Below are 72,089 nucleotides of genomic sequence, written 5' to 3'. Positions count from 1 at the left end.
CAGTGGTATATTAAATTTTTAAGTCACTGTGACTTTCGGGTTTATAGAAAATATTATTGATCAATGTATATACCTTAAGGAAATTGAGAGTAAGTTCATTATATTGATGTTGTATGTGGATGACATTTTGCTAGCAACCAACGATATAAAGTTACTTACAGAGACAAAATAGTTTCTTGCATCACATTTTGATATGAAAGATATGGGTGAGACTGCTTATATACTTGGCATAGAGATCCGCCGAAACAGAGCAAAAGGCTTTTTAGGCCTCTCCTAAAGATCCTACATAAATAAAGTATTAAAGTAATATGGGATGAATAATTATTCTCCTGGTACAACACCCATATCAAAAGGTGATAAATTGAGCCTAAAAGATTGTCCACAGAACGAAATTGACAAAGCACAGATGAGTGCTTATCCATATGCATCAATTGTTGGCAGCTTGTAATACGCGCAGACTTATTCATGTCCATATATTTTCTTTGCAGTAGGGATGCTTGGTAGATTCCAGTCTAACCCAAGCATATCACATTGGAAGGCTGCTAAGAAAGTCTTGCGGTATTTGCAAGGGACAAAAGATTATATATTGATGTATCATAAAGTTGATCACCTTGAGGCCATTGGCTACTCAGATACAGACTTAGGAGGATGCCTTGATAGTAGAAAGTCTACTACTGGGTATGTCTTCTTACTTGCTGGGGGAACGATCTCTTGGAGGAGTGGGAAGCAAACAACCACTGTTGCTCACACTATAGAGGCAGAGTTTATAGCATTGTACGAGACTACTTCGCAGGCCATATAATTGAAAAACTTCATATCACAGTTAAAGGTGGTTGATTCCATTGAGAAGTCACTGAAGGTCTACTGTGATAATGAAGTTGTGGTGTCCTTTTCGAATAACAATAAAAGTACTATGTCATGTAAGCATATGAAATTAAAGTACTTTGTTGTTAAAGAAAGAACAGAGAATCATCTAGTATATATTGTTAATATTGGTGCCAAAGAGATGATTGGTGATCCTCTTACTAAAGGGCTAGCACCGGGATTGTATTCCAAACATGTATTGAGGATGAGATTGTTAAACTCTTTATTTTGACATATGCATATGAATAAAGTGATCACATACAGTTTATTGATTCTCATTATAGTTGTTGTTAACCTCGAGGGTTTATCGTTGGGACAAGTGGGAGAATGTTGGAGTCACCCATGTAATATGGGCGTTACCCAAATTAAAGGACTCCCATGAAGGTGTCCCTATTAGATAAACTTCACGATTTTGGAAGGGAACAATTATAGTAATTGTTCTCTAATAAAGATTTACACTATATAAATGGGTGTCAATGAAAAAATTGTATCAAGAGAAAAACACAAAAAAGGGTTAAGGAAAAAATTACCTATTTTTGAGTTTTTTGACTGAAGAGGGGAAGAGGGATCCTGCTCACCAACTGCTAAAGTAGCCTACGCATCTTGGATCCCAACAACTTTTGCTTGCTTAGGTAGTTGGACTTCAAACCTCAAAATAAGTATGGAATAATGTTGGTGAAGATTTTATTCAACATCCAGAGTCTATAGAATAGGGTTACCAAAAACTTAGACAATTTTAAATGCATAACTTAATAAGATTATAGGGTTAGACAAGTATTAAAGATATGCTTTTTTGGGTTATTGAGGTTCTTGTTGGTTGTCTTTTCTGAGGGAGTCGGAGTATATTTCTCAAGAAACCTTACAAAGCAATGCAGAAATTTGAGTTTCAGGCGAAGGTCTCTAGGCTTATGGACATAATCATCAACTCCCTCTATGATAACAAGGACATTTTCGAGGGAGTCATCTTCAATGCTTTTGATGTGTGTCAACTATCTTGCTGCTTTGGTTCTGTGCTTTAGATTGTTTTTCGGGGCATAGGTTTTCTGGCTTTTATGAGTGACGTATTTTTGGATTAGGCACTAGATAAGATCAGGTTCCTTTCCATTGCACAGACAAAGAGATTTTGGGTGAAGGTGATGATACAAAACTCGAGATTCATGTTAACTTTGCACTTGTTTTATGACGAGGATAGAATATTATGATGGTGAAGTTTCATATATTAATTTGAATCAAAATTATGTTATGGAGATGTGAAAAGATGAAGCAATAGTTCAAAAAAAAAAGGAAATGACAATTTTTTTTACTTGCATCTTTTAAATTTGGGAGAAAATTACCAATTTCTTTAATTGCATATTTAAAATATGAGCAAATACTAATAGTTTGGGTACACTTGCAACTTAGCTTTCTCAATATCTTGAATAACAATCAAGCCCATTCACTAATAAGATTGATTAAGTAATTGGTTGCCTTATGATGTTTAATTGTTATATTTTCTTGATTATGTGTAGATTAAGTTAGACAAAGAGAAAAAGTGTTGTCTATTCATGTTCGAGGCATTGAAATGTCAAAAGATCTCATCAAGAACTTGGGTACGATAGCTATGTGAAGGACTTCAGATGCTTCATAAACAAAATTAGAATCTTTAGTTATTACAACTTACCTAAAGAACATGTGAAGAACTTGATTGATTGTTGCCCACCATCCTCATCAATTGATGTACTATTGCTTCTAGCTCTTTCACCTTCCTTCATTTTTAAGACATTTGAAAATCTCATCAAGAACTTGGGTACCATAGCTATGTTAAGGACTTCAGAAACTTCATAAACAAAATTAGAATTTTTAGTTGTCACAACTTACCTAAAGAACATGTGAAGAACCTGATTGATTGTTGCCCACCATCCTTATCAATTGATGCACCATTGTTTATAGCTCTTTCACCTTCCTTACTTCATTTTAAGACATTTGACTCACTCTTGTAGTGCATTTATATTTTCGCAATACGTAGTATTTGGATTCAAGAGTTATGTTCATTTTGGATCTAGACCGAATACTTTTTTGCTGGATACCCCCATGTTAAATGTCCTCACACATCTATATTTGTTTGGTCCCATAATCTGAGAGAACATCCCCTCGTGATGGGCTGTCCACAGATCTCTTCGATGATGTGTAATTCTTTTATTTATTTTATTCGCAAGCCTCGTATACAAGCGTGGTGCACCTTCGGTTCTAAGATTTCATCATTTGAGTAATTCGTGAACTTTAAAACTATATTGCCTTCATGGGTGTTTGTATATATTTGAAACAATTTTTTTTTTTAACTTGCATTGTTTATATGCATGGATTTTCCTTAATCTTATAAGCTTTTAAGTTCAAATCTCTACTCCTATATAAATCTATATGAATGTTGTGCTTATGCAAAAGAATGTGATTGTATTTGAATTTTTTGCTTATTTAGGGTTAAATGTATGGAAATGTATGTGAATGTTTTTTTTTTTTTTAGGGTTGAATGTATGTGAATCTTATGCTTATGTAGGGTTGGTGTTATGGAGGATTAGAGTTAAGTTGAATACATGTAAATGTTTATTTTTTGCATGGTTGAATATGTGAATGTTTGAGTTATGAAGGATTGAATGTATGTGAATGTCATGTTTATGTATATAAATATTGTTGTGTTTTTTATAGGGTTGAATATGTGAATGTTGGAGTTATACGAGGTTGGAGTTATGGAAGATTGGAGTTGTGCAAAGTTGGAGTTATGGAGATTCATAAATATGCTAAATGTATGTGAATGTTGTTTTTTTTGTTGGGTTGAATTTATGTGAATCTTGTGCTTATGCATGATTGGAGTTATGGAGGGTTGGACTTAGTTTGAATTCTTGCAAATGTTGTGTTTTTTGCAGGGTTGAATATGTAAATGTTGGAGTTATAGAGGGTTGGACTTAATTTGAATGCATACAATTGTTGTATTTTTTGCAGAGTTGAATATATAAATGTTGGAGTTATGGAGGGTTGAATGTATGTGAATGTTGTATTTTTTAGTAATGGTTGGATGTACACAAATGTTGTGCTTATATAGGGTTTAATAAGTGTGTCCCTTATGCAAGATTGTCAGATTTTATAAAATAAAAATATATTAATAAAATATAATAAATGCTAAAAATATAATGACATTGCACTCAAGCAATGCACCAGTAATTAAATTTTTACTGGTCCTTGGTGCTATTTTTGCACCAGTGAATGTTTTTAACTAGTGCTAGTTTAGTGCCACTGGTGCTAAAATAGCGCTAGTAAATGTTTTTTTTTTTTTTTGCATTGAAGGTATGCCAGTGAATATTTTTTTATTGGCGTTGTAAGTGCGCTAGTAAAAACTGCATTTACTGGGGCACTACATCTGAGCCAGTAAAATTTTTAATAACGCAACTATTAGTAGCGAAACTACTGGCGCACTGGGGACTTTTACTGGGGCTAAAAGTGCACCAGGACAAGTCAGATATCTTGTAGTGGTCGGATAGTTCATTTTTTATTTTTTGGTTTTTATACGTTTTTTATTCCATTTTGGGCTTTCTGTCACTTTTCCCTGTATGTGTGGGAATTAAAAGTTGATGGATCATTTGCAGTCTCGAAATAGCTAGCGCTTGCGCTTTATTATCCTGCTTCAGAACACAGTAAATTTTGTACATTATATAAAATAATGTCATGATGCCTATGTGTTTTACAGTAACCTAAATGCTTAGGTGCTCATATTACTGTCATTGGGTTTCTTTGTTGTAAATAATTTCAGTTATCATGCTTGCATAGTCAAGCATGAAAGTGTTGAATGTTCAAACAAAATTTGCTGCCGATGCACCATTCCAAGCAAGTCCAAGCTTTCAAATTACAAGCTCAGAGTATGTCAAGTGAGATCCTCTAGACTCCATGGCTTAATGAGTTTATTGCTTTTTATATAAACTTGAGGAAGATGAATTCCAATGTAAGAACCATTCTTGGGTTGCTGGATTAGTGCTCAGTCAGGTTTGATCAAGAAAAACTATCCCTTTCACGTGTATTATTTGTTTATGTTCAACTTTGACATCAACTTCACATGCTCAATATGCTTGGTAAGTTGATGAAATTTGATTGTTTAGGTTTCCTTGACATGTCTATTTTTATGATTTATACCATTATCATAACCAGATCATATCATGGACACAAGCAGGTTGTAAAACAACGGATCTTAGTTGAGACTCAGGTGCAACCAAGCTTGTGCATGGTCAGCTAATAAGGGCAGACGGGGGTCATTGAAAGTGTCACAGAGTCCATCAACAAGACCTCTGCAAAGAGTGATGGATCCAAGCACTTGATATTGTTAATCTGGTGGGTTTTTATCGTGTTCTAAATTTAAGAAAAAGCAACCTGATAGGTTATACAGGCTTATTCTGGGCCATGGTATTAGCTAAAATATATACATAAATTGTTGTTGCCATTGTTAGGTTTATTCTTTTTTTTTTGCAGTTTATTTAAGCAAAATTGTTGCTAATCTGTTTTCCCTCAAAGGAATCTTAATCAGCATTCATCGAGTCTCCTGCATCTGCTCCTCAAGAAGTGACAATGGACATAGTGAAACAACAGAAGCATGAAGACAAGTTACTGATAGCAGATGCACAACCTCTTCCTAATGACGATGCTGCTGCATTCGACTGATGACCTGTCTCTAGTCTTTGATGATCTAAAGCTTCTTCTTTGCTCGTGGTTTTTCTTGTTGTCTGTCCTTGGTCTGCAACACATGAAGTTTACTACAGAAACAATATTAAATTTGAGGTTGAGTTTTATGAGATGTAATGCTTTGATTAAAAAAAATCGAGACTTGCACTAGTGGTTAGCTTTGTATAAGCAAAACTCACCGCATTGTTCACAGCAAGTGCCGAGCTTTGTCTGTGTATTGTTTATAAATTTTCATTAAAAAAGAAAACTTGTGAAACATGTATTTTCACATACAATAATAAAATTCATTACTTTTTGTTATGCTTTGGCTTGTTCTAACTATGGATTTATTTTCTTAGTACAAAAGTTTGTGACCCATCTTTAGGACGGGTACATGTATGTATATATATATATAGATAGATAGATAGATAGAGAGAGAGAGTAACTAGAATATGAGAACTAGAAATGTGGGTATTTCCAACACTTTTTTTGCAAATCCAACCATGTGGACATGCTTGGCATGGTGAATTTGCTAGGAATCAACCATTGGATCATATATTTTTTATCAAAAAATCTGATTCTTTAATACAACAACAACAACAACAACAACTACGCCTTCATCCCAAAACAATTGGGGTCAACGATATGAACCAAAAAAGAAATTCATTTTGGGTCTTCCACATGAATCCTTTTCCTCCAATCATTTCTATCCAATGTCATGTCCTCGGTGAGGTTCAAAGCATTCATATCCTTTCCTATCATCTTCATCCAAGTCTTCCTAGGCCTACCCCGACCTCTTTTAACTAATATATTTTCCCATTTCTCCAACCTTCTAACTGGAGCATTATTAGGCCTTCGCCGAATATGTCCAAACCACCGTAAATGATTCTCTCGCATCTTATTTTCAATGGGTGCAACACCTACTTTCTTACGTATCTCCTCGTTCTGAATCTTATCTTTTATTGTATTTCCACACATCCATCTAAGCATCCGCATCTCAGCTACACTCATTTTTTGAATATGATGTCTCTTGGCAGCCCAACATTCCGTACCATATAGTAAAGCGGGTCTAATAGTCATCCTATAAAACTTTCCCTTCAACCGCAATGGCATTCTACGATCGCACAACACTCCAGTTGCACTTTTCCATTTCATCCACCCAACCTTTATCTTATGATTTACATCTCCATCAATTTCTCCATACTTTTGAATGATGGATCCCAAATATTTGAAATAATCATTCACCGGTATTTCTTGCTCATCAAGCTTCACTACACTCCCATCACTACTTTGTTGCTTACTAAACTGACATTCCATGTATTCAGTCTTACTCTTACTCAACTTAAAACCTCTAGCTTCCAATGTCTGTCTCCATAATTCTAACTTAGCATTAACCCCAGCTCTAGACTCATCAATCAAAACAATATCATCAGCAAACAACATACACCACGGTACATTTTCTTGAATTGATCTCGTAAGCTCATCCATCACTATCGCAAATAGGAAAGGGCTTAAAGCAGATCCTTGATGTAACCCAACCGTTATAAAAAAATTGGTTGTCACCCCTCCACAAGTGCGGACATTGGTTACTACTCCTTCATACATATCTTTAATTATACTAATGTACTTGAGAGAAACACCTTTCTTCATCATTGTCCACCAGAGAACGTCCCTAGGTACTTTATCGTATGCCTTCTCTAAATCAATAAAAACCATATGCAAATCTTTGTTCCTCTCTCTATATCTTTCAATAAGTTGTCTAAGAAGATGTATAGCTTCCATAGTTGATCTTCTAGGCATAAAACCAAATTGATTCTCCGATATCATGACAACCTTCCTCAACCTAGACTCAATCACTCTCTCCCAAAGTTTCATAGTATGACTCATGAGTTTTATACCACGATAGTTTGTGCAATCTTGTATATCACCCTTATTCTTATATAAAGGCACCAAAGTACTCTTCCTCCACTCATTAGGCATCTTATTTGTTCGCCAAATCAAGTTAAAAAGATTTGTCAACCATTCTAAACCTTTCTCTCCCAAGCATTTCCAAGCCTCGATAGGTATACCATCTGGGCCAATCTGATTCTTTAATGTTTGAATATTTATGAAGATTGTGAGCTATTGATTTTAAAACCTTTAAAAAATCATGTTTATGCATCAAAATTGGATGATTCAAGAGTTAGTTCTTATAAATCCAAGCTTGTAGATCACATCCGTAAGGTTAGATTCAAGAGAAAAGAACAAAAAATCCATGAAAATAGTGGTTCACACATTAATTCTCATATTTTCAATTTTTATATTATAGTGATTATATATTGATGATGATTATTTTTTAGGTTCGAAAAGATAGGACTTACCTCGATTATGCAGAATTCGCTTTTAAAATCCTAGGGAACGTTGTTAGAAGCTCTAATTGTTCTTTGTCTGATGAAAAAGTAAAGACAGGGCAAGTTTTCTCAATCTCCGTAGCTTGAATCACACCACCACATATTCCAATAAGCAAATAAAAAATAAAACGTGTATATAAACACCTAATCCAAAGAATATATGAAATAGAAAAATATATTTTTCAGACTCGAGGGTTTGCCTTATCGTTTAAGCTCGTTCTTCTGTCCATTAGCATATAGATGTGGGTGTTCTTCAATGGCATTTGGACAATGTGTCGGCAAAGTTTAGGTAGTATTGATCTTTAGAGCCAGCATGTAGGTATGAGATTTCCAGATGATCTGAGGTATAGGGGTGAGCCCCTATTATATAGTTCAATACACTCATCCAGGAGAGTTTAATCTCATACGAAAACTCATCCCAAGAAGAGTCCTTTTGTCCTGTAAGATGTGTAGGACAATTGGAATCAGATAGGGATAAGCCTCAAAGCTTATCCATGCATTTGGTACAATGAATGTCATTCTGATTGTCTCATCCCCTAGCAGACGACATTATTGTTTTGTCATCCAGTAATAGAGGGTGGTCCATTCTACCATCCATGAAGGACGTCCAATTTGGTACCTGCAAACACTTATCTTCAAAAGATGTTAGCATTTAGACATTTTAAAAATTTTGATGTCTACAAATTCCCCTCTTTGTCATTAATCAATATGATTCGGTTTATGACAAAGAAGTAGACAGTCAAGGTTTGAAACACTAAGTCGTCGGGACTGAATTCAGTTTTTCGAAACGAGGTTGGGCTAGTATTCGAAGGAAAATTGGATTGTCAAGACTGTGATTGTTCTTATCGAACAAGGTCGGTGTCAACATTCAAAAGAAGAAGTTGAAATGTTGAAACTGTTATGGGTCTCACCGAGCGAGGTCGGATTAGTCCAAAGACAATTTGATTGCCAAAATTATTTTGGTGGTCTTGTCGAGCGAGGTCGGTGCTAGTTTCTGGAAGTGAACCAATTTTTTTAGACCATCTGTGGTCTCGTCAAGTGAGGTTGGGCTGATTTGATAAACACTTTATTAGAGAAAAAAAATGTTGGGCGTCAGGCAGGGATAGTATGAGAGAAATGTTGCTCCCTTTCATGCCTTTTGATTGATTTTTCTTTTGAGAATTTGTAGGGGCAAATCCCAGGAATTCTATACCACTTGTGGGTTCATGGATAGGGTAGAGTTGCCCCAATAAGATATTAGGGTGAAGATATTTTTCCTAAGATAATCAATTTACATGTAAAACTTCTTGTCCCAGTGAGGGGAGTCAAGCATATTCTGGTCAGGTAGTACGAAATAGAGGGCAAATCTTTCTTGTATTTCTTAGACTCATGATTTATATAGCTAGACTCTTTCATGCATGCAATGATATTTTATGATATGCAGTGAGACTTATGCATTTGTAATAGAGTGAGTAGCTTAAAGCAGTCATGAATGATTTATCATATAAGGTCACAGATTTTTGCTATTTCTTCAAAAATTAGAATCTTCTTAATAAGTTGATTCCTGCACTTGAGATTCCTACACTTTAGACTTTTCTCTCATCAAGTTGGTCTAAGATAGCGACATTCAGCTTAATTAGAAAAATTTTCATCTAATTTTGCCTTGTTTTTTTTTAAAGTGACTATTTAGAGGGACTTGAGATTAAGTCTCTTGGAATTTTTGTTAGGTCTGATCGTCTCCACCAAGGCTTGAACTCTAAAGGACTAGGGATTTATGAAAATGCATTCAAGTACATATATTGCCCCTAAGTAAGTTTTTTAGAGTGTTTATTTTAGCTCAAAGGGTTTTATTCCTCACTTTTGTCATCCTTTCACCTGAGGTCTGGCAACCATTTGTCTCATGGCTTTTCAGTTCATGAGGGATGCCCCTAGCTATCCAACTTCAGCCTCTAAAGGCTATATGACTGGAGTCTACTACATTTCCATAGGCCTATAGGTAAGTATTGGCTTTCTTCTAGCTCTTGTTTTTTTCAATTCAACCTCTGCCTCTGAGTCAATCGTATGACTGAAGCCTGCCACCACGCCATAGATCCAGAGGTGAGTATTGGTTTCTTTTTTCTTTTTTTTCCTTTTTTTTTATTTTTTTTTATGTTTTCCGTTGAGATAAAAAAAAAGGCTTTTCAGGAGACTAGCCTATGAAGTTGATTAGCATTGAAAGCATTCAACACCCAATCCATTTTCTTTAAGAGTTTGTTACCAAGGTGGGTTTTCATCAGATCTACATTTGTGCATTGATAATAATCTCGTGCCCCTATAATTCATCTTTATATGCTCATGGGTTGTAGTGATTGGATTAAAATTCTTTAACCTCCTTGGGTCACTTCCTTATCTTTATCTTAAGAATTAGATCATCATGAAGAGAGCTGGACCTATTTTGAGAGACAAACTTTGACCTTTAATGATCTTTCAATGATATGTCTAGTATCATGATGAAGCTCTATCATCTTCTTATGATTATGGGAGTTAAGGTGAACTGGACTGCTAAGACTATTATGGATCGTGTCAAACAAGGTTGGATCAGTTCAAGGACAAGCAGATTGCCAAGACAGTTTGTGGTCTCGTCGAACAAGGTCAGGCCAGTGTCTGAAGGTAAACCAGACTTTCAAGAACATCTTGATCTTGACGAATAAGGTCGAGTTGGTTTGGTATGTGTATGCTTGGCTGATAAGGGTTCATTCTTGTCTAAAAAATTTGGACTTTAGATAGCTTTACAGTACCCTACCTCTGGGTTCTCGATAGGTTCAAACTCCTTGGACAAGCCCCCACATGATTTCGACCTAAAGGCATAATTGAGAATAGTCTGAAAATAAAGAACTTGATAAAAAAATTCTTAGTCTTGTCAACATGAATAATATACTCTTGTAATGAAATGCATAGCTTAGACCATAAAAAAGTCTTTTTGAATTTTTTTTATTTTTTAGAATATTTTAATATTTTTGGATTTCAAGAAAATTTTTTTATTTTTTTGAGATTTTTATTTTTTTTAAACTGTTTATAAGGTCCAAGTCTTGGAGGCTCACCTAGAGCCATTGGATGGTGACTCATGCTGAAGATCTTTCTTTTTTCATACCATGATGGTTCTGCCCTGTCGTGTCGAAACCTTGTTGTGTCTTCCTTTTATTGAAGAAAAGATAAAGGAGTGCGAGTTACCTTATAGTTTTTTATCCGAAGATGAGTCTTTGTAGAGAGTTAATCATGTGTCATCTCCCATGCCTAGTTCTTTTATTGATCTTATGATGATTAACCCCTTTCTAAAATGCCCCTTTGAGACTCACATGAGCTTTTCTTTTTTGACCCTTTATATCCAAGACCTTGAGTTCTCCTTCTTAGTCCAGCTAAAAGGGGTTTTCTTATGACCTTGGGCTTTTTTGGCACGTTTTTGACTGACACTTGGCCTGAATTGGGTAATGCCACACTTACAACTAAGCTGGCTGACAGGGTCATTTCTTATTTTAACCAAATGGTTGTCATGTCAGTTTGACCCTCGGGTTTAGACAATAAAGACTATACAGGGAGGTTGTCCTTTTCTGTGATTGACTTTCGATACTGGGACATTGGGGGAGGAACCTTAGTATGATTATTACCTGGTGGGTTAGATCAATCACGTTTACCTGACTAGCTTTCTGGTTTTCTCATAGAATTCCTCTTTCGTGTACCCTTATGCCTCCTTTGTAATAGATCTAAGATACAAGACGCGTTGGGCATGAATAGTTACTATAGATGAGGATTCGTGGAATGTAGAGTATTGTGTCAATAGAAGACCCTTATTCCATATTGTTCCCTACGAACCAGTTTTCGCTCTTGTTTCACAAGCCCGAATCGCTTTTTCTATAGCGTGATCATTGTTGCTCGGTTCTAGCTATTCTTCATTCAGAAGCAGTTTTCCACTATCTATGTGGTCTTGGATAATATACCTCAGGATAAAACATTTATCGATGTCGTGTCCCATAGCTCTATGGTATCAGCAGTACTTAGCTGTGTCAGTTCCTTTCATTTGTGACAGGTTAGACACTTCAGATAGCCTGAGTAGGTCATCCTATAATAGCAAATCCATGACTTGTGACATTGACTGCTCAAACTTGGTGAACATTTGATCTCTAGTCCATTTAGGGTTGCTCATTTTTCTTATTTGGCGAGTCATTTTGATTGTCTACCTTTTGTTCCTTATCATTGTTTTTTATGAAGTTCTGTCATAAGGTTCTTACGGTGTTGACCTAACCCTTAGATGCTTCTGACTTCCTATAGATGTTGTATTTTTTGTTATTCTTCAAGAACCCATCATATACTCCTCTCTTGTTGCCTACCTCAAAGGTTGTAGCCTTCTTGATTTGTTCGCCATACGTTTCAACATGAGTCATGCTGATCAAACTCCATAGAGGTTGAGAAAAGTGTCCATCAGGATGACCAGTGCATGGGAGTCTGAGATTGGCTCCTTCGTCCTACTATCGATAGACCACCACTGGTTGATGAATTTATGGACACCTTATTCTTTCTTCGGTTTCAAATCATATAACTGGCTTATGGTAGGAAGGGCCTCAATATTAAATCTGAACCTCTTCATGAACAAGTTGATAACCTACTTAAATTCTCTAATGTTTTGGAGGTTCAGGGTGACAAACCATTTCAGTGCTTCTCCTTTCAGACTTCTGGGGAACCAATTGATCAACCTCCTATCGTTATTTTGATATTTGACAATGTTTCCTATGAATAGGGACAAGTGAGTCCTTGGGTCGCTTTTTCCATTGAACTTGAAAAACTTGGGAGGCATATCATCATCATCATTATATTCTTCGAGCAAAAAGTTGTTCATGGAGTATTCTCTCTGGTCCATGTCCATATATCTCATTCTTGAAGTTAAGCTCTGGACCATGTCTTCTAAGGATTTGATTTTTCTGTCTACTTTTAATGATATGGTCTGGACTGATTGGGTCAGTCAAGATCTATGGACTCTCCTCTCCAGATCAGACACTTGAGACTCTCCCCACTAACTATACTCCATGTCTTCATGTGGCTTTGGAGTCTGTCTGATTCTTCTTTTTGTGCTTTTTCATGTTCTGACTCCTCGGCTCTTCGGGTTCTCCTTTTAGCTTATGCATGTACCCATTTTAACTGTTCTTGGATCTCTCTCATTTTATCCTCCATCCTTTTCATGTTCTTTCTAGCCTGTGCTAGCATATCTTCTTTCTTGTACCGAGCTTTGAAATGTGAGGTCCTATGGGTTCATCTTCTAGTGGACTCATCTGTGCTAGAATTATCTGTCTCATAACTTGTGGGAGGGTCTTTACGAGACTGATGGGGGTATCATTCTTTAGATCAAGCTTTAAAATACGAAGCCTTAGAGACTCGTCTTTTGGTGGACTCTTTTATGCTAGAATTTTCCATCGCATAACATACATAGGAGACTTTACGAGACTGATGAGGGTACTGACGTGAGCTATACTCAAGGAACGTCAGGGCCTTTTCCCTTTTTCGGTCGTCCATAGACTCATCAGGGATGGACGTGTGGGTCCTTTCTTTATAATCCTCATCGAATATAATGTTTTGCATCATATGGGGTGACATCCCGTACGTGGGATTCTCCAGAGGTGTTTTCTTTGTGATGGATTGAATTTTGGATTTACGAACTTTACATCGAGTATACAGTAAACCCCAAGCAATTGATTCAAACAGGCTCAAACAATTAATCTAGAGATTTTTAAAATAATTGGATACCCTAGAAAGGTTTATCCACTAATCAATGAGGTCTCTCTGGATTCGAAGTTCTAAGGCTCCCTTCTTGGTTCACACAGATATACCCCAGCTAACAACTGAAGGGTACTAGTTTGAAGAATCTGACTTCAATGGTACTGCCACCGAGATACCCCAACTAACAACTGAAAGATACTAGTTGGGGGATCCAAAAATTCAAATGATAGTACAAGAGAATTTGAAAAAAAATACACAATAAAAGAGAAGGGCTCTTTCCTAAGAGAGAGGAAGATAAAAAAATAAGAGCACATAATAAGATCACATAGTGTTTAAAACAAAACCCTAATTTACTAGAGGTTATGTTTTTCCTAATTTCTAAGTTAGCATGAATTTTCTCCAGCAAGTGTTTCTAAAATGTGAAAAAAAGTAAACTTAATATTTAATGCATAAATCTATAGGATAAACAAATTAAACAAAAAATCAGCCAAAAAGAAGCAAAATAATGCAAACGGTGCTACATATCAGTAGATGGCCAAACATATAAACGTTGGGGTCTGCATAATGAGCAAACGTAACCAGACAACGTTGACAGTAGATGGTGTTGTCTGGCAGAACTTTTTGACATATGTTGTCGAACAACAAAATTTGGGCAGCTAAAGGCCAACAGAGGGCCAAACATGACAGATGGCATTCAGTGGATGGCAAAATCAGGATTGCCGTCCAGCAGAGACAAAAAACTCTAAAAAACAAAGTTTTTCAAAAAAAAAAAAATTGTAATGTAATTCTAGCTACGAAAGATTAAGAAAAAGTATGATGTCCCATCACGATCAGCAAAAAATTGTTGATGATTATTTCTATGGTTCGAAAAGATGGGACTTACCTGGATTATGCAAAATCAACTTTTAAAATCATAAGGAATGTTGTTATAAGATTTGACCGTCTTTCGCTTGATGGGAAGGTAAAGATGAGGCAAGTTTTCTTAATCTTCGTAGCTCGAATCTCATCATCATGGATTCTAATACGCAAATAAAAAATAAAATGTGTATAAGCACCTAATCCAAAGAATATATGAAATAGATAAGTAGATTAAGGATTTGGGAAAATACCTTTTTCAGACTCAAGGGTCTATTTTATTGTTCAAGCTCGTTCTTATGTCCATTAGCATGTAGATGTGGGTTTCTTCAATGGCATTTGGACATCGCGTCAACAAGGTTTAGGAAGGCTTGATCTTTAGAGTCCACACATAGGTATGAGATTTTCAGATGATCGAAGGTATAGGGGTGAACCCTTATTTATAGAGTTCAACACACTCATCTAAGTGAGTTTTCTCGTACAAAAACTCATCCTAAGAAGAGTCCTCCTGTCCTGGAAGACATAAAGGACGATTGAAATTAGATAGGGATAAGCCTCGAAGCTTATCCATATGTTCGGTACAACAGACGACATCCTGATCATGTCTTCCCCTAATAGACGACACTGCATGTTCTGGCATTTAGCAATGGATGGTGTTCCTTGTTCTGCCATCCAGTAATGGACGACGGTCCATTCTGCCATTTATGGTGGGGTCCAACTTGGTACCTGCAAACACTTATCTTCAAAAGATGTCAGTGTTTAGGCATCTTGAAATTTTTGGTATATATATATATATATATATCGCATGAACTTTAAAAAGTCTCCTTTCCCATTTCCCAACACGTTTCTTGATTTCATTACCCTTTTTAGCAATGCCATAGAATTAATAAGAAAGTTGTGATCTATTTATCAAGGTTTAATCAATGATGTCAGTATTGTTGCGAATCAGCTGATTCATATCATATCAGCCCAAAATCGATAAGGTTGATTTAGATTTTTTTTTTAAATGCTTAAAATTGTTAAAATAATTTTTATATTTATTTAATATTATTTTAATATTTTACTGACACTTGTCATCCCCTAGTTGAAAACTGGTTGATTCAATCAGAATCGAAAGCGGGTGATTCCCTTAATTGTATTGAAAATTGATTCATGGCCGATACCGATACTTACAACATTGGGTCTAATGTCAAATTCTGTTTCTTTTTCACACATTTGTAGTTATTGCATATCAACTTTCTATTATACAACAACATATGTTGAATAAAGCTCCAATTGTGTATGTGTTAAAATGATTGAATACTGAATATGACATGCTTTTGTCTTTGATTTTCATTCTTTTTTTATGAAGGGTCGTTTTATTCAAGTGTTTTATTTACATCCAAAGGCCAAGGTCTCCAATCTGATTATAAATCTTCAAGTGGGCGATCTGACTCATATAGTAGTGAAATTTCCAATCAATGGAGTCATGCATCCCAATGTGGTTTGTGATCATTACAAACTAATTCAAATTTTGAGCAACAACCATGTTTTCAACCAAAGTTTAGCATGCTTCTTTTGGAATTTAGATAGAAATAGAAGCAAATAAAATAGAAATTTGTGACAATTCAATTATATTAATTACCTGGTTTGTCAAGTACGTGATTAACACAACCATTACATCTAAAATGTGCATGAATATCAACATCTATTTTTATATGAGTGGCCACCACATTCATTTGGTACTCTCACACTGGATTCAAAAGAAATTGAATATAATCTCAATATAGGTGCTACAAATCACGACTCATGACCCCTAAAATATGGAGTTTTCTTCTTATGAAGGTTGTTATTCTATTGTTGTAGATTAATTTTATTTTAGCCTCTCATTGAAAATGAAAGAGTGTGTTGTACTAATGATCAATTCTCACTCAACATTGCATTGGTTGTGCATAAAAGAAAATTTTTATATTGGTTGTTGTTATGTAATACATGTATAAAATGCAACAAACCACATGATAAAGAAAAAGAAAGATAAAATAAAAAGACTTGAGATTTACGTGATTTGGAACTCAGACCTATGTCTACAGGTGAATGATGAACAAAAAATCCACTAACAAAATGTGAAAAAATATAATGGCAAGATATATATAAAGTTGTTGATGAATATTTTGAGGTTCAAAAATATGAGACTTGGATTCATTGAAATCATCTTTTAAGATCACAGGGACATCATTGCAAGCTCTGATCGGCCTTTGCCCAACGAAAAAGTAAAGATAGGACAGATTTTCTCAATCTCTGTAGCTCGAATTGTGGCACTATGGATTCTAATGTGCAAATCAAAAGATAAAACTGTGTATAAGTACCTAATTCAAAGATTAAATAAGATTGAAATGAATAGATTAGGAATCTAGGAAAAATACTTTTTTCAAATTAAGGAAGTTTGTTCTATCGTTCAAGCTCGTTCTTCTATTCGTTAGCATATTCATGTAGATAGGAGCACTCGTCAATGGGGTTTGGACAACGTGTTGGTAGGGTTTGGACAGCGTGTTCGCTGGGTCAGCATGTAGGTATGAGATTTCCAGATGATCTTAGGTATATGGGTGAGTCCCTATTTATAGAGTTCAACACACTCATACATAAGAGTTTCTCTTACAAAAACTCATTCCAAGAAGAGTCCTTCTGTCCTGGAAGACGTGCAGGATAGTCAAAATCGGATAAGGATAAGCTCAGGCTTATCCATGCATGTTTGGTACAGTGCACGATGGACTGACTGTGTCATCCCCTAGTGGACGACACTCCTTGTTATGCCATCCAACAACGGACGACATTCAATTTTGCTATCCCATGTGAGGGTGTCCAATTCTTGTACCTGCAAACACTTATCTTGAGAAAGATATTAGCAATTTAGGCATCATGCAATTTTTGGTGTCTATAGATGCCCCTCTTTGTCATTAATTGATGTGATTCGGTTTATGACAAAGAAGTAGATTTTTTTTTTCTGGTTACATCTTAAATTGTAAATAGGATGTACATGTTCTTTTTAATAGGAACCAGATTTTGAATCACCAAAATTTGACTTGTATATAAGCTTTTCGTTGATGCAAAGATCAGTAATTGTAAATGTATTGACTCTATTAAAAAAATACATGTTTTTTTGTCAAAAAAACATAATCCAAGGGCCGATTCCCACTAAATGAACCATGATGAATAGATCTATGAGGTTAGATTGAGTCAAAACTACTTGCATCTTGAATTTCCAACTAAATTATGGGTACAGTCAATTGTAACAAATATACACCTGTTTATACTTATAATCTTATAATCTAAACTAAATTATTCCACTCTCGGGCTATGTTCCATCATGAAAGGATCCTTCAAAACAAACTCCTTTTTTATTGTTTTGAAACCCAACACCTTGGTCACATTGGGGGGTTATTTCATTAACAAACCAATATTTTTGAATCATATTGTCAAATTTGTAAAAGTAGGCGCTTGCCTTTTGAGACATTGAATAATATTTTTGCTATGCCATTTATACTAGTTCATTCTAACTTGTGGAGCTCATTTCTAATTATTTGCCTTAGTCGATTTGGTTACTATGTTATTTGTATCTTTAAAACTACCTGCTTCCAAAAGCGGAAACTATTGCATTGATGAAATAAATCAAAGGATGTATATTTACTACTGTTGAACAAGGTTTGTATGTTTTTCATGATTTGATAAATTTAACCATATACTTGTGATTTAATGGGATTGGTGCACTACAAGGATGAAGGTCAATAGCGACTACTCTATAACTCTTTAACGACGAGAAGAAAACTCGCTGCTATTGTTCAAGCAATAAAGATTAGGGTTTTGTCTCTGCTAATTGATAGGTAATAACGACAACATAAATATTGTGTCATTATTACTCTACTACAGCCATGAATCTCTCCCTTATTGATGAAGTGTGCGTTGTTCCAATTTAAATAGGCTCTTTGGGGATTTTCCTTGACTATCAATGTGGTATGCTTATTGAGTTCATAATTAGAGTATGTGACTGTTGTGATGTTTATTTCATGTGAGGTGAATGATTTTTTGGCTTTCATTTGTATTCTAGTTTTTTCATTGCTTTACAATGGGGGAGGGGGCGCATGAGAGTACTTGACTTTGGTGAGGAAGCTAAAAGTCAAAATTTCAGAGAAGGTCCTCAAGCATGGTCTACCCTTCTTGAACGACCCTAAGAGTATCAAAACTCGACGCAAATGGTTGTTCGATTTTCCTCTCTCCTAATCTTCTGCGTTTGATGGGCTTTCCCATAGTTTTGTTTGATGGGTGGGGGTTCCAAATTTTGGGTTCTGGGAGATGAATTTGTGTATCCCTTTAGAAAATTCTTGATCTTGTAGAGGTTTGATGAGATTCTCATGTGTTATTTGAATTGGGTGATCATGATTTTTGTTTTTTGCATTTAAAAAATAAATTTTTTATGGATCCTTTGAATTGGGGTGTTGGGTTTTCCTTTTGAGTCGAGGCGATCTTATAATCTGAGTGGTTAAACTCAGATTTTGGTGTGATTCTTTCCTGTGTGTTGCCTGGTTTTTTCAAATCTCTTATTGGGTTCAAGAAGAATTGCCAAAAGAACAAAAAATTAATTTTCTTTGTGGCGACTAAAGTAGAAGCCTTCTTAGTAGATAGGTTGCTCTTTCATTTGTTGATTTATGGGATGAGAAAACAATCTTTAGTGACTATCTATTAGTTTTAGTCATTCATTCTCAATAAAGCGCTTTGAATCACAGTTCTTGATTCAAGTCCTTGAGCAAGGCAAGCCTTTCAAAGTTCTTGCCCTCAACTTCCTTGTTCGCCTTTGCAATGGAAAACCTTGTTGTCAGAATGATACCATGATTGCCATCTTTCTACTTATGTCAAAATCTTAATAAGGAATAAGTAAACTGTCCTTTTTAACATATTTCTTTATTGTTTCGATTAGACATGAGGAGGCTTAGTTGGACAATTGCCTTCTACAAAGAGATATTTAAAAATATCATTTTTGTCCACTTCCCATAAGTGTACCAATATTACAAGTGAATATTGCAGGATGTTGTATGACAATTGAAGTCTCACTCATGCACACCTGAAGCTACAATATGACATCACCAAGAGTTCGCAAGTTGGTTTCTACAGAACCATGAGGATGTTTCTCCAAAATTACAAAGTCTCGTAAGAGGAATTGAGCGCAAATCACAGTCCTATCAAACTTGTGATGTGAATGGAATAATGTTTCATACACAGTCTCGAGATCAAGATCGTAGTTCTCAGAACAATGAGATAATGGTTGTGTGAAGGCGATGTAGGTGAGCCTGATGTAGACTATTACAGTGTTCTAAAAGATATCGAATTTAAATATATAGGACAAAATTTGGTGCATACATTTAGATATGATTAGTTTCATAATAAACACATACATAAAGACAATTACTTTATATGTGTCAACATGTCTCACCCTGTATATCAGGAGGATCTTGTAATACTCGTAATTTTTTGAAAATTATTGAAATAAATAAAGATGAATTTTTGCTCAATTTTAGAAATTTAGTTTTGATTAACGGTTAAAGTGAATTAACTGGGATTGATTTAGCTTGAATTTCATACGTATTTGAATGTCGTACTAATAAAAATAGATTTTGGACCCAAATAAATGAATTTGGATATAGTATTTGGATTTGGATATCAAAGAGATCCAAAATCTAATTGGCTATTGGATCTGGGCTATCCAAAATCCATTCGAGAAGTGGTTATGAATTTTGGTTGACCAAATAGCAGTGGGTTCCAAATTGGATTCAGGATTCATATAGGGAAAACCTAAATAAGAAATTAAAATTAATATTAAAATTCAATTTAGTATTAAATTTGTGTAAAGAGGCTTGGGTGCCACACCCCTAGTGGGACCCACCTATTTAAAGAGGTGAGGGTCAATCCCCCCCCTCTCTCTCTCTCTTTGGCATGTTTTGAAAAAAAATAAAAAATAAAACAAACAAAGCAATGAAGAAATAAAGGAAGAAGAAAAAAAATATAAGTTTTTTAGAAAGTTGAATTTGAAAAATTAGGTTTTTGAAAACAAAGGAAAAGGGCCAAGAAAGGGGCGGCACCCCACCTTCCTTCCTTGTTGGTATGGGCAGCCAAGGCAAGCTTTTGGACTTTTTTTAGCTGGACCCACAAAGGAAAAAGAAAAGTTGAAACAAGAGGGGGCGTCCCACCTTCTTGCCTCTCTTTCTTATTTGCATTTTCACCCCTCTCTCTTCCCTTTATCTTTCCCATATTCTCCTTCTTCCTTGGTTGTGAGAAACTATTAGAGTTGCAACCAAGATTCAAGGTGCTACTTTCGAGTGCACAACTAGAGAATGAAGACCAACATAGGTTGATCTAAACACATGGGTTATGCGTAAGAGTTATTCCAAGATCTGACCAAGGGTGGATCAGATCTTAGAACAACCAAAAATGGATTTGGGTTTGGCTTTTTTAATCGGTTTTGGTAAATCCATGTCACCATATTTGATTTTTTGAAAACTGGTTTGACAAAAAACAATAATTGAGGCCTTGAAGCAAAAATCAGTCTTAAGGAAGGATTAGATCTATGATTAAATATTAGATCTCAATTATTTCTAGCATATTTAATGTATGAATGATGGGTTTATATGTTGCAAACATGATTTATAAGTTCTGAAATTTATTTTCACTTAGATCTATGTTTAAATCAAGCAAAAATATTTTATCGAGGGATTTAGACAAAATCAATATGGTGTTTTATGTCTTATGGTTAGATTAGATTGTAATTAACATGTTAGTGAGTTAAATTCATGTTACTTATGTCAATGAGAATAATAATATCTTTGTAAAATTATGATGATCATGATTTGATTGATTTCTAAATTGTTTGTTGGATAAGTCTATGTTTTTAGGATAAACACATGAAAGAAACTTGATTTTGAAATGATGAATGTAGTTATTTCGATTGTTGTGTGCATAACAAAGCTTCAATAATTGTTGTGTTGCATATAATGTGTTTAAACATTTGAATGTAAGGTTGATAATGTATTTATGACTTTCTTGATCTTAGTTATTGGATTGATCATGAATATTGTAATTCATTGTTATGATGTTCTCGTTTTTATCCAACCAATTTCGAAAAAAAATGTATATCTCTTATAATATGAATCTAATAAATAAAAACAATAGGATATTCTATACATCCAAAGCTTGATTTTAAAATCTTATTTGGTTCCGTTTGAGTCAGTATTGAGGCAAAATCACTATTGCAACAACACATAGTTTTTTTTCTAGTTGAAACACCGTTTCAACCTGTCATTTTGAAAATTATAGAAACCCATCCAAAGCAACTCAAAACAAATTGAGAAAAAATTAAGTGAAAGCCAATACATGTAAGAAGGCTCTGTAAAAAAGATTTTGTCAAAAGAATTCATGGTAAAATTTAAAAAATTCTTCAAGTTGAGATTTTTTTTTGTAATTACATAATATGTCTTGTAATTTTGCTTGACAGAGGTCTATTACAGAAATTCCATAAATTTATTGAGAACGAATTTATGGCTGAGATTTTGAATATTTTTTTTATGACATGTTAGAGCAACTTTAGTTAAATTTTGAGAGTCAAAACTACTCTGCGATTTTTGTTGATTTTTTCAAAATCAAGTAAACAGAGAGCCAAATTTTCCAAAATGCATGTGATAATTCTTAATCATTTTACCATGTTGATAATCATGATCAGTGATGGGTAAGACCCATTCTATGATGCTTTATTCATGTTTAATGAATTTTTATCATAATAAACCATATATGCTAAGAAGTCATGTGTCATGTTACATGAAAATATGCATTGTGTATCATTAGACATGATATTAAGATAGGATGGATGCATATATGACCATTACTATTAAGCATGGTAGTGAATGACATAATGTATGATGCCAATATGTAATTGTAACATGTGAGCATGTAAATCAGTGCATGCTTGATAATAATGTAATGTGGTTTGCATGACTTGAAAAGTGTAGCATGAACAATGAGCCTAATGAGGTAAAATTGACATATAAAATGCATTGTTGTCTCAAGTTGTGATTTTATAACATTATACATCAAGTATGTGGCATGTTGCATGCGCATAGCTTGTGAGTGAGCCTGAGTTCAATGGAAACTATGAGTGCTTGTAGGGCACTTACTAAAATAAATTTAGAGTTTACAAGTCTTGACAAAAATCCAATATAATATAAAAATATCCAAAATAAAGTTGGATTCTTCGGGAAAGAGAACGAAGATGGTTCATTTGATGTCGTCGAGTAACCCACCATCATGCTAGCTCATGCGTTATCTATAAAATTTTAAAGTAGGGGGCATTAAACCACGGCTCCAGTAGGATACACCAAACGACATAAATATGGATAGTGTCTAATCACAAAAGATATACACAGGTCCATATTCAGATAAAAGATCAAATCATGCAACATAATACATAGGCATACACATTTCATAAATTCATACAAGCTGAGTATCCTGCTATGCATAATTCAAAAGTAAACAAATAATTCATAATGAACCCTACATGCATATACAATTTGTACTAATGCCACTGATCTGTATTTTAGTGCTTTGTTTCTCTTTTCCTGTCCTGAAGGGTATATACTGAGAGATTCTAACTTTCATTCAACCAAGTTAACAAGGTATTTGTTATTCCATATAATTTATTATCCCTATTGATTAGAAGATTCTGCAAACTCTCCTCGGAGTTTTCCACTAGAGCAGTCTATGACCAAGAGAACTCTCAATAGTCTATACGAAATCGATTCCTACTCTACAGAGATTTGGAACATACCACCTAGGTCACGCGGTAGTCCATTTTTCCTATAACTGACGATTGGAGACCAACAAAAATGCCTAGCTTTCCAAAGCAATAAACAATCGACCGATTGAGTGTACCTCCACCATCTCCAAGTTGGTACTGGGTTTGAATGAGTCACTAAGTATTATTTAATTTTGAGTTCATAAATTAATTTCAAGTACTCTTAGCACACAATCTCCCTAGCCCAGGCTCCACTCTAGGATGCTTCCATAACATAAGATCATTCATTAACCTATTCAACCAGCTCGAGTGCATACCCCATCTTTGGGTAACTTTGAGCTCGACTTTCTTGAGGCTTATGTGATTAAATGCAAATTAAGTTCTTTAAATCCAGTTGTGTGTGTATTTGAGTTTAGTGTAACTCACCCAAAGTTTGAATCAGGTTTAAATCAACTATTCCGCTGTGCTTGCAAAAAGATAAGTCAAAATACTAAAAAAAAAATTGAAAATTTGTGATAAATTTTTTGGGTGTTATAAATTCTTTTATTTTAGCCTTTCAAGCACTACAAGATCCCACAAATAGCGAAATACATGTAACACAAAAGATAATACCAAGAAATATATACAAGATTCTACCATCTCCACCTGAATAGAACGAAGAACAAGACAATGATATGTATCAAGAGGTTGATTATAAAGGGGTTGATTCATTACCCCCTACACCATTGATGAAGATCCCATGTCATTACATCGAGATGATTCAGAAGATGATTGATAAATATTTTGATGCGTAATTTCATGAAAGATAAATGTTGCAACATAATCCAAGTATCATCACCAAAACCAGACTGATGAGAATGTCTTTGACTTATTGATACGATTAATCACTTTATTTATGTTATGAAAAGACCTTATTTAAATATGATTATTTTAACCAGTATATTTAGAGTCCTCAATCTAGTCTCATTTATGATATTTTTTGATATTTTAGGGCATTTTTGTTACTGTAGCATGTCTCCATCACAAGCAGACTCATGGCTAGACCTAGAAATTGATATAAGTGCAATTGAACATCTACCTATTAAAGAGTTGACAAAGCATATAGGGTTACAAATAGAATGTAATGTAAGTGCATGCACTATTGCTCTATTTCGTGTCTTTGTGTTCTTTTTCTCTCTTAAAAATGAATTAAAAAATGTATATGACCTTTGTTCATATTTCATAATTGTGTACTATCTTAACTTCATAATCTTATTGTTACTGCTCATTTGATATGTCTATAATTTGTGAATCAATTATTTATAATATATATCAAATTTAATATTGTTCTTGCATGATAGTGAATATTCTTGTATCATTTAATTATGTACAATGTAGTCTGATCTAATATTATTTGCATGAAATTAATAGATATCAACATATTGTTCACGATAAAGATATTGACATTCTTCCTCTTCGTGGATCGGTTCACCACTTGCCAATCAAGGTGAATACCTAGACGAGATTGACTTTAGATTAAATTTTTTTGCTACAATTGCTATAATATTGTATGATTCTAAACTCTTTTCTACAATTAAATTTTGATTTGTGTGAATATTAGAAATGTATATGTTTATTATAGGTTGGGGAGGATGTAGGGAGTGTAAGGGGTTTGTATTTAAAGTGTGTTAGTTGAAGACCTGGAGAGTATCTAGTGGGTTTATATTTGAATTGTGTTTGTTGTAGGCTTAGAGATGATATAGGCGACGAGGGTTTGTATTTTTGAATTATATATTTATTTTTTGAAGTGTATATTTGAAGTTTTTATTGAGTGTATGTTAATAGTTTGAAGTGTGTTGAATGTTTGAAGTTGAATGAGTGAGGATGTATATTTGAAGTGTATTTGAAATTTTTGTTGAATGTATGTTTCAGTTGAAAGTTTTTTAATATATATTTTTAAACTAATTTTTAATTTTTAAATTACAAGTTTATAGCCTATAATGGTGACATTATGATCCGTCCGTTATAGGCAAAATCCATGTCTTGCTGTTATTGTCAGTCTATAATGGTGAGATATGAATGTTATAACCTATAGGTAGCCTATAACGGTGAATCAGAGATGTTGTCATTATAGGGTATCTCTCCGTTATAGGCTACCTCACAGCTATTAGTGTTATTAGTTTTCGTGACCTATCTCGCTTGTGTTGGGACACCTTTTAACTATGACCTATAAATGTCGCCGGTATTAATCAACGAAGGCTATTTTTTACCATAACTTATCGACGAGAAATATCACCGTGATAGGTCAATAACGACAAGAAATAGAGCAATAGTGGCGAGAAAAATTGTCGCTATTGACCCTCATCCTTGTAGTGGTGTTTACATCAATAAATTCAAACATATATAAGTTTTTTTTTGGGTGATTCTAACGTTGAAAGTCGTAACATATTGCAATTTGATGGTTTTAAAAAATAATTTTTTGGTAAAAAATACGGTATATCTGAGTTTTAATTGGAGGGTTTAGAATGAGAGTCTATAAACTACAATCACATTGCATACTCTGAGTGTCCCACAACACAACACGTGAATGCCCTCTATCTTTGGGGTAAACTTGTTAGCTATGGGCCTAACAGAAGATGGAGGGTAGATCAGGTGCAGCTGCACACTAGTGTGTGATCTACTGTCATTCAGAACCCACGGGATGTGTAGCCAATATTTGTCTTTAAAACAAAAAGTATATGTATTTTACTATTTAAAAATTCAAACACAATTAAACAAAGTTCAATATTATTTTTTTTCTATATGGGAATGAGAAAACCACCCCCAGAGGGGTGTAAACTCGGGCGCACCCCTTGACCCCAGGGAGCCACGGGCTTCGGCTTACGCAATGGCAGTAAACTCAAGTCGAGCCTAATCAAGAAGCTGAGTGCACCGCCCAGTCCGCGTGGGCACGATAATGTCTGAAATTTTGTAGGCTTTGTTACTTGGTTTGCTCATCTTACGTACAAATGTAAGTGGTTCAGATTCGAACCAGATGTGTTGTGGATTCGACTAATCAAATGTTGCTTACATGAATTCAGACTTAGATTCGGACCCGGATGGTGACACATTCTTACCAATTATGCGTTTACACACTTAATCTGATTCAAATATCCATCAAATTCTAATATTTGTCAGATTCATGAGCAAAAAAATCAAAATCATATCCGCATCTGATTATAATCAGATACTAATTGGGCTTACCAAATCTGACTAAAAATGAAATAGAGTTCAGTCAGATATCGGATAAACCGATCCATTGATATCCCTGAGAGAGAGAGAGAGAGAGAGAGAGAGAGAGAGAGAGAGAGAGAGAGAGAGAGAGAGAGAGAGAGAGAGAGAGAGAGACCGTAAGTCACATGGATACGCTTAAAGGACACGGGTACGTTATTTTGTGCGTTTTAAATTAAAAATAGCATTTAACCCGACACGAGCGCGAATCGAGGTATCCTTGGCTGACACGTATAAAAAAGGGGGGGAGAAAGGCAACACCGGTGAGAAGGTTTTTGGAGGCAAAAGAAGAAAGAAAGAAAGAATGGCGACGGAGTCGGCGGGAGAGGCGACGAAGCCGTACGAGATGAAGCAGACGCTGTCGGGGCACAAGAGGGCGATATCGAGCGTCAAGTTCTCCGGCGACGGCGCGCTGCTGGGAAGCTCCTCCGCTGACAAGACGGTGCGCATCTGGTCGCCGTCCGACGGGTCCCTCCGGCAGGAGCTCGCCGGCCACGCCGAGGGAATCTCCGACTTTGCCTGGTCGGCCGACTCCCGGTACGTCTGCACGGCCTCCGACGACCGCTCCGTCAAGATCTGGGACGTCCAGACGGCCACGCCCGTCAAGACGCTTCAGGGCCACACCAACTACGTCTTCTGCGTCAACTACAACCCCCAGTCCAACATGATCGTCTCCGGCTCCTTCGACGAGACCGTCAGGCTCTGGGACGTCAAGACCGGCAAGTGCCTCAAGGTCCTCCCCGCCCACTCCGATCCCGTCACCGCCGTCAACTTCAACCGCGACGGCTCCCTCATCGTCTCCAGCAGCTACGACGGCCTCTGCCGCATCTGGGACTCCTCCAACGGCCACTGCATAAAGACGCTGATCGACGATGAGAACCCGCCGGTCTCCTTTGTCAAGTTCTCGCCCAACGGCAAGTTCATCCTCGCCGGCACCCTAGACAACACATTGGTATATCTCCCTCTCTCTTTCTCCCCCTTTTTAGCTTCCCCCTTTTTGCAAATTTGTAAGCTGCATTGCTTTAATCGTTGTCGTTCATTGCTTGTTTGGGTATGAGTGTTTTTTGGGGTTTTTGCATGATTTAGGAAGGATTTGGGCGGGTGAGGATGCTTTTGTTGTTGTTGTTGTTGTTGTTGTTATTCATTGCCTGCTTTGGTTGTGGGGTTTCTCTTCAATTGGGGAGGAATTAGGCGTGTGAGAAATGAGAATGCTAGTCGGAGAGAGACAACTATAGTGAAACGTATGGGCAATATTTCTGTTAAAGGACAATGGGTTTTTGAACCCTTCTGTTCCTTTACGGTGTTTGTTTGTGAAATAGGGAATGGTTGCGTGTTTCATTGCTTGCTACGTGCTTAGCTATGTCATAAAGACAATTGATTGACACATCACACGCCCACACAAGCACACATCTCACAAGGGCTCCGCTCATCTTCTAGTGGCGAGTTTTGAACATCACCAAGCAGAAGGTATGCCATGAGTTTGAAGCTCATGGATGTTGCGTCCCTTGCCATGAGGCCGAAGCTAGGTGTACTCCTTGGCGAGGAAGGGGGACTTTCGGTTTTTACATCAATGCGCTTGCGAGTGAGGGAGGTGGTTTTCCCTGATTAAAAAGATACACACTCATTCACGCACACATATATATGCTAAAATTGTTTTGATAGGCATATATATTAAATTTTATATGAAAATTAAAAATAAAAGTTGCATTTTTATAATATATCTAGATTGAAAGAGTTAAAAATAGATGTTAAATGGGATGCCCTTTTTGTAATGTATTGAATTGAAAAGTTTGACTTGTATAAATGAAACAACTAAAGAACATCCGTCATAGTTATTTAATTGATCCAACATGCTTTAATAACTAATAATGTTCCATTTTAAAATTTAAATGAAAAAAATTGAGAGGAATGAGAGTTATTCGCACAGCAAATCACATTCGTGATTCTCCCTTTCATTTAATGTAATGGAAATAGCATGACAGACTTGGCTTTTAATAATAGATCCCTATCGAATAGTGTAGGAGATTCTTCGTTCTCCTTAAAAGGGCAAGGGTGCACTTAATAAGGCAAGTGCGTATGACCATGTGGACTCCACACACCTGGCTAGGGGGGCATTCCCAATTTGTCTTGATATGAAGGGACATCTTGAGTTCGAAACCTGAGGCTGCATTTCATGCATGAGCCAAAGCATAAGGGAAAACTTTCCCAGTGGCCAGGGGGTTAGGGAGAGTATCCGTGGAGTTTTACACTGAGGGCTTTGGATCAGGGCATGATCAAGTTTGCACCTATTTACGACCAAAAAATCAGTCTTTTTTTCTCCCCAACATAAAAGAAGAGAGGGCTAGGGTGCACATGCATAGGGAGGAATAAGGTAAGGAATGAAAAATGCCCATAATTAGTCTTGGACACCGTTGACACTATGTTTTGAGTGTAATTTTGTATATTTAAAGTGGCATTGGGTGTCATGTTGTATTTTGAGGGGATGCACTTTGTTTGGTGCGTTCCTATGATATAGGTGTTAAGTTCGGTTGGATCTTTGGCTGAATGAAATGTAGCCATTGAACTAGACAAGTTTTTCATGTTGCATTAATGTTTTTCTTCTTATGGTCTTCCACTGGCATGCAAATGTACATAGTCCATTAGTAACTTTGGTTCGTATAGTTCATCAGTATTTATGTTGATGTTATTCCATTTCAATTATGTTGAGCTTGGGGTGCCGCACCCAACGTCTAAGTTGTGAATCTTCAACAACTTAAATGTAGTATTCATGCCAAAACAGATTAGTTAGCAAATCTCTCTCTCTCTCTCTCTCTCTCTCTCCGACATGCGTGTGCAAACCCACATCACACAAAAGAAAAGACAGACACTCCCTCACCCATACACCAACATGGATTATCTCTCTCAATAAGGTTATGGGAAAAAAAGGAAGCAAGATTTTTATTATGAAAGAGTGGTTTCATAAAGCGGCCATCCAAAAGACTGAGGACAGAAAGAAAGCAAGGGCCAAAATTTATGTAGCAAGCCTAGCCAGTGGGATTTCATGCAAGGCGTCCAAGTAAAAGGAACTGAGACCGGGTACCCTCGTTGGCAGGAAAATACCTCATTGCTTTATGAAGGTGGATCCTCATAAGGCTGAGGGGCACTGGGGTTTTCCTATGTAAGGGGCAGGCCTATTAAGTGACCTGTGTCCCTACGAAGGTTTCCACGTCATCAATAAAAAACAGTAGCAAAGGAAATTCTTTTTTTTGGGGGAATCACATCCCATTTACTAAACAAAGGGAGATATAGGTGACATGTTATTAATGTTACATAGTCTTTTCCAAGTTTTTTCCAGAAAAAATTAAAATGGTAAATAAACAATATTACATTGTGTAAGTTTGTCATGAATCTAATCTAAACTGTTAAATTGTACATATATTTATATATATACTTATGTATGTATGGTATTATACATATACATATACATATACATATACATATACATATACATATACATATACATATACATATACATATACATATACATATACATATATATATATATGTTAGAGGGAGAGTTAAACTGGGTTTGACTGCTCCCAATGGCTAGAAATTCTAGCCGTTGGGCACAGTCAAACCTAGTTTGACTGCTCCCTCTCCTTTTAGCCTCTCTCTTCTCTACCCTCTTGTATATATAGGGGTGTCCTCCCCTTTGATTTGTAAGCCTTTTGGCACACTTTCTTTGTTGAATAGATTATATTTTATTCCCTTTTATGGGTTTGTGAATGTGTTCTTTTAGAACACTTTGTGGTTTACTTTGTGAGTGTTGTAAGTGGATTCCTTGAGGGAACACTTTGGTTCATGAATTGAAGTCTTGTTGTTTCTTTACATAAACCTCTTTTATTGTGTAGCAATCAGAAAGCAGGACCCACAAATGTAGCTTGGATTGCGGGTCTTGACCATTCTGATTCATCTAATAGAAGGGATTGCATGGCCTGCAACTTAGGCAGATAGACATGGGTATTTCACACACACACTGTGTGTGTGTGTCTCTCTCTCTCTCTCTCTATCTCTCTCTCTCTCTCTCTCTCTCTATATATATATATATATATTGAAGGTATGGAACATTGAGCTGGACATCATAAGTTCAAGCTTTATCAACTCAAACTGACCACATAGATCATGTGTTCAACATGGTTTTGTTTACTAAGGATCAAACCTTGGATGGTGTTATTTCATTATAAAAAATGATTTTTCAAGTTGTGAAATTTTAGTGTATTGTGGGCCATTGATTTTTAAAGCCTTTAAAAACCTGCTCACATGTCAATACTGCATGATTCAATATTCATTTTCTACTAGCAACAAACCTGGTAGATCACATCCATAAGGTCCGATCTATGTCACAGGGATTCGGCTAGGAGGGTGCCGCACCCGCGTCGACTCGACTCGACTCGACGCGGGTGCGGGTGCGGCACCGGGTGCGGTCAACCCGATCCTGGGTGCGTTGACCGCACCCAGGATCATTAAGGTCCATTTTTTTTTAAAAAAAAATTTGCCCAATTGGGCTTCGAAATTTAAAAAAAAAAAAATTATGCAGCTGACAGGATCATTAAGGTCCATTAATACTATTTTGCAGCTGTTTGTCAGCTGCTGACAGCTGCAAAATAAAAAAAAAACCCGCCTATTCCCCCGACCCCCTTTATATATATATATATATTACATTTTTGCCCCTGCCGCACCCCCGCACCCGGGTTTTTTGGAAGTGCCGAATCCCCGCACCCGCACCCGCACCCATGTGACATAGGGTCCGATCCATAAAATAACTCTAAAAAATATGAAAATAAGGTGATTGATGTTCAATAATCCGTGCCTTCAATAGCACCAAATATTAATCTTTTATACACACACACGCACTAGAAAACTCCCTGTTCTTACAAACAGGTTGAAAACCAAGAGATATGCTGTCGAAAGTAAATAAACCAGCTTGGATGTCCAACATTCAACTTGTTCTCACCTTTCATCCAAATTACCACTGTGAATATATCAACCATTCCTAACTTATAACCATGTGCATTAGAAAAAAATTTGTAAGGAAACAACCTAAGACTACAAAACAATATTGAGATACAAAGTTAATGAAGCAACCTAAGATTATGAACCAATATTGAGATACAAAGTTATTTAAGTAGATAAATCATAAAACTGACAACTTATATGAGAACATTGGTAGAATCTATGGATAACTTATATGATAGTTGCATATTCTCCATGAATGTGGTTCTATCCTCTACCCAATTTTTCTTGTCCAGCGGTGTCCCAACAATAAAACCTGAATTTCCCACAATTTATGAAGAAGTCCAATGGGTGAACCTCTACACCAATAGTAGGCTTGTATTTCTTTTCAAACTCCCTGGTCAAATGCCTCTTCACAATGGTAGTTTTTCCGGATCCATCATCACCACTTAAAGCTTGGCCCTCGTTCCAAGGAAGCCAAACTCTTACAAACTATGTCACATGGGTGCGGGTGCGGGGATTCGGCACTTCCAAAAAACCCGGGTGCGGGGGTGCGGCAGGGGCAAAAATGTAATATATATATATATATATATATATATATATATATATATATATATATATATATATATATATATATATATATATATATATATATATATATATATATATATATATATATATATATATATATAAAGGGGGTCGGGGGTTCCCCGACGCGGGTTTTTCTGCTGACAGCTGCTGCTGTCAGCAGATTTTTTTTTTTTTAAAAATTTCGCAGCCCTGACAGACAGCAGCTGACATACCTCCATTTTTACTGTGCCACTCCAAAATACTCAAACAAAAAATCATAATAATAATAAAAAAGTAAATGATCACACATTGTATTCCCCATTCCGAAACACTAAAAAAAGCATTGAGAAGGAAAAAGTGCCTCACTCTAGCCCCATCCCATAACAAAAAAAAAAGGCCACGATTTTGAGGATATGGAGAGCGAGGTCTCCCACTATGACCCTTCAACACCAACACAAACAAAATAAAAAAAGGCAAACCTTCAAAAACAGGAAAAGATTGCAAAGAAGACAGAAGGAAAAACCACCAAAAATGAAAAAAAAAATAGAGACAAAAACATAGTAGAAAGATGTATTTTCTGCAAGTAAAAATCAAGAACTTACACATGCTGCTGCGGTAATCATTTCAGGCGACCAACACATAAGAGAGAGAGAGAGAGAGAACCCTATGAGTACCGTCTTCATTAAAGAGAGAAGGGGAACATTTCTTTTTTCATCATTCTTTTCCTAAATGGAATAGTAGTTTCTTATTTCATCACCATAAAAGAAAAAGCTAAAAGGTATTAAAACCAAACAAATTTAACAAATGACAATAAAACCCAACCATTCAATTAGTCATTTTTCTAAAGGTTCGTGATTAGGGTATTTTTTAATAAAAACAAAAAATTCTGAACAATTTCAGAACCCCATGAATGCCGTTGTCATTTCTAAAATGTTATGAAACAATAAATTTTTGCTCCACCAATGCCCCTGATTGATCCCTCATATATCCCCTTATTTATATATAAGGGGATATATAAAGGGATCGTCCAACCAAAGGAACATACAAATTGTCCGAACCACTTTTAAAAGTCATTTTTAGAAGTGTTTTTTGCTATGTCACAGGGATTCGGCTAGCAGGGTGCTGCACCCGCGTCGACACGACTCGACGCGGATGCGGGTGCGGCACCGGGTGCGGTCAATCCGATCCTGGGTGCGTTGACCGCACCCAGGATCATTTCGGTCCATTTTTTTTTTATTTAAAAAAAAAATTGCCTTGTGAAATGGGCTGCAGAATTTAAAAAAAAAAAATTCTGCTGACAGCTGCTTGCTGCTGCTCTTGTTTTATAAAGGGGCACTTTTAAAACCATCCAGATCCTTCTTTTTCGTAAAGGATTTTCTCTCTCCATAATAAATGATAATGATGATGGTAGCCTTGCTGGCTATTAGTATTCACTGTTCTCCTGACGAGATGTAGCCTTGTGTAGAATAAAAACTATTAGTATCTTGGTGCTCCAGCTGTAGCCTTGTGTAGACCTCTCTTTTTCACATGTCAAATCCAATAAATTTCTTTTAGCTGTCATCTTTGTGCAGCTGTATATAAAATGAAATTTGAAAAATCCTATGGCGTGGCAGTGGAGCCGTAGGCCTCATGAAGATTCTCTCTCCAACAAACCACATCAAACCTTGCGCTTATATTTTTTTCCGTGAAGACCAGGGAGTTTCAGACATGATTGAATCATGACAATCAGCAGAACGCAGCAGGCTGAGATTGCCAATCCTTTCGTTTCATCAATTTTGTTCCATTGCCTCAAAGTACACAACAAGCAGAACGTGGGTAACGAGTCTTCAAACAAACACACACACCAGCAAAAAAAATTGGACTCCCGACCCGCGCCGGGGGAACCCCCGGACCCTCTTTTATATATATATATATATATATATATATATATATATATATATATATATATATACATTTTTTCCCCTGCCGCACCCCCGCACCCGCACCCATGTGACAGGTTTTTTGTCAAATTTGACAGTGCTGATGTGATCTCCATGGTCAAAAACCTAACCGGCTCTTTAAGCAATTTTTTTTTGATGTGTGCATAGGATTTTATGATGTGCTAAAAATCAACAGTTTGAAAATTTTGAAGTTTTCTAGATTATAAAGATATTATTTATAAATAAACAAAATTTTCTATAAAAACAGGTGGTTAGGTTTTTGATCATGGAAATCACACCGAGCAGTCTAATTTACCAAAACACTTTTAAAAAGGATTTTAAAAGTGGTTTGGATGGTTTGTACCTTCCTTTGGTTGGACGGTCCCCCTTCGGTCCGTCCCTATATATATATATATGCTGTTTCCATGGCTGAGACACATGCATATATTTGTACATTTATGTGGTATTTATTTGATTACTTGAAACTTCAGTGAGAAAATTGTACAAATTTGTAATACTCTGCAAACCGCTCTGACATTTGCTGCAGACTGGGGCCTTAGTCACATAGATATGCTGTGGATACTGGTATACTGCCATTTTCATGATGTTTTTCTGTATCACTAGTATATAAGGGGTTATGAAATGGGAGCCAACATGGAGTAACCTTTGTGACATAGTCTATAGACATCCTGCCCATCCATAACCTTTTTCCAACTTCCAACCAAACACAAATTAATGATCATGATCTAAAGGTTTGCGTTCATCATTGACATAAACAATATCAATGTTTCTCAGATGTTCTTAACCTTGTCATAACCTTGCTGTGAATGGTTCTCTTTGATCTAACAAAGTTAGCCCACTATAGGTGTTTGGTTCATTTTACCTTACTGATTATGCCTGCAATCCCAATTTTATGAATCTGATGCATATATTACAGAATCTGAATACTGCTCATGCATAGGAATTTGTGATGGCTGCATTTAGATTTGTGGCAACTAAAACAATGAGATTGGTTCAGGCCATGCTTAAAATCAAGGGAACCTTAGAGGGAAAACAAATTTTAAGCAAAATGATTGTCTGAATAGGGAGTCATTCTAGATAAGAGGAGGAGTGTTTTTCTGTTGCCATGTGTAAAGTTGTTGCTGACTTGTCAAACCTCTTCTATCTTCATTGCTAATACCTGCATGCTTGAGAGTACAAAGATGGCAGCACCTAAGTTGTTTCCTCTAGCTTTCATCATGTTTCACCTCTATAATTCTAGTGTAATGCTAAATTTTTAGCTGTTGATTTTGATTGTTGGCATATGCTGATTTTCTAAAATTTTCCTATTGTTAATATTTTACTTATTGCTGTGACATATATTTTTTGTCTTTGCTTTCGTGTGATTATCAGGGGGACCCTTTATTTCAAGACCATTGATAGTTTTGACCACCCATTTGATATTCTGAGAAATGTGTTTGAGGATTTATAAGTCATTCATGGTTCGGGTTTTTATTCTTCAAAGTATCAAATTAATTTAAATCAGTTATTTTTTTCTGAGTTATTTTTTCAGAACAGTGGACTGTATTTGATATACTGTCCTGGGTTTTAACTGTGCATCTAAATGTCTGCAGAGATTGTGGAACTTCTCAACTGGGAAAATTTTAAAGACTTATACAGGTCATGTTAATTCCAAGTTTTGCATATCTTCGACATTTTCTGTTACAAATGGTAAATACATTGTTAGTGGATCGGAGGACAACTGCATTTATATGTGGGAGCTCCAGACAAGAAAGATTGTCCAGAAGCTGGAGGGCCACACAGATGTTGTCATCTCTGTTTCCTGCCATCCTTCAGAGAACAAGATAGCATCAGGTGCTCTTGGTAATGACTGTACAGTGAAGATGTGGGTTCAAGAGGAAGACTAAACTTCCTTCTTGTAAGGCTGAAAGTCTGTTGTCATATCATGTTTTTGTTGACTGAAACGACACTTCTCATATTTAATCAGATCAAACCATCAGTTTTTGCCATCTACCATATCATTGCCTATAGGAGGTGACCAAATTGATCTAGATGGGTTTTAAAATTGTTAAAGCTACAATGAATTTGGCCGTTTTACTTCATTTAGATGATAAACTTAATTTCATTCAAATCTATTTTGGCATTACTTTGTTGCAGGTGAATCATGAATCCAACATCACTAATGTTCTTCATCATGGCATGAAAAAGCTGTTTCTCAATATATTCTGAGCTCCACTGTGTCACTGTGTGAGCATTTAATGATTGCGAATAATGCTTATGATGGTGCTCTGTGTTTTTTTTCCTTTTGTAGTAAATACTCCTTAGAAGTGATTTTGAGTAGTGCTGTGGAGTCTTTCTCTGAAATTAGGTAATTTGAGTTTGAATTGAAGACATGCTTCACTAGGCTTTTAGGTAAGATTTGCTTAGTTCTGCAAGAAGTTTCCTGATTTAGGCAATACTTGAGTGCTTGGATCTAATTTTTTCAACTCATCTCAGCAAGCCTTCTTGCTTTTGTATATTCAATGCAACTATAAATGTGCATGTGGATGCTCTCTCTCTCTCTCTCTCCCACACACACACCTGTATGCATGCATGCGTATGATATGCCATTGTGTTTTCTAGTAAGCCTGTCTTGTCCAACAAGGCGACAAGTGGTGTTAATTCATTCGGATGTAGATGATGATGCTCATTGTTTTACAAATGAGCCAATATCAGAATGGTGCTAATCAAAGTTATTGACAAATGCCTTTTTCGAAGAGCTTCAATTTTTTTTCTCTCTTTTAAAAGGTAACATCCATATTTGACTTGTAACCTACTTGAATGTTGACATTTTAAGAGGGTGGGCCTTTTATGAGTGGCAAAGCAGTCTCCTTTATTCTCATCAGTAGTACTCTTGTTGGGGCTGATCCTTCCATGGTGGGCAGAACTGAAAGTATACCACTATTCTATCTCTATCTCTCCTGCTATTTTCCTCTCTAGGAACAAGGCGGCCAGGGTTGCTGATTGTTGGATTAAAAGTCAGGTATGGAATGCTAATCTAGGACTTTCTACCAAGGCAAAATTTAGGAATGTCACCTTTCCCTCAAAAAGCAACATTATTCCCTGGCCCGAACGGGTGAGCAGCCATGTTTATGTGGCTAGTTCTTTGGAATCTAAGAGCCTTAGGTGGTGGTTATTTAATTCAATGTGCCTAGAAAGTGGAGACAAGTCAAGACCTCTTTGTTTCCTACCTATTTATATAAAAGATATTCCATCTTGCATGGAACACTTATAACATAATTTAGGATCATATTCTACCTGTTTGTCAATTTATCGAACCACCTAACAGTTGGAGATGCGGAAGTAAATGGTGTCCCATTTTGAAATGGTGGCTAGCCTTGGCTTGGTGGTTCACATAGAAAAAGATGAACTAGAGGATCTTTGAGGTTCTATTGTTTAGTCCACATTGTACTCATATCATGATTCAAATTTTATTGACACTATGGGCTTCTGGGTGTCAGAAAGAGGATATAAACCATATGAGTTTTTCAAGAATAGCACTTTTACATTCATTTAGTTGCATTTTTCATCCCACCTTTTTTTTTTTTTTGAGGGGGGTGGGGGTTATATATGAAGGGATTAGTTCAAGCTTGCGTTTTTTTTAAGATTTCCCTTTTCCTTTCTTTTTTAAAATCTCATAACTGTTGTTACTGTTCGTGCCTTTGCCTTTTTTATGTAAAAGTTATTCTTCCGTTCCCAAGAAACTCCCTCTTTCTTTCATATGCTCCTTTCTCTTTCATTCTTCTCTAATGAAAAATAAGGGTTTTACTTTGTATTTCCAATTTTCTCATGATAAGGGTGAACCATTTTTATTTCTTTTATTTTCAATTTTCTTTTCTTGAATATTTTTGAGATATTTAATTTGCTGTATTTGCCAACATTTTCTAAATATCCTGATATACTCTTGCTGGGAATGTCTTGAGAACAAGGTTCATGACCGTTGTTTTTGCATTTTTCCTTTTAAAAGTTCTCATTAATCTTATGCAAAGTTCCTTTGGCGTTAGGCGGCTGCACTTGTTAGCTCAACAGTTGTGGGGTCTATATGCTGAGGAAACAACTTAGTTGAGACTTAATCGAAGCCAAGTATTGGTTAGCTGATATTGGCTGTGCTCTGTCAACAATAGATGGAAGGTTCTTATTTGTGGGAAGGATGGCTATCTGGGATGGACAATTTTAATGTAAGTATTGTTGCAAAGCTTGGGAATTGCTATTGTCTGGAATTTTGGACTGATTTGCAATGTGACCAGTCCCATTAGTTGTCAGGTTTCCTAATACCATTTAGCAAAGTAGCCAAATTTATGAGGAACCCAGTGAAGGCTGGTATATGACCTTTAGGGGAGATTTAATAGATGCTGAATTCATGATTTACTGAATTTAAATTTTCTGAATCATTGTATGCCAGATGAGATATAAATTTGGTTAGTACTCAGTTGCTTTTATCATTCTTTGATTGCTTACATTATGGACAGGCTTCCTAAAGTTCTACACTTTTGCTGTGGGGGATGGGGCATTTACCAAGAGGTCAATTGTCTGTGTGGTTAGTATTCTTAGACGTGGTTAATACCCACAGAAACCTGAAAAAGAAGCTGTTCTAACTTGTGAGTTGTTGCTTCATGTGCCCGAGGAGGAGGCCACCAATCACCTCTTTTGGTATTACCTAGTTTTTCAATACCTCTTCTCGCTTGTCTGGACAGAGTTCACTCTTCAGCTCCACCCTGAATCATGTACAGACTTGCTGATAGGCCGACTAAGGTTTCACCAACGTAAGAGGTGTCATATTATTTATAAATGGTTTTATTCAGCCTGGTTGTTCATCTGGCTGGATAGGAATGATGAAATTTCTTCTAAGCCTATCCTTTTGCACTTTCAGGTGCAATCCAAATTTTCGGCCTTTGCTAGTCTTAGGTAACTGTATATTGGATTCACCCCTCTAGGTTAGGCAGGCGGTCCAATTTGTCCAGTTAATTTTGTAACAGCCTGTCACTTATCGTTTCTGAGTTATGAATAATATTTACTTTCTCCAAAAAAGAAATTTTTTCGCAGACTTTCACGTCCTTATTATTTATGTTTAAATTTTCATTGGTCCATTTCTTTTTTTAGCCCCTTCAACTTGTCTCTTATTATCCTTTCGTCCTAGCACTGTTATTGTTTTGGTGCAATATGATCATATTATCTTAAATAAAATGTGATTTTCCCTTTATTTGTTGAACTTGTCACACATGAGTGTCCTCTTAAGTTCTTGCTCTTATTTTTATCCTTTAAATTTAATTTACATGACGACATGAATTCTTGTATGTTTTTTTCAATGCTCAACACCATATAAGAGTGTTTCCGTTGTGATAATCTTTATGTATATGATCCTTGATTTCAGAAATAGCTTGATCGCCTAATGCCCCCACTTTATTCATTGCTAGTCTTACCAGTGATACCTTCATCAGAATAGCATCATGTTGTATAATTAAGCTAAAGTATGGAAAGTTATTATATTCCTGCACTAGAATTTTTTTGATTATATTCATAGCCTCTTTTGATTGGCGTAAAAGCTAAAAAGTGTACTGGAAGGGTCTAAGATACGGGCGTATCGTAGTGTTTCATATCGTATCACAAAATACACCTAAAAGAATTAGAAATTTAAAATATAAAAAGGAAAAACTACAAATAATGAATTCATAATACATACATACATATATATATATATATATATATATATATATATATATATATATATATATATATATATATATATATATATATATATATATATATATATATATATGAGTACAACATAGGTGCTTTAACATTAGGTGCTTGCGATACGTGCTTGAACATTAGGTGCTTGCGATACGTGCTTGATGGGTTTTTCAGGTTTTTTCATTTTATTTTTAAATTCTGACCGTACAAATGTGATCTATGTACTTGATTTTATAGGGATCATCTTTTGAAGTGTTCGATTCCGACATATGGGTGGGTTTTTATAAGGTTCGAAAAATCAACGGTCTAAAATCTTTGTAAATTTTTGAGGCTCCAAATATCATTTTTTTCATCGAAAACACATGACCCAGGTGTGGATTCCTTGTAAATCAACCATCCCAGCACATTTATGGGGTCGAAACATCGAGAAAAACACCGGAAGAGCAGAAAAACCCATCAAGCACGTATCACAGTCACCTACACTCTACTCATATATATATAGTTAAGCTCTAAAACTGCTAATAGCTTGGAACATCAAATGCACCTAGAACTAGACTGCTAAAACATGTTGAGTAATAGTAACTAACAAGAAGCAACTAATAAACTAAGAAATATGTAATAACAGACAACCAAACAATTTGACATAAACAAAAAAAAACAATTAGAAATATCTAAGACAGAAATATTACAAGTTGCAAGGTCATATCATAGTTCATGATTACATAAGTTTTATAAGTATAACAAAACATATTAGTGAAACATTCAAAATAATGGTGATTTATAACAAAACATATTACTGTAATATTAGAAATATTACAGTAATTGGAATAATTTAGTGTTAGAAAAAGACAAAGTATTAACTCGTATACACTTCTCTGTAACTGGTTTCTAAGGGAAGAAGCAATACATTTCCCATCATGCACACGTTTGTGTGCACGGTTGGTGCTCTTTGGGTCTGTGTTGCTTTCCCTTTGCTGCAGCGGAATCGTGTCCCTAGTCGGTGTTAACAGCTCAACTGTAAGGTTCCTTGTGCATCTTGCAGAGGGCTTGGACTTGCGGTTTGTCTGGCCACACTGCAGCATGGTGTTGTTGTTGTTGGTTTTCTTGCCGCTATGTGGTTTTTCGGATGTTCGGTATGTGTTGGCTCAGGTGGGGAGTCATAACGGCTCTCCTTCCTTCACTGACATTTTCAATGTTGGAACCGACGGATGACGCTTTGCAGTTATGTAGCCTTCGGGCTAGTGCTGCGATGTTTATGAGGGATGCTACCTGGTTGATCCTGCCAGTAGTTATATGCTTGTCTCAAAAATAAAACAATACATTATATGTGCTCAGGTTCTGATAACTCATCATTGAGAGCTAAAGATTAAGCTACCCATGGTTTTTAACCATTCATAGCTTGAAGGGGGCTGTTGTTAAGACATGGTCTAAGGACATCTCCATGGATTGTGATGCAATAGCATTTATTTAGTTTCTGTATCTGTCAGGGCTATTATGAACTTTTACCAGAAGAACCCTGATAATGGAGGGTGGCCATCTTCTATTGCCTCCTGCAGCTGCTGCTCGTCCTACTTTTCCTTTATCTTCCCTCAAGGTTTATATGCACTTCTGTGATATGCATGTAGATTTTATGATTGTTGATTTCAGTAACCAACCTACAGCATGATATTATGGTTGTACTTTCTGAAAATCCTGTGCAAGGGGCAGGTTTTAGGGAAAAGTTGAGAACCATCTGTTGTGGATATTTTGGAAAATACTGACGGTTTATTCCCAAGGCAAGGTTTAATAAATTACGACGAATATTTAAAATTGGTTTTCGGCTGCTAGACAAGTAAATTATCCATAAATTGGATTTATGGCATGTATTAGGAAAAATGTAGTTACCCGGAACTTTGGTTCACATGAATTTTATGCATTCTCAATTGTGTAGAGAACATCAGGTGGCTCCGCTGTGTCACTTGTACGTTTGCAAAGTTATCAAAAGCATCTGTTGACGGAGGGTTTCTGATTGCTGCGTTGGAGTTCTGCATTTCTGAGAGAGTACTGATATTTGTTGTAACTAAATGTTTTTAACACGGTTTTACATTCTTTTGTTTGTTGCAATCCTGAGCAATCGACTGTTTGATAGCTTGATCTGTTGTTTCCCTTGAACTTGGCTGAAGTTTGCGATTGTGATGTGTGTGTGATCATATCATGCAGCTAAGGGCCTGTTTGGATGACCTGGGAACCCAGGTTTATCGAAAACCTGGTTTTGTCTCAAAACCAGTTTTTTGGCATACCTAGTTTGCCAAAAATAGCTTGTTAAACTGTTTGGATGACCAAAAACTTTAAAAAACAAAAACCGAACACTGAGTTTCCTTAACCAGGTTTTTGAAAATAAACAGAATGCTGAGTTTACTAAACATGGTATAGTAAACCTGGTTTTTGGCGTCACCCAATGATGCCAAAGCCAGTTTGGGCGTAAAATGGAGGTTAATGTCCAAAACCCGGTTTCTAACTGGGTTTTTGGCATCATCCAGACGGCCTGAATGCTTAATACAATTTTTCTAGTCTAATCTCGGTTCTGTATGTGCAGGCTTCTTAGTTCTTCTGTCGACGCTTTCTGGCTGGTTCCTTCGGTGATAATGCTAATAAAAGTCCAATATTCAGTTTATTTCTTCTGCTTCTATGGAGCAGTTGGCCAAATGATCGGAAAACCTTTATTTACCTTTTGGCTTTTATTTTCCACTTGTTGTAGGCACATCCCCAGTATCTTGGGGGTGTCCCTTTCTTCAATGCCAAGGTGACACACCTAACAAAACAGAATATTCCTCTTCCTGTTGGTTGCTGTGCCTTCTTTTGTTTATTGAGCTGAAATAGTGACCCCAAAACTTAGGCTCTGCTGCAATTCGCATGAACAATTTGCAGGCAATATCAAGTCTAATGGATGCAATCTTGTCCGCTTCACCTGTTCATCGGACCAGATTCGTTATCTTCGTTATATGTATCTTATGTTTTATTAACCTTACAACATCTACAAGGTTGTGAGAAGCAACTCTAACCACAGAATCATTTTTTTTATGATGAAACCACCATTTATTAATAAGTGGACCATGCTTAAGACATTCTTGGAGTTATATTCAGCGAATAAAGCTTGCACCTGTTAGGTTTAGCTAAAATATACGATATTCTTGAGTGTAATATATATATATATATATATATATATATATATATATATAGTCACTAGAATATGAGAACTAATGTGTGAACCATGAATTTCATAGGTTTTTGTTCTTTTGTCTTGAATCTAACACGGATGTGATCTACATGCTTGGTTTTATAAGAACCCCACTCTTGAATCTTCTGATTTTGATGTATAATTTTTTTTTTAAGGTTCTAAAATCAATGGCTCATAATCTTCTTAAATATTCAAGCATTCAAAAATCACATTTTTTTCATCAAAAATACACAATCTAATGGTTGATTCCTAGCAAATTCACCATGCCACATGGTTGGATTTGCAAAAAAAGTGTTGGAAATGCCCGTGTTTCTAGTTCTCATATTCTAGTGACTATATATAGTAATTGTATTTTTCAGTATTGAAGACTTTATGAGAAAGTAATTGCGCTTTGCTGCTAGTCTACAAAATTGGCCTGGGTAGTGACATCCGAGGCTATGCCATTATAAAATTTTGGCATTTGTGAAATGGGATGATTTTGTTTACATCCTTTAACATTTAGTCGTCAACAAATTTTCTGGTCAAATTAATCTGATCTAATCATGTTTTTTTTAGTAAATCACTAATGATATATACATCTACTGTTTCAGAATAAGCAACGAAACATGTGCAACTACTGAAGTTAGTATTGATGGCCAGGAGGTAAAACTGGTTAGACCTACCAATTACTCTCTCTCTCTCTCTCTCTCTCTCTCTCCATGTGAGTTTGTGTGTTTCTGCCTCTGGATTGGAAAAGAAACTGGTGGCAGAGTTGTATCCACGAGGTGGTGTTTCCCTCACAAGTTTCTTCCAGGCTGGTGCTGGAACAGTGGCCAACCCAAGTATAGATCTTGAGAAGCTGAATCTCAACGCAACCTAACCACCTTTCTTTGCGACGTCGTCCTCTGCCTTTTCTTTCTTGATGGCATCAGCCAATACCTTTTGGCCTTCTGGTCGTGGAAATTGATAGCTTGAGAACCAAGTTACGGGAACAGGCATTCACACATGCATAATGTAACATTATTTATTTCAGGTTAATGGATAGGTCTCTGGTGCTGATGTGCATTCGGTATCAATGAGTTGAAATACACAATATCTTGAGCATGTTTGCTTTGGTCACAGGTGGGATAAACAATCACAGCTGTCGAGTAGAAGTTGTGATTGTTGGTAATGACAGCAATACAATCACAACTAGTACTTTTCTCATGTTTCACCACTTTGAAAAAGTGTTGTGATTCTGAATTACAAATCGCAGGATCTTGAGAAATTTCAAGAATCACAGGGCATTGTGCTCATTTTTGCTAAAGTAAATTTAATCTTACATATAAGAAGATCTACATGGTCTGTTTGATGGGAATTGGTTTTAAACCTTTAGAATCTAGTAAGTGTACATTTTTTTTCTTCTGGTGATTAAAAAATCAATGGCCATAAATGCACCAAAATTTCAAGATTTAAAAAGGTATTTTTTTCTTTGGTCTAAAAAACATGATCTAAGGGTCGATCAGTAACAGTTGACTATATTGAACACATATGTTGTGTCAGATTGAGTTAAAACAACTTGCACCTATGAGTTTCAACTCATTGATATCGAATGCATATCAGCACCAAAGACCTATCCCATGTTAATATTGATACTATTCATATGATCAAATGAATTTTTTTTTTCACTTTTTCTTAATAGGGCCATTATTTAAAAAAGGTAAGAATCTTGGTGCCTAATTTTATCCCAAATTAATATCTCAAGAATTCCGTAGATTTTAGTTCTTTTCCTGAGGAACAGCAAAACCACCATCGAGATCAGTGGCTATGCCTGCTATACTTACAGTCGCTTTTCCAATGGGTATAAACCAGTGGTGCACCTCTTGCTCCCAGGAGTCATCTTGCTTTAGCAGCAGCAAGGGACATGATGCCCTTGCCCCTTCTTACATACATAGAGCTGATGCTCATGAGAATGGAACCCTGACCACCCGTCTAGCAGCCAAGCCCCCCTTCCCACTTAGACAAAACCCCTTTGGGCTACACATATTTTTGTTGAGATTTGAAAATATGATGGTCATTAAGTGGCTGTTAGGTATTGAGAAACAACTGGGAAAAATCATTTCACTCACCAGCCAGCTCATTGTTTTAAACTTTAAAAGGCCCCAAGTCCTACTTGCCCATCAGGTATTACATGCAGCTTCAAACCTATGATGTCCCTTCAGCCGAGTGGCGTTTCACAAATTCCTCGTACAAATGATCAGAGCCCTCGCCGGCCCATTTAAAATTTGGGTACTTGTGGCTATATTTATTTATATATGTTTTCTGTTAGGCCAAGCCAAGAATTTCCCCATCACCAACCTGAAAAGATCAGGTGCAATATGATTGCACAAATATTTGTGCCTTTCTTTCATCTTGGGGACAGGGCCAGTCAGGTATGGGACCCGAGACCTGGTTGAGGGTTATGGAGTACTTAATGCACAAAATTTTGTGCAATAATATTGCACCCGGACTCATCACCCACCATCCATTGGGTCTTGAACAATTGGTCATCTCATGTCAGGTGATAAACTACAGTCACTCCTAGCCAAGAATGCTGAACTCATGTCAGGTGATAAACTACAGTCACTCCTAGCCAAGAATGCTGAACTCATGTCAGGTTTTGTAGTTTTATTTGTTAGTGGGAGGATGAATATTGGTAAAGTACAACGCAAAGATATTAATGATGTGCACATGCGCTACACATACACAGGAACATCTGATTTCTCTCACTAGCTTTTTGAGTAAGTGTTAAAATCATGCTCCATATCTAGGGGTGTCAACGGGTCGGGTTTGGTTTGGACCCAGTGAAACCAGACCTAGGCCTGATTTGAGATTATGGTACCTGGTCTAGATCTGGATCTAATTGGACTCGCTATAAGAGAAACCATACCTCCAGTCTTATAAGGATTACATCAACCAGACCCGAACTATACCCAGTAAAATAATCAGATCTTAGCCAGAACTCAGGTCATACCCAGATCCATATATTAATCAGTCCCTTGGGGTCTGACCCGAATTCTAATCGGACCTTCTCATATATTAAACACGACCCATTGACACCCCTATCCATATCGAGCATGACTATGCACATCACATGGCCAGGTCACACGGGCTCAACTCAACTTGTCTTCCTCGGTTCCTCCTGCAGCTCATATTCTCTGGCAAATTTTGTCCTATAACAGAAAAAAAAAAGAAATTGTTTCTTCTTAATTTTGGCGATTAAGGTCAAAAGCACGATTAAGATAAGATTAGTGCAGCATCTTATTTAGAAGACACGCCACTGATTTGCGGGTCCCACCATGACATGTGAGCTCCATATCTCATCTCTAGAATGAAGGGATTTTGATGCATCCCATTAATCAGGGTTGGTCCGTACCTTAGTTGTGATGTGGGGGTGTGTGCAGGAGCACCTCCCCCAAGTGTCTATTTTTTTTATTTTCTTTGAGGAATTATTCAAATGAAACATGGTCGAAGGTAGCCCAATTATGTGGGAGGAAGTTAATTTTCTTTAATCCAGAAATGGGACAAAATCGTATCTTTGAAACGTGCATTTTTTTTTTTTTTGAAAGGTAAGCTGAGGTTAGGCGGACCCCTACCAGAAGATCAGCCGCCCCATGTGGCAGAGGGATTCGATCCTGGGACTTTAGCTTGACACAGAACCTCGCTTACCACATGGGATACCACCTCCTCGATGGTTTGAAAAGTGCATTTTACTTCTTAAGATTGCTTTAATTTTTTTTTAATTGCAGCTTGGTCTTTTGTAGTTCGTACTAAAGTTGATGCATTCACTCTGTTTGTGGTTGTGTTTAACTCAAGAACCACAAGGTAGTTGTTTCTTCTAGAATTCTGAAATTGGTGCCTGACTATCTGCCTGTTGGTTTCATGGTGTAAGGAAAGAGGAGGAGCACAGTTTAGATTTATGGATCATAAGACAAGGGTTTATCATAAATGATAATGTGACTATCAACAGCAACGTGATGTCATACTTCGTTATATGGATCAGGACTCTTTTTCAGGTTCACTGTTCTTTGTTCATGAAACCGCCCCCACAATCATATACCTAGCTGTGCTGGCTCTGCTTGCAGTACTCCTGACATTGTCTACCCGGCGCCGTTTGAAACTTATATGGGAGGTGGTTTTGACCAAATCTAACCTCGCTGATGAGTTCATCATGGTCAAAATGATAGGAATTCGGCCTTTCAGTTGTATTTTTTTTAATGTAAAAATATGATTTTTTTTTTATGGTTAAAAATTTAGTTCATTGTAGTCCATTGATTTTTTAATCCCTAGCAAATTCAATATATATTATATATATTGGGAAAACATGATCCAAATGCCAGTTTCTTTTAAACCAAACATTATAGATCACATCCAGAAGGTTAGGTGTGCAAATAAGAAAAGTAAAAAAAAAAAAAAGGTTTATACTAGGGGGGTTTAAAACTTGGGTTGGTAAATGAGCTGAACAAACAGAATAGATGGCATTCAAGCTTGGCTCATTCTTGTGGTGAGCCAAGTCGAACTCAAGTTCATGGTGAGCCAAGTTCAGACTGGATTACCAGAAAAAAGAACATATATTTAAAATTAAAATATATAAAAATTGGAAATTAAACCTATCGAGCCAAGCTCAAGCTGGTTCATTATTTCAAAGCTGTCACCAGTAGGATTTGAAGTCTAAACTTATTGCTTGCAAGCCAAACACTTCAACCTACAGTCTATGATATAAAATATTTGTAAAATATAATTATTAGTAGCTAACAAGCCAATCCAAGCCTAAAACTCACAGAGTTCGCATTCAGATTCCCAAGCCTATTTCATGAAGTTATTTACGAGACGAACATGAGCAGTTCATCTCGTGTCCCAGCCCTATTTAGAAGAGGGCATAGTGATAAATATCAGTGATATTTTGAAAATATTGTGAAAAAACATGCTATATTATCTTACCGTTTTAAACTTTAAAATCTCATGATATTTTTAAAATATCTGAATATTTTCAACAAAACCTAACTATCGTGTTTTATACCGACATTTACGTTTTCATTGCAAGATTTAAAATAAAAAAGCGACCCTTGCTTTAAATTCATTTAAAATGCATTGAACATCATTATTTTCAAGTGAATTTTTTTCATTAAACTATCTTTTAATTCATTTCTCTCTCTCTCTCATGATATCTTTGATTCGGCTCTCTCTCTCTCTCTCATTTAATAGTAATAAAACCTCCGCTCATCCACTAAACATAAAATGAGTTTCTCATCAAGGCAGCTTTGAAATTTGTTGATAATACAAAACGGTTCCTTAAATCTATCTTGGAAATTAAAAGCTTTAAATGGGTTGAGAATAAAAAAGGTCTCCTAGAGTCCAACGTGTAAATTAAACCCGTATCTTGAAGTTTTAAATGATTTTATTTTCAAGTTTCAATTTTGGACAAGACCTTATAAAACCCATATCATTTTCTAAATTTTTTTATTTTGCCACATATTTTATTAATTAATTTATTTTTAGCCGATAATTTTCCAAAAAAAATCTAGATAAACATAATTTTTCAAAATCTTACGAGAAAAAATCTTAGCGTTTTAAACTTTTGTCACCATGAAGGAGGGTACTTGGAGTCTGGCAATATTTTTGGTTGGGAATCAGCCGACTCCAAGTCTTCTAAAATATACTTTGAACTGTCCATAGAAAGAGGAGGTATTTGCGATTACTGGATTCACAAAGATTCCGGTGAGTCCCCTAAAAATCAGATTCAATGCATTTACTAGTTTCAAAAGGATTCCGGTATGTCCCCAAACACGGTGAGGAATCAGGAGTTGTTGAAAGCTTGAATCCGCTTTCAAACAAAAGAGAGAATCCACAACTCTTCCCAAATTCATTTCCCCTTGAAATTTAGTAGTACTTTTTGCAATTTCCTCCAACACAAAAGAGCCTTATGCAACTTGCTATGATCCAGTATGGTACTGGGCCCATTGTCTTATAGCCTCTCAATACCCAAGAAATCTTCGGCCTTCAGGGCATATTTGACCCAGACCGTGATCTTCTACTAAATCTGAAGCCTATTTGAGCAGCCTGGAAATTGGATTCATAAGATCGTGGAAGATCGTCGGGTTTTATTAATCTGGTGTGGATTTGCTTGGTTGGCCAATGACCCATATGTGTGTTCTTAATGATAGGCCACTCTCTACGCATTCTTGTGGAGTCATAAATGGGTCGGGTTTGTGTTGTATATCCCATCCGTATCCAGTATAGGCACAAAAATTCTATAAGAACATTATTCAGATCGACCTGAACCAGAACCGATTAACATGTGGGTCAGGTTGGATATATGACTTTTACAGGACATTTGATTCGATTCGGCTGATTATGGTGTTTTGGAAGTTTAAGTAGAAAGTATATATTTTGCACAATCTTAAGTTAAACTGCTGGGTGCGGGCTCTCATTTTCTTGACCAAACCCAAACCCAAACCCAAACCCAACTGCTTGTTGTTTGGGTGCACCCTAATGGGTCAGATATCCAACCTGTTGACAGCACTGCATTCATTGTGTGTGTCTCTGAATTTAGTGCAAGTTAATTAGTATTGGTCATTCCAATGATAGCTATCAACTTATTTGTGAAGTGACTGTCCATTTGGAGGGAGCGGTATTCATGGCTATACCAGAAGTTTGGAGGTCCAATTTTCAGGTTTCTGTGGGTGGTCATGGGATTGTAATTAATTGGTGTCTCATTATAGTTGTTAATTAGAAAATTGTTTTGAATAAAAAACATTAGATAAAATGTCATTAACTAGCAAGTGGCTACGTGCAGAGCTATCCTTCACAGATTGGACAAATCTTGCCGCATCACTCGGTATTACCAACCAAAATTCAAATCAGCAATGTGCCTTATCGGTCACATGAGAGAGAGAGAGCGAGAGAGAGAAGTGTCGTGTCATAAAGCTTTCTACCCCTTAAATGAGAGAGAGAGAGGTGTCGTGTCAGTAAGCATTGTAGCCCTTAGATAACAAGTAGAGAGAGAGAGGTGGCGTGTCATTATTAAGCTTTTTATCCCTTGATAACACAACACACACACAAAGAGAGAGAGAGAGAGAGAGAGAGAGAGAGAGAGGATCAACATTACCACTCATGAAGATCAACAAAATGTTGAACCCATGAACCGAACAATATAGAAAACAAAACAAAAACATAGAAAAATAAAAAGCTAAAGAAAAAAAAACTAATACCAAACAACAAAGCCAATCTCAACCAGGATCCATTGGATTAGAAGAAACCACCGAGGTCTCTAAGATGCATACTTAGAATCGCATATACATCAACCAAGATTTTATGGACAAGATTATTAAGGACGACTAAAATTTGGCGGAAAGTAGCATCATTGCGTGCCATCCAAACAAACCACCAAGTAGTAAGCAACCACGACTTCCACTACAAGGAAAATGTTAATTAGCAACGAAAATTTGTAATGAATTATTTTTGTCACAAATTTGCGACGGATTAGCTAGAGAAAACTATCCGTCCCTAAAATTGAAATTAGCTGTGGAATTAGCGACATAATTTTTCCATCGCGAATCCGTCGCTACTTTTCAATAAAAAATGAGCGCGAAATTTTATTTCTGTTGTAAAGGTGTTTCAAATCAAACTTCAAATTTTATTTCTGTTGAACATATTCTGTTGATTTTACGGTGGGTTTTGGTGAGAAACTAACAACGAGAATGTCGACCACCATAGGCATCGGGAAGCCAATGCCAACAATCGGAGTTCGTCTAAGAAGCCCCTTTCTTGATTCTGTCACCAACCTTCTTTCTCTTGGTAATGATGGTGGTCTTCACTCCGAAAATTCTCCAACCTATGGATTTAATTGGAAATGGGCTCCGATCGATTTTGAGACGTCTTCCATAAAATGCCCAAGAGCCTTGAATCTCCTCTCTGGCCGATTGTTCTCTACTTCGAGCAACTTGCCTCTGGATCATCATCCTTGCCCTCCCAAGACTCCTCGATGCATTTGCAGAAAGGGTCCTGCTTCTTTGGACACATATGAGAGTCCATGCAATGAAGATCATGGTACAAAATCATCATTTGTTGTTGTTTTTTGGTGTTTGCTATAGATGAATTCTTTTGGCTTGGGCTTGATGAGTTATGAGTCTTCTGACAATGTTTTTGTTCTATGAGAAAGAAGAACCATGAATGGGTTTGTGCTTGTGATTTTGTCTTCGATGAAGCTGCTAGTGCTTTCATTGGCTTTAGAAAATGATTCTTTAGTTAGACTTTGTGATCATGATCATTATCCTCTTAGAAGAAGGCTGACAAGCATTGTTAGCTGCATATTACTGATTCTCTCCCTTTTCTTTTCTTAGACTTTTCAAATTCGCAAGATGGTAATTCACTCTCTTCTTTTCTTTTAATCTATTCAGATTTTTCTTGGATTTATAGGATCCCTTGTTGCGAAGATGATAGCTTTCTACCTTCTTCACTAGAGCATAGAGTGCAGGGTGGATCTATAAAAACTTTAGGTGTTCTTGCAGGTTCTATAGATATGAAGGATTTTCAATAATGCTTAAAATCTGAGGGAAGGTTATTGAAATCCAAAGCGGTGTCTTTGAAGGAATGCTCTGTTACAGAAATAGAGAACTCTCGTACTGGAGATGCAAATAGGAATCAGTTAGCACCTGCTGAAGGGTTTGAAGATGTTGATAGGAATGGTGATAAATATTTAGGTTTTCCAGATGTCTCTTTATATGATGGCACTGAAAGGGAACACGAAGATCACAAATATAATAAACTTGTTTCTTCTAATGCAAACCCATTTTTTTCTAGCACAGAGGAGGTGGATAGACTGATTACCATCAAGCCACTAAATGATTCTACTATTTTTGTACAAATGATAGAGCTTGAAGAAGGAGAAATCTCAGATGATGAGCTGCAGATTCCAGTGACAACTCATAGTTTTAATTCACTATCAAATGAAACATGTTGTGACTTTTCAAAGACAAGTCCTCACAATAAAACCAATTTTCAGCATGGTCTTGTTAGTTTTCAACTAGGGTGAGAGAGGGCTGCTTTGACTGCTTTGGGTTCAAGAGAAATGTCAAGAGTGGCTAAAAAGTATTTGGGATTGGGCTTGATAATACCAGCTTTGGGGCGAGTCAGCATAGAATGGGCATTAAGAGGGGGGCAGTAGAAGAAGAGGAAATAGGAGAAGAGGTGGGGAGAGGAGAGGTCATGGGGATCGAGGTGCCCATGGGAATGGGGTTTGAAGACATGATGGGCAGCGGTTGTGGGGCAGTGTTCTCCGGATAATCAAGGATAGTGCTTCAGTTTCGATTGTGCATAGGAATGGTTGTGCATTGGTTGACTTGCTTGCAGAGAGAAATATCATGGGATGAGGTGCCTTGTAAAGGGAAACAACCTTCATAAAAAAAGATGTGTTGACTGATATAAATTCCACCAATATCAGTATGGAGGCATCAATATCCTTTATAGTTATCGCTATAGAGCAAAAATACACATGGTAGAGACCACATATTTTTTTTTGTATAATCACGCAAATGTGGAAAACAACAAGTACCAAAAACACGAAGATATCCATACTCAGGCTATTTGTGAAATAACCTCTCATATGAGGACACCATTTTTAATACAAAGCAAAACTTTATAAGCAAGGAAGCATGAAACATCATGTCAAGACTTAATTCAACAATACTATGATGTTTCCTTTCCACTCGTCCATTTTGCTCAGGCGTGTGAGGACAAAAAATATTATAGTGGATTCCATTTTCTCTTAAGTATTGTTGAAATTTGCGTTCCATGAATTCGCCTCCATGATCAGATTGAAAAAATTTAACTATTGCATCAAATATGTTCGAAACCAATTTATGAAACTCATAGAATCTATGAATAAAATCAAATTTTAATTTCAACGGGTATAACCAAACATATTTAGAGAAGTCATCGATTTAGTAAACGGAAGTCGACTGGACTTTGCCATGATGCAACTCTCATAAATTGCTTTTTTTTTATGTGCATGAAAAGAAATCAACTTTTTATTTTGCAAAAAAATCAACTATCTCCATACTTGGGTGTCCCAACCAACGATGCCATTCGTCTTTGCTCACGTTGCGCTGCCTATTCAAGAAAAATGCCTCTTTGATGCTTAGTTCTAGGATGTATAGGTCGCCACTTCTAAGTCCCGAAAGTATCTGTCTCTTGGTCACCTTGTCCTTTATAAGAAACCAATCATTATAGAATTAAAAAAACAAAGACTAATCATGTGTTCATTGACTAACAAAAATTAGATTTTTCTTCTTGTCAAGAACAACTAGAACATTATCGAGTCTAAGTTTTTCCTGACCAAACTTAAGATCAACTGAATTGACATGGGTAATCAGGAGTTTTTCTCCATTTTCCACTATAATTTTCTCACGACCAAAGTAAGGATTGAACTTATGAAGCATACTTGGATCGGTGGTAACATGAGAACTTGCACCCGTGTCGGGGAACCAAGCATGATCTTGATTGTCTGAAACTGTCATGACCGCCAAAGCTTGGGGAATATCTCTGACTTGGTACATTTGATTAAACCTGTGATAACACTTCAACACAGTTTGATTCGGTTTTGAACAAATCTGATAGATTATATGCTTATCTTTCGATTTCCTTGCTTGTTTTGGCAGTTTTGATTGTTCTGAAATTATTGATTCATTTGGTGCGAAGATTGATTTTTCATTTGAGAAAAACCACAATCACGAGATAAAAAATAGTTTTGAAAACCTCATATCTTATTATTTTGATTTTTATCTTGTCGTTGGCTTACAAAAGCCATATTTTGATTAGGACGAAAATCCTGATCCAATGTTTAGAGAGTCTTAAAAGTCTCATGAGACTGAAGTAAAGAAATTAACTTCTTGTATATAGGAACCAACGACTTCATCATGGATATGACAAATGCCTCGTACTCATGTCTAAGACCGTTCAATAGAGAGAAAACTTTGTTTCTGTCATCGACAGGTTTGACGATGGTGGCAAGCTCATCACAAGTATTTTTAAAAGAGACAATGTACTCTGATAAAGAAAGGTTACCTTTTCGAATTGTCTGAAGTTTTTGAAGTAAATAACATTCACGCACTTGAGAGTCAAGAGCAAAGGTTTCTTCAAGGGTGGACCAAACTCGTGCGATCGTATCGAGCCCAACAATGAATCCAAGAACATCCTCGAATAAAGTACCGATTATCCACCCTTGCAAAAGCCGATCCGATTTCCTCCTTGCGACAAAATCCAAATTTTTTATATAAACATCACCGTCATCAACTAAAAATTGCTCTGGAGCGTGGGATTCATAGCCAGTGAATCCTTTGAGGTCTTGACTTTCTATCAACCCTAATAGTTGTATTTTTTAGAGTAAATAATTTGTGTGTCAATTTTAATGACACTAAATTAGCAACATTCAAGGTTGCGGGATATGAGAGCTTGGTTGAGGAAAAAGATGTTGTCATGATCAAATTGTATAAGTTCAAGGTTTTGACTCTGATACCATAAACGAATATGAAGACCAACGAATAATCGAGAGAGATACACAATATACTACGTCTACTGTAAAACGTTCTTCCTTAAAGAGTTTCAACGTGTTTTACACATTTTTTTATACATTGATCAACTTGCTGTTTGTCCAACTTTCTCTACATTATCAGAAAAATATTTCCCTGAATAATCTCTTGAGATAAGGTTATCGATATCTTGTTGATGGCAAATATGGACAAGTGGATCTTTAACGTGATCTCGATCACAGCTAACATGAAGATGGTCAATATCTTGTTGATGGCAAATGTGAACATGTGGATCTTTAACGTAATCTGGATCACAACCAACATGAAGATCATCGATATGTTTATTATGCATATCGGTACCAGTTATGCTAATAGGGCTTTCACCGGGTTGGCATAGTGAACACGGTCCATATGGGGGCCAGATCCACCCGTTACCCACCCCTAATTATAGATCATTATGTTGTTGTCTTAATGTAATAAAACAAGTGATGTCATATTGAGTTCGACTGCTGGTGCTAGGGCTAGTAGATGAACCCAGCAGCTGCTGGAGCCCAGAAGAGCAACGTGGTTATGACTTACGAATGTATGATACTGTTTTCCTCATCGACATTTATATATAAACATACAGTAATGGGTTTTGAAAACTAAGGGAAAGTTTTGATTGGGCTGTGTAGCTGTATGCTGTGAGTGGGCCATGGAACGGTTTAATGATTGCATTTTTTTTCTCATTCATCAATTGTTTAAAATACACCCCAATAATTTCAAATGGGCCCTCTGACGTCAACTCTTTTTGATGGAAAAAAGTAATAATGAGAGAGAGAGAGAAAGGGAGACGTGGGTGCTTCTGCCACCACAGGAACAGGTTGCAGAAAGGGAGCCTTTCACACGTGACCAAAAATATAAAGAGGGATGGGGGGGGGGGGGAGGGGGAACGACTAAAGAGAGTTGAAAAAGGTTTCATTGTGTCGTTTTTCTCAAACTTTTGAGAAGAGGGTTTGTTAAGAGTCACTCTCTCTCAGATATTTTTTCTTCTTCAATAGCTTTGGGGATCCTCTGCTTCATTCTGCTTAGCTTCGAAAGGTTAGACTAACTCTCTCTTCTCAAGATTGTGAATAGACTTATTATTGGTGGGTTTGTAATGTTTTAGAAAAGAATGGTAAATGAGTTGGTGTCGTGATTTCTTGGGGGCGTTGTGTTTTCCAAGAAATGGGAAAATTTCTTCTCTGCTTTTCTCATCTTCTTCTGCGATGTCGGATGGCTTTTAAGCCGGTGATATTCAAGATTGGTTTTTCTTTTCTTCTCGGATTCACTAATCAACGGTGTTTCTAATTCGGTTGTCATTTTGATTTTTTTTTGGCTTTCAATCAAACCCTTGGGGCTTGCTTGTTCTCAAGACACATCTGATCAAGTTCAGAGATTGAGTGGAATTGAAAACCGATTTCACTAAGTCCTTTTGGAAATTTTTTCCAGTTACTGTAGTGTTTGGTTGAACTACTTATGGGGAAACTTGAGAAATTGCATTGTTTTTCCCTGTTCTGGGGCCACCCTCTATCATTGACTGTACATTTTGACCGGCCTCTGATTGGTAAGTAAAACCCTCGAGGTTCTGCCGGAAGTACACCCAACTTCAAGGGATAATAACGTCGATGGCAGTTGGTAAATTGTATTGTTTAAGCACGACATTTTCAAACTTACCATCGTTTTTGCATAAAATGGATGCATCCAAACACCCTCCTTGGTGGAATTTGAATTCTCTGAATCCAAAACACAGCCTTATCAGATTGTTGTTTATGATGGGCGAAGGCCCTTCGATTTCCGCGCTGACTCCACGAGTCCTGAAATCTGCCGAATCTTTGGTTGATGATTGGTGCTTGAAATGAAAATTCTTTCTTTTTTCCTTTTCTGAATTACCAAAAACATCTATATCGAGAATATCCAACTTACTCGTCCTCATTCATTATTTTATTTATTGTTAGTGATCTATATACATTTATAATTTTTTTGTATTTCCATAGGGGTTAGCGTCATCCTTTTTTTTTTAAACAATCATATTTTGTTTTTTTACTCCATCACCAAAAAGAAATATGTCTTTTTTATGTACCCTTTAGGTTCGTCAAAGGTTATTGAGTTTTGTGAAATCGGTGATTGCTTCCAGGAAGGCAGTCAAGGCAAAGGTGCGGGTCCCACTAAGAGAGATGGACGTCTCCTCCATCCGATGGCTCTCCGAGATGGTATACGATAATAATACAAACTATCAATCCCCATCTTTCCGATTGAGAACGGGTTTTTATCTCGTTTCCCAAACGCCAAACTTCAAAAATCACGATCTTTTCCATTCCCCATAATTTTAAATCCCGTTTTCTTTTGCGTTGACCAGGCAATGGAGGTGGTACCGACCTTTCATCTGGACGAGTTTATGGCGGCGGCGACGGACGATTTCCACAAGGGGCAGAGCTACTCCTCCTCCTACCCACCGCCGACCACCACTTTCTCCGCCACCACGCCGCCGACCATCGCCACCGACGCGTTCGGGTGCGTGGAGGAGGCTTCTAGGGCCACCAAGATGGCCAAAACCAGTCACGGATGGGATTACTCTTACCTAGACTCGTCGCCACAGGGGTACTCCTCTCCCACCCAGATGCTGTCTTTCTGCGGCAAGCCCAATCCTTGTCAGGAGAACAACGTTTTCGCCGGTGGTGGTGGTGTAAGGGGTAAAGCGGAGGTGCAGGAGGCGTTGTCGATGAACTCGGAGGTGTTGACCTCTCAGGGTTCGTTCTCGACCAGCCAGCATCTGACCTGCCGCTCCTCCTCTTCGGGAAGCCATGGCACCAAGAGGGACTACGCTGCTGCTGTTGTTGTTGTTGGTGGTGATGGATCGAATGGCGGCCGCTCCGGTGGCGGGAAGCCGCCGGCTCATATGCAAGACCACATCCTCGCGGAGAGGAAACGGAGGGAGAAGCTCAGCCAGCGGTTCATCGCACTCTCCGCCGTTGTCCCCGGGCTAAAAAAGGTGAGATCCTCTAGCATCTGCTTCCTGATTCTTTTGTGATTGGTCTTTTCGCTAAGGTGAAGTTGTATGTCATAATTCACGACGCCGAGTCCTGAAATGTTTGAGCTTTCAGTTCAGCTATTCAATTAAGAGGAGTCACTAGAACACGAGAAACCCTTGAACCTGGCATTTCCATTTTTTATGTAGATGTGTTCGGCACGGTGAATTTGCTAGGAATCGACCGTTGCATAGTGTATTTTCGATGAAAAAATAAGATTTTTAGATGCTTGAATCTTTATGAAGATAATGAGCCGCTGATTTTAAAGTCTGATTTAAGAGCTGATTTTATAAAACCAAGCATGTAGATCACATCTTTACCGCTAGATTTAAGAGAAAAAAAAACAAAAAATCCATGAAAATCTTTGTTCACACTGTCTGTAGTGAGTCCAATAGAGTGTTTATTACATCGACAAGTTAACTACGTGATTCCCCTGTTTTCCATCTGTTACATACAATGGAATATGCCTTGCCTTTGACTCCCATTGTTTTGTTTCTTCTTTTTTCTCTTCAATCCGGTGATTATTGATGGATGGTCATGCATATAATCCTGAAGATGGACAAGGCTTCGGTTCTGGCGGACGCCATAAATTACGTAAAGCAGCTGCAGGAGCAGGTGAAGTCCCTCGAGGACAAGTCGCGGAAGAAGATGGTGGAGTCGGTGGTGCTGGTGAAGAGGTCCCTCCTCTGCTCCGACGACGATGCCTCCTCCTCCGACGAGAACTCCGACGGTGCTGCTAACAGGGGAGACGCGGGCGTGGCGCTGCCGGAGATCGAAGCCAGGGCTACGGACAGGAACGTCCTTATCCGCATCCATTGCGAGAAGAAGAAGGGTGTGCTGGTGAAGGCGCTCGCTGAGATTGAGAATCTCCATCTGACGGTCCTCAGCTCGAACCTAGTCTCCTTCGCCCATACCGCCGTCGATCTCACCATTGTTGCACAGGTGAGCACATTTGTCTTTGTTTCTTGAGATAAAAAAGATGGGGAGCTCTAAATACATTCATGTCATGTGCTTCTGCAGGAAAAGTGGGATAAACTGGGAATTTTGCAACTAGGGGAATAGTTTAAAATCCCAAATTATCCTGCTTTTTCAATAAGCGGTTGCATCCAAAACTCCCTCCCTCAAAGTGGTAGTGAATTGAAATGGCTGCTAACGCGAAAATTGGATTTGAATTTTCAGATGGAAGAAGAGTTCCGCATGTCGGTGAAGGATCTGGTGAAAGCATTGCGCACAGCTTTGATGAAATCCGCTTAAGCAAGAAATAGTGTTAAGAGAAGCAAATGGTTTAGCCTTTTCAACTTTCAACTTGCTGTTTTTCTTTCTTTGACAACCACTCTAGGAGGAAGCCTGCACGTCTGAGTCTGTTTGCCATCATCATCATTGTTCCTTTGGCTGCCATTTTGTTCCTTTTTTCACAAGAGTTTTTCCTCCACGCTATTTTTTGCATGGCTCTACCTATGGTAGTGGCCATGTTTTCCCGACTGTTTGATATTGGAAAATTCTTGTGGCTTTTTTCCTGGATTTTTTGGGATCGAGTATTTTCAGAAACCCTTGGCATCGACCAACCCTGCGCTTTCTGAAATGGTTGGTGGTTTGATACGGTTTTGACAGTCAGGCTTCTGTGTCTGGAGGTTGGTTTCTTTGTTGTTCTTTTTCATCCTTTTTGGTCTTGTGAGCATCTGAAGTTCATGGGCTTCTGTATCAGTTGTAGCTTTTGCTTCTGTAAAATGAAAATAAGACTACATCAAGAAGAGACTTTCTCACCGTAAGTTATTCTTTGGTGTTCGTGTGGTTTGAATAAAGTGGCCTTCAACTTGAATGTGCCCAGAGAGAGAGAGAGAGAGAGGCTTGTTTTTTAGTGCTGTCAGCATAACGAAGTTATTGCATCCTATACAAAAATGGCCATGGGTCTTATACTGGACAAATTGTTCATGTGGCAGCCACTAGGTCCCAACATCTTGCGACTAAAACGATGTGCGCGCATAACCAAGTTGTTGCATCTTATACTAAATTACCAATGGTCTTAGACTATAACAAATAGTACCACTTGGTTCCAAGATCTTCAGACTATAATTATGCAACTACAGTGAATCATGTGTACGCATGTGCTTCAGTGGTTGATAAATTTGTTTCTTCAACAAAGTATAGCTTCCTTGTTTTGTGACTAATATTTTTGTTTAATTAAGAGACGGAAATGCAAAAAGTTGGTGATATTTTTCGTTGATTACCACCAGGGAACCAGGAAAAGGGTCTTCTAAAAATGTTTTTGCCTAACTTTTTTCGATATTTACATGAAGAAACCACCTTCAGGATCAGAGACCTAGCCATATTGGCTTTGCCTGCCGTACATACAGTCACTGTCCTGGCAGTGTAAAATTCTGTGAAACTCCGTGGACTTACCCCCCTTGCACCAAGGGAGTGACCCCACTTCGGTTTGGTGATGCTCATGGGATTTTAACCTTGACCACTGGCCTAGTGGCTTATGCTAAACCCCTTTGCCCAACTTATTCCCTTGAACTAAAAGAGGGCGTTTTGTCCTGCATGAGCAGTTAGTGCACGTCACCTTGTGTTGGAATGTTGCAAGTTTGAATCCTATTTTGCAAGTTTGAATCCCAATAGGGGGGTCTGCCTAACCCCAGCTAAAGAGGGTGTTTAATGGAGCCAAAAGTTTCTGTCAAGTTTTTTTTGTGGGGAACCTTTTCACTCTTCGGTTGGCCGGTGATTTTTTTTTCCCCATTTTTCAGGAGAAAAAGCCTTTGGGTTCCTCCAGATAAAGCAATTTCCAGTGATAACTTTGTTCCCACAGTCAAACACCCCAAAAGGGTGCTGAGAGTGCAAGTCAGTAAGCAAACTTTCTTGTGGGACCTGAATGTGTGTACCATCTTTAGAATTTGGCAAATGTGGGCAGGATGGTGAACAACCGTATGATCCCAACTGTGCATAGACATTTGGGTCAGATCTTATAACATTCCAATCCAAATCTAAAATGCAAATAGTAGATCTGAATTCAGGTCCCGATCTGAATCAAATATGATGAGATCAGATTGAATTTGAATCCACATATGTGGTAATATTGGATCTGAAAATAAAACAAAAATAAGCTATTTATATGCCAAAAAAAAAAACAATTGGATCGAAGTTTGATTTGGATCAATTTTAGATCTGACTTAAAATACTGATCCAAATCTGAAAGTAATCGGATTGAACAGATATGAATCCGATCCTCATGTGCATTCAGATTTTACTTAAAAGCTCTAAATCCGAAAATAACATGTTAGACTCAGATCTGATATCTGGCTATATCAGATCTGTTTGCAACCATAGTAGTGCCCAGTGCCCACTATGCATCTCCGATCTCACTTTATCTGTGTGGGCCTCATTCTCACAGTTGACGAGAGAAATGCCTTGTAGAGATTGAATATAATTGTTGATCAGTTATATACAATATGACCTGATTTGGGCTCAATGTCCCTTACTTTTTTTTTTTTTGAAAGGCAAGCTGAGGTTAGACAGACCCCTACCACTTATACAACTACACTGTTAGGTTTTGAGCCTACAACGTCCCAACAAAAGGTAACGTGTACTAGCTGCTCCTACAAATAATGTCCACAGTGCAAAAACTCTACAGCCCTCTTTGTCCATCAGAGATAGTTTCGTGTTGGCTTTGGCCTTGCAACAAACAATACAAAAGAAGACTTTTGGAGGGCACCAAATTAAATGGGTAATGTTTATGCATAACCACAATTCAAATGAATTTGAGAGAAAAATAATAATAAAGAAGACACAAGATTTACATGGTTAGGCACTGAGGCCTATGTCTAGAAAATGTAAAGACAGATAAAGAGCTCACAAAACCCTAATCCTCTCCAAATTCTTACACCCCAACTTTGAAAAAAGAGAAAGGCCATTATATATGTGACGAAGGCATGAAACCTTAGCCCTTTTCACCACCACAAACTTCGTTGAAAATTCTAGTTGTACTGTCAACAAAATATTTTTGGATAGAAACGAATCCAAAATTCAAAGCACCTATAAACAACAGGTAAAGTGAGAGGTTCAAGCAGGTCATGCACCTATAAACAACAGGTAAAGTGAGAGGTTTAAAGTAGGGCATGCACTTGTATAGCATAGCTGGGCTGCCACTGAGGTGATGATTGTGGCGATAAATATTATCAGGCAAGTGACGTCCTCAACTTAATTGGCAAGGGGTTTCCCTTAAATTTCTGTTTGGGAGCTGGGAGTGGAAAAAGAGTTTATGCATTAGAAAAGGTGGCAGCCATAATGACAAAATATCTTCTGTCAAAAACTCTAGAGATTTTTAAAGTTTTCATAAATCTTGCATTTTTTGGTAAAATCTTGACAATAAAAAAATATTTTCATAAAAAAATATAAATAAAATACATTTAAAAAATAAAAAACTTGAGGGTTTTCACAATACATATCTGTTAAAAATGTAAATGTCACGATATTTGTCATGCTTTGAAAATCTCACGAGAAGTTGCCGTTTTAAACTTTTCAGCAATTTCTAGTAATATTATCACGAGATTTTTATAAATCTAACGATATTTGTCACAGAGGTGGCAACCATCAATTTTTTAATTTTGACAGCTAGAACCTTTAAGAGGTGGTAGTTACCAATTCTGGTTTAAGGACACAAGATTGGCACAGGCACAGCCCAAACCTATGGGCCCAAGAACACAATGTGCCACTCATGTGATTGGGTTGTTCACATAAGTCGACACTTATCCGATCCCTGGATCCAACTCAAACCATCTCAACTTTTTTCTCATTTTGGTAAACTACTTTTTTTTTTTTTAATGATGAGGAATCCTCGTAGAAAACCGGGACACTTAATGGGCCCGGTCCCGTGCGAGGTAACCCAAGTAGAGTCACCGACACCCAAGCCCTTACGGAGCCCACCAATTAAAAGGACCCAGACACCCGGCGAGATCCATAAACTACTTTCTCAGTCATTTTTTCCGACCACTACCACTATGCTAGTTTGACCAAATTTAAACCTAAATTCTCAAGTTACATCCCAGCTACCAGCTCTCAGATATAGCTTACAGGTAAATACAAAAGATGCTTACGTAGAGAACAGATCCGGTGTGATCTGATAAATCACCACTCATCAATAAGCGTTGTCACCGTCCATCGATTTCATGGTCACCATTGATTATGCAAGCAATAGTGACCCACATAATGTGTATACCATTTTATCATCATCATTGTAAGGCTCGGCTTAACCCCACCTAGGTCGGTTATAATGAGATGCGCTACCTCTCTTTTTTCTCCCAAGTATGGAAAGTGGGGAGAGAGAGAGGGGGAACACATCTGAAAGAGGAGGAGTAATGCTCCTCACCTATAGCTATAAAAAGCTCTCACCTTTCTCTCTTTGTCTATTTTGGCAAAGAGGGGAAGAGAGAAGAAACATGGATATATATATATATATATATATATATATATATATATATATAGAGAGAGAGAGAGAGAGAGAGAGAGAGAGAGAGAGAGAGAGAGAGAAATGTTGACTCCTCTATTAAAAAAAAAAGAAAAAAGACAAACCGATTCAGGACAGACTGAGTTGTATTTTGGCAGACCGACTCGAGTTTCTTTTTGACGAATCAACTTAGTTCATACCGAGTTGGGTCTCTTGTTGACAGACCGAGTCGGGCTAGCTTTTTGGATAGACCGACTCGGTCTAGACGGGTCAACCATGTGTTAGAATATATATATATATATATATATATATATATATATATATATATATATATATATATATATATATATATATATATATATATAAACATGTATATAGAGCGGGGTGGGAATCGAGACGGTGAAGACTTTGTTTTTTTCAATATGAGTCAGATCTGGGTTTGGATCCGAATTATATTCAAACTCAGATTAGATCTCTTGTACATAAAATGAATCCAAAATAAATTGGATTTAGCTGGGTTAGTTCAAACCCAAGTCCTTTCCATCATTGATGCCACACTTATACCAAACTTATTATAAAAATATTTGGATCAGTTATACCAAATTCAGGATCCAGTTAGGTTTATAGTTGAAAAACTTGAATGATCCGCATTAGTATAAAAGAGAATTTGGATCTGAAATATTCAGTTAAACTAAATCTAAACAATAGTGAATGTGAATTAGGTATGGTGTAAGGACAAAATGAATCAGAGAAAAATTACATGAACTCAAGAATGGTTGAAGAGTAAAAAGACCATTTTACCTTTGATATGCCTGATTAGTAAGTGAGGCTTAACTTTTCACCCGGATATCAGATTCAAGTGATTTTTCAATCCTTGGATTCTTCTCTTTGAGTAGGATCCATTAGCAGGGGATATGATGACAAACTCTAAGAAAAACATAGTTAGAGTTTGGCATTAAATCTTAGGGGTATTTTCATATTTTTTATGAAGACGAGACTTTAAATGATGATACACAATTTTTATCCATTTTAGATCAAAACTTCTGAGAAGACTAAGGTTATTCCTTAGATTTAGAATTTAAGCATTTCAGGTAAGTGGACATTTGTAAATTCCTTCTTAATTAAATAAAATACGTACTGGTTAGTTTAGGCATCCTGCAATGTGATTCCATGTGTTATAAGTATGCTAGTTTTATCTTATTTTTAATAGAAAAATTGTTTAGCATGCTTAGAAATCCATAACTTTGATGTTTAGTATGATACTTAAATATGATGATACATATTACATATTTCTTAATTTATGACATGATTTAAATTATAAATATATCGTGTGTGGAGATAATCATGACATTACTGCATGTAAAATATTGTTAAAGGTTGATATATGACTTTGAAAAATGAGTGTAGGGTTCTAGAGTTTCAAGATAAGATCTGTCCTGAGAATGCCAAGCCTATGCCTTGGGAGGAGCATTGTAAATGTCATAACTTAATAAGTTGACTCTGTGGTGGGATGCTATCTTTAGATACAAGACATATATCTACATGTTAGAAGCAGTTAGTGGACATACATTGATGATTATATAAGACAATAACGTCAAGAAATGAAAGTCGAAAGAATAATGTGCATAGGATAACAATACAAAGCATGACAAGAAACTCTACTAGGTGAGACATGGTCTATAACATTGTTTGGGGTATGTACCTCAGGATTTGCTAAAAAAAATTTAGGTGACCCTTAGGGTTTAAAAACATTACTCATTAGACACATGTAGGATGTACCATGAACCATAAAACCATAGGGACAAGTATAACTCCCCGATACCTTGGGGGCAGGTATAGCTCCTTGAGTACCTTGAGGGCAGGTATAACCTCTCGAGCTCTTTGGTTAGCTATCGATGAGCACTTTGTGGCTCCCGGCTTACAACCGACGAGCAACTACAACACTTGTGAGGCCATAGTTTGGACCAATTTGGACTGTCTTGTTGTGAGTGGTTCATATGTCTGGCCAACACCGTATACTCTGAGTTGTCTACATAGGTTGCTACACCCAAAGATGTTATTTCTAGAATAGCCGATTGGAGTAGAATGCGAATATCTACTCGGAGAATGATGATATAGAATAGTAAATGAAGTAAAATCTATAAAAAAATATGTGTTTAGTTAGCAAACTAAACTAAGACTAGGAGCTTAGCGCTCACTATAGTTGTAACGGTCATGTCGAATTTGTAAATGAAAACTTACTGAGTTGTAGACTGACCCCCTTTCTTGGTTACAACTGTAGGTTTAGGGACTGCTGCCAATCAAAGGAATTGACCGTGGACTTTGACTCAACTGCCACCAAACTTCACAACATTTGAAGTATTATTCATATTGCATTTTCTGTTTATTCTGCTTATGTAATTGTGATACTTTTACTTGGGATGATAATTATTGATGTTGGTTAATGTATAGACCTTTTATTAAAAAAAAATCTAGCATAGTTTTTGAGGTTATTTTGGTAATTTTTCTTTAAAAACTAATGTCCACGAACCTGGGCTCGATAGACCCTAGTTTGGGTCATTACAATTGGTATCAAATCCATGTTTTGAAAAAGGAAAGATTGTGAAAACGAAAGATCATGGATTGAGGATTATCAAGATTATAAGGTCCTATAAGAATGATAATTTGAATCATTTAAGTGAATCGGGAGTAACAAGTCATAGGAAAGTCCATATAGTTTGTTAGATCCCGAACTTATTGAGTGTTTTGTGTTAGCAGGTATGGATGCTAATAGAAGCAATGAAAGCGACCGTATGAATGATAGAGATATAGAAAGGTAGAGGCATTCTTAGGCCATTCACACAGACTAGATGGTCGCTGTCTTAGAACTTTTCATATCAACCCTGATGGATATGTTCAGGGCAATCAGAAGTATAACACCTCTCACTCCTCCCCTGACTCTAGTCATCATGATAATCAATGACAAGGTGCAAGGATACGAAGCGAAAGTAGTAGCACCACCCCCAACCATCCATTGGAAGATCACCAGTGTTACGAGAATGTCCTCCTTATAGACATGTCAAGACAGGACCAATGAGAAACCGTGGATGTAGGGGCGCAACAACTTGTACTGCAGGTTATGGTAGACCCCGCTACGACTACTGCGAGGCAAGACCAAGCAACGCTACACCTACCAATAGTAGTAGAAGGGGTCAGGAGGAATATAAAACATAATGTCATGTGGATGTTAGGAGGACAATTGTGAAACAAGACATGAGCACTGCCGTTCCGAAAGAAGAATAAGCAAAAAGACTGACATAGCCTCTGCAGGGCATGCCTCTACCTAGGATCGGAGAGGTAGAGAACATATGAACAGACACTTATACCTTCATGCCTTTCGAAACACTGTAACACCATCATCTGTGAGGGTTCCTTCAAACTTTGAGGATGAGGAGGAACCCACATACACCCCAAGTAACCCTGCCCCTTAGTGGGTTTTATGATGTTCGTCGAGTGTCTTGTTAGTCAAGTAATAAAGGCATGTTGTGGCCTAACTGTTAGTAAGATATCACAGGTTGTATTACAGAAGAACTCATGATAACTTTGTAAAGAGTCATTCAATAAAATAATAGTTTATGTATGATGAATGTGTCTGCTTGCATAAACATTGAATGATTAACATACATAAGTGTATTTATTCAGTAGTTTACTCTACTATTAATTGCAGTATGAGGACTCGCCAAGGTACATCATATCAATCCAGGGGCTCCCAAGCAAGCAGGAGTTGAGCTGCCCCTTTTCAAGCAAGGTAGACAAATGAGAGTTCTGCAAGAAGGGGTACTGCAAGCCCCAGTAGTTCTGTGTCTCCACAAGCATCAGGGAGTCTGCCTCTATGGAGTATGGGAGCAGAAGGTGGAGGAGCTTTACAAGCTTCACTCAGGCAGGAGCATGCTATGGTAGGGAGTGGTGTGTCTCTCGGTTATATTATGAAAATAATTTTGTATGAGTTATTACAAAATTCACTGCGATATAGCCAGAACCAAGTAACATCTGAAAGCAGTTTTTGGGATGAGAAGTTTAAGAATATGAGAGTGCCTACCTTTGATAGAACTCCTAGGGGAGAGACAACAGAAAAATAGATAATGCAACCAGAAAAGGCACTTAATGGTATACAGTGCCCCAAAGACCAGGAGACTTGGGTTACAACATCAAATCTAGTAGGTGATGCAGAGTACTGGTAGCAATCCATCAGAGATGTCCTGGGTAATGGAGAGTTTGTTCCTTGGATCACTTTCAGGAACAAGCTCTATAGATAGTTTTTCTCCAAGATTGAGAGAATAGAAAAAGATGAAGAATGTAGGAAATTAAAGAAATGAAACATGAGTGTGGCAGCCTACATCGCCAAGTTCAATTCATTGTCCAGATTCATAAAGACTTTAATATCTACAGAAAAGCAAAAATGCAAGCTCTATGAGCGCAAACAAAAGCTTGAGAATTTGATGATGGTGGGACCACTATAAATTCAAAAATTCGCCAGATTGGTGGAGATGGCATCTCGTTATGAGTTTTGGGATGCCTGGATAGAAAAGCCAAAGATAGAGGAGAAGCCAAAATAAGTATAACAATGACATTCCAGTTCGTCGTCCTATATATGGTTTCTTCAAGAAGAGGAAAAACACTAACAGATTTTCAAAGGCACAAGAAGAAAGCAGTGGAAGAAGCAACAATAAGCAGGAGGAGAAGAAACCTAAATAACAAGAAGCAAAGAAGGCCTAGTACCAAGGGCCACCTTCTAAGAACAATGCTAATTATAGGACTTGCGGCCTCAGACATGAAGGTCATTGTGATGAAAAGAATTTCAAGTACTATAATTGCGAACAAACATGATACATCACGAGGAAGTGCCTCCAGCCAATGCAAGGAGATAGAGCAAAACCCAGAGATAAACTAGTTACTCTAGGCTGAGCTTATGCAGTGACTCTGCAAGAAGCTCTGACTAGTTCGGATGTGGTAAAAGATACACTTCTTATTTCTGGTGTAGCTCATGTTCTTTTCGACTCGGGTGCAACACATAGCTTCATTATCTCTACTTTTATTGCACTATTACCTGTTCCACCTACATCTCTAAACATAAACTATCAAGTAGACACACCAATGGGAAAGACCATTTATGTAGATAAGGTTACCAAAGGATGCATGGTACAAATCGAAGAACGTCTATTGTCGGTAGACCTCATGATATTAGAATTTAATAGAATGAACGTTATCTTGGGCATAAATTGGTTATCTAACCATCATATAATGATCAATTATCAGAGAAAAAATATTAGTTTTTGACAACCCAAAACCCCATTATTCATCTTCAAGGTGTTAGAAAACTAACAAAGTCGACAATTATTTCATGTCTTTAGGCCAACCGTTACCTACAGAAGAGTTGTCTTGAGCATTTGGCTTATATGAAAACAAAAGTTGGTGATAACCTTTCAGTCATAGAGGTAGATATTATGCGAGAATTTATAAATGTTTTTTTAGAAGAATTTTCAAGACTTCCACCAAATAGGGAGCTCGAGTTCTCGATCGATCTAGCTCTTAACACAACACCCATCTCTATTGCACTATATATGATGAGACCTACAAAACTTAAATAACTCAAAGATAAGTTGCAAGAATTATTGGAGGTTGAATTTATCCGACCATTGATGTCACCTTGGGGTACATCAATTTTGTTCATGAAAAAGATCGAAGGATGGGTCACTGTGGATTTGCATTGACTATAGGAAATTGAATGCAGTGACAGTAAAGAACAAGTATCCACTAATAGATGATTTATTCGATCAACTCCAAGGGACAACCTATTTTTTTAAGTTGGATCTATGCTCCAGGTATCACCAGTTAAAAATTCAAGAGATGGATGTAGCCAAGATAGCTTTTCGCTCAAGGTATGGGCATTATGAATTCCTCGTCATGTCCTTCGGTCTGACAAATGCCCCAGCTACATTCATGGATTTAATGAATCGGGTGTTAAGACCATTATTGGACAAGTTTGTGGTGGTATTCGTGGATGATATTCTCATCTATTCGGCCAATAAGGAATAGCATGAAGAACACTTGAGAATAGTTTTGCAAATACTTATAGAACATAAGCTATATGCTAAGTTCTCTAAATGTGCATTTTAACGAGATTAAGTCTCATTTTTTGGATATATCATAAGTAAAGAGGGTGAAGGAATGGTGGACTCAACAAAAGTTGAAGTGATCACCAACTGGTCTACACCCGAGAATGCCACAGAGATTCAAAGTTTCTTGGGTTTAGCTGGATATTACAGGCGCTTTGTTAAATGATTTTCAATATTAGCAGCCCCAATGACCAAGCTTACAAAGAAGGATGCGAAGATCGAGTGAAACGAGAAGTGCGAGCAAAGTTTTCAAGAAATAAATAAGCGATTAACCACTACACCCGTGTTAGTTTTACCTTCTGGCACTAGCGGTTTTACCATTTATAGCGATATATCACATAAATGATTGAGTTATGTCCTAATGCAGCATGGCAGAGTTATTGCATACGCATCTCAATAATTAAAGGTGCATGAGATAAATTACTCAATTCATGATCTAAAGTTAGCGACGGTGGTATTTGCACTCAAAATTTGGCAATAGTACTCATACAGAGAATAATTTAAGGTTTATACTGACCATCAGATTTTAAAATATCTGTTCTCCCAAAAGGAATTGAATATGAGGCAGAGGCAATGGCTTGAGCTACTCAAGGATTATGATTTTGAGCAAAAGTATTATCTAAGAAAAGATAACGTGGTGGTTGATGTACTTAGTTGGAAAGCAGAGGCAACCACAAGAATATCAATATCAAATATGTTTGTCAGCATTATGGAGCAAAAAGTAGAAGTGCAAGGCCTAGCAGGTCGATTGATGTTTGTTTAGATGACCTTAGGGTCTGAAATTTGAGACAAGATCAAGGAAAAACAACCTTTAGATCATGAATTAGAAGTGATCAAATCAACAGTATCTAAAGGTGAAGTTCTAGATTTCAAGGTAGACAACCAAGGTATTCTGAGATTTTGAGATCAAGTATGTATTCTTAAGGATGCGAAACTTAGGAAACAACTTCTTGATGAGGCTTATCATTCCAGGTAATCTATTGACCTTGGCAGTACAAAGATATACATGGATTTGAAGGATAATTTCTTATGGAATGTAATGGAATGAAGAAGGATGTCATCAATTTTGTTTGCAGATGCTTTATATGTCAGCAAGTAAAGATCGAGCATCAGAGACCAAGTGAACTCTTGCAACAACTACTCATCCCTATATGAAAGTGGGCAAATATAACAATAGATTTTGTCACAAACTTTCTTAAGACCAAAGAAAGATTGAATGTAATTCAGAAGATTGTTGGCAGATTGAAAAAATCTATGCATTTTCTCGCATGCAAGACAACGTTTTCCTTCTAGCAGTTGGCTCATCTCTTTATTAGAGAGATAGTGAGATTGCACGGAGTGCCAGACTCCATTGTATCTAACAAACATTCAAAATTTACCTTCAAGTTTTGATAAAGCTTTCAAAAAGCAATGAAGACTTAATTGAAGATTAGTATAACTTTTCATCCTTCGACAGATGGACAATAAAAAAGGACCATCCAAACGCTGAAGAATATATTGTGAGCTTGTGCATTAGAGTATCACAACTTTTGACATGAGATTCTACCATTAATAAAATTTGCTTATAACAACAGTTTTCAGGCCAACATTGGTATGGCTATCTACAAAGCTTTATATAGAAGACGTTGTAGAACGCCTCTGTGTTGGGACTAGGTAGGAGAGAGGAAGACCTTAGGGCCTGAATTGGTTCAACAAATGGAAAAGTATATCAAATTTATCCGTGAAAGACTCCTAACAACTCAGAGTCATTAGAAAAGCAGATAAGAGATGACATGAGTTGGAGTTCAAGCAAGGTGATCACATTTTTTTGAATATATCACCTTTTAAAGGAGTAACAAGGTTTATGAAAAAGAAAAATTAAGTCCAAGATATATTAGACCTTTTAAAATTTTGAAAAAGATAGGTTTTACAGCCTATCGATTGGCATTACCCCCATCACTGTCTAGGATGCACAATGTGTTTCATGTATCCATATTAAAGAAGTATATGTCAAATCCTTAGCACATACTGGATACAGTTGAATCAATATTTAATATCCAAGAAGACTTGAGTATTAGTGAAGAACCAATCGAGATTTTAGAATTTAAAGAGCATAAACTGAGAAAGAAGGTTATTCTGATTTTTCTCGTAAGATGAAATCATCATAGTAAGAATGAAGCTACGTGAGAGAGTGAGGCAAACATTCATGCATAATTTTTTCAGTTATTTTTAGGTAAAATCTTCTTTTAAGAGGGGTGGAATTATAACACTGCCCAGGTGAGCATAATCCCACCTGAGTCGGTTATAGTGATAAGATGGTGTTACCCCTCTCTCTCTTCCACATATGGAAAGTTGAGAGAGAGAGAGGGGAAACACCTCTCAAAGACGCAAGGGGGTGAAGAGTAACGCTCCTCACCTATGATTATAAAAAGCCATGGGTCCCCTTTCTCTCCCCCTGTCAATTTTGGCAAAGAGGGGAAGAGAGAGGGGACACAAAAAGAGGAAGAGATTGAGAGAAAGAGGGAAGTTGAAGAGATGAGAAGAAGTAGGGGCGACGAGGAGTGCCACTGCTGGCGACAGGTATGTTAACTCCTCCATTAAAAAAAAAAAAGACAGACCGACTCAGTCTGGACAGATTGAGTCAGGCTTATATTTTGGGAGACCGACTCGGTCTGGACAGACTGTGTTGGGTCTATTTTTTGGCAGACAGACTCGGTATAAAAAGACTGTGTCGGGTCTGTTTTGTTTTGCCAGACCGTCTCGGTCTGGACAGACTGAGCTGAGACTAAATTCTTAGGAGACTGACTCGGTCTGGATAGACTGAGTTAGGCCATGTAACGACCCCAAATTGTACCCCTGAAAAAGTGCAGATTTTTTTAAAAATCAATTATGAAAATCTTCCCAGAGACCTGGGGCCTTTACAGTTCCACCACAACTAAGAAAC

At 37.0% G+C, this 72,089-nt stretch overlaps 2 protein-coding genes across 2 annotated transcripts; both read left to right on the top strand.

The window, feature by feature from the left end:
* Positions 1–26,834: 26,834 nt before the first annotated feature.
* Positions 26,835–36,293, top strand: LOC149842096 (uncharacterized). Its single transcript, XM_090001281.1, has 2 exons — positions 26,835–27,523; positions 35,666–36,293. The coding sequence occupies exons 1-2, from the start codon at positions 26,876–26,878 to the stop codon at positions 35,957–35,959; spliced, it is 942 nt and encodes a 313-aa protein (XP_089857407.1). The 5' UTR covers positions 26,835–26,875; the 3' UTR covers positions 35,960–36,293.
* Positions 36,294–55,574: 19,281 nt separating this feature from the next.
* Positions 55,575–59,342, top strand: LOC149842095 (uncharacterized). The gene is made up of 5 exons (XM_090001280.1): positions 55,575–55,604; positions 56,680–56,755; positions 56,902–57,534; positions 58,127–58,513; positions 58,751–59,342. Exons 2-5 carry the CDS (start codon positions 56,720–56,722, stop codon positions 58,823–58,825), a joined length of 1,131 nt encoding a protein of 376 aa, XP_089857406.1. The 5' UTR covers positions 55,575–55,604; positions 56,680–56,719; the 3' UTR covers positions 58,826–59,342.
* Positions 59,343–72,089: the final 12,747 nt, after the last annotated feature.

The sequence above is a fragment of the Nuphar pumila genome, chromosome 3 (genome assembly GCF_984573655.1).
Source record: "Nuphar pumila chromosome 3, dmNupPumi1.hap1.1, whole genome shotgun sequence".
In the NCBI taxonomy this organism is placed as follows: Eukaryota; Viridiplantae; Streptophyta; class Magnoliopsida; order Nymphaeales; family Nymphaeaceae; genus Nuphar; species Nuphar pumila.
This window is presented reverse-complemented; position numbering and strand designations above follow the sequence as displayed.

What these genes read in the sequence shown, in the direction of transcription:
- LOC149842095 (XM_090001280.1), top strand. Translation starts at nt 56,720, where the DNA reads ATGGACGTCTCCTCCATCCGATGGCTCTCCGAGATG. An exon ending in TCCGATGGCTCTCCGAGATG is followed by an intron (nt 56,756 to 56,901) that starts GTATACGATAAT and finishes TGCGTTGACCAG; the next exon opens with GCAATGGAGGTGGTACCGAC. An exon ending in TTGTCCCCGGGCTAAAAAAG is followed by an intron (nt 57,535 to 58,126) that starts GTGAGATCCTCT and finishes ATAATCCTGAAG; the next exon opens with ATGGACAAGGCTTCGGTTCT.
- LOC149842096 (XM_090001281.1), top strand. Translation starts at nt 26,876, where the DNA reads ATGGCGACGGAGTCGGCGGGAGAGGCGACGAAGCCGTACGAGATGAAG. An exon ending in GCACCCTAGACAACACATTG is followed by an intron (nt 27,524 to 35,665) that starts GTATATCTCCCT and finishes AAATGTCTGCAG; the next exon opens with AGATTGTGGAACTTCTCAAC.